This window comes from Budorcas taxicolor, chromosome 14 (assembly GCF_023091745.1).
Source record: "Budorcas taxicolor isolate Tak-1 chromosome 14, Takin1.1, whole genome shotgun sequence".
Classification (NCBI taxonomy): Eukaryota; Metazoa; Chordata; class Mammalia; order Artiodactyla; family Bovidae; genus Budorcas; species Budorcas taxicolor.
In genome coordinates this window covers 84,390,148-84,462,236 of record NC_068923.1, presented here as the reverse complement: position 1 = coordinate 84,462,236, position 72,089 = coordinate 84,390,148, and the positions used below count along the sequence as shown (strand labels likewise).

The following is a 72,089-nucleotide window of genomic DNA, read 5'->3' as shown; positions in this document are numbered from 1 at the left end:
ACTATACTAAACCATTGCAGAGAAAGGAAGATTTCCTAATTCATTCTACAAGGCCAGCATCACTCGGATATCCAATCCAGAAAAAAATACTTGAAAAAAAATTATAGTCCAATACCACTGATGAACATAGATTCAAGAATTCCTAAGAAAACATCAGAAAACCAACTTCAACAATACATTAAAAGGATCATCCACCATAACCAAGTGGTATTTATCCCAGGGATGAAAGAATGTTTCAATATCTGCAAATCAATCAATATGATACATCACATTAAAAATTGAAGAATAAAAATTATATGATTGTCTTAATAGATTTGGAAAAAGCTTTTGACAAAATTCATCTATTTGTGAAATTTTTTTAAAGTGTCAGCTTTAAATAGAGGGAATATACCTCAACATAGTAACAGTCATATATGACAGACCCACAGTTAACATTGTATTTAATGGTGAAAACAGAAACAAGTCAAGGATGCCCACTCTTGTCACTTTTATTTAATATGTTACCTAATAACACATTGATGTTGTCCTAGCAACAACAATCAGACAAATAATAGAGAAAGAAATAAAAATATCAACTACAAATTGGCACTTGCCATCTACCTCTACAAGGGTCAAGTCATGAGCTTCTGTGACTGCTGACCTGATTCAACCATAGGCTGAGAGGAGGAGAGGGTGGAGATCATTGTGCCTTGGAAAAAGCTTACAGAAGAGAATTTGGATAGATGTTTTCAGGAGATTTCATGAGCCCAATTCTTACATCTCCTCATATCTAGAAAAATACTAAAATCTTTAATGGTGATGTCTATTTCTTGAGATTAGTATAACTGTCATAAGACAAGCAGCAGACTTCTGCAAAAATATATGTGCTTAATTTCATATATTTCCCCTTTACCAAAATCACATGTGCACTGACCTACCTCCTTACCTTTTGGAGCAGTTTCTAAGAGCTATCTGAAATGCTATCTCTTAGGCTATAGTCTCGATTTTGTCCCAAATAAAACTTGACTCACGACTAACACATTGTGTGTTTTTTTAGTTGACAAAAGAGTTACAAATTGAAAAAGAAGAAAAACTGTCACTGTTTGCAGATGACATGGTACATTATATAGAAAACCTTAATGAGGCAACAAGACTATTAGAATTCATCAAAGAATACAGAAAAAGTTGTAGAATACAAAATTTTTATCTGTAAATCTGTTGCATTTCTATACACAAATAGTGAAACTAAAAGAAAGAGAAATTAAGAAAATAATTCTACTTATAGCTGCATCAAAAAGAACAAAATACAGAGGAATAAATCTGAGGAGGAAGAAACTTGTACTTGGAAAACTATGAGACACTGATGTAAGGAACTGAAGATGACACAAATAATATGAAGATACGTCCTGCTTGTGATTGGGAAAAATTAATATTATTATGATCATACTCTCCAAGGCCATCTGCAGATTCAAGAAATCTCTATCAAAATACAAATGGCATTTTTCACAGAACTTAAACAAATAACTGTAAAATTTGTATGGAAGCACAAAAGCCCCTCAGCTGCCAAAACGATCTTGAGTAAGAAGGATAAAGCTGGATGTATCATACACACTGACTTCAAATTATACTACCAAGCTACAATAATCTAAACAATATGGCACTAGGACAAAAGCAGACACAATAATCAGTGGAACAGAATAGAGGGCCCAGAGCTAAATCCAAAATTATGTGGCCAATTAACCTACAAGAAAGGAGGCAAATATACACAATGAGGGAAAGATAGTCTCCCCAACAAATGGTTTGGGGAAAACTGGACAGCTACATGCTGTCAAAATCTAACTAGACTACTTTCTCACACTACATAAAAAAATAAACTAAAATGGATTAAAGACTCAAACATAAAACATGAAATCTTAAAACTCCTAGGAAAAAAACACAAGCAGCATGCTGTTTGACATTGGCCTCAGCAATATTTGCTTTTTCGCTCTGTCTCCTCAGGCAAGGGAAACAAAAACAAAAATAAATAGGACTACATCAAACAAAAAATCTTTTGAACAGCAAAGGAAAATAACAGCAAAACACAAAGGCCATCTGTGCTTAGTTGGTCAGTCATGTCCGACTCTTTGTGACCCCATGGGCTGCAGACCACCACGCTCCTCTGTACATGGGGATTCTCCAGGCAAGAATACTGGAGTGGGTTGCCAAGCCCTCCTCCAGGGGATCTTCCCAACCCAGGGATCGAACCCAGGTCTCCCGCATTGCAGGTGGATTCTTTATCAGCTGAGCCACCAGGGAAGCCCAAAGGTCATCTACTGAATGGGAAAAGATATATGTAAATAATATATCTGATACAGGGTTAAAATCCAATTGTACAAAGAATGTGTACAAGTCAATATCAAACAGACAAACTGATTAAAAAATGGGTAAAGGAACTGAATAGACTTTTTTTTTTCTCAGAGAAGACATACAGATGGCCAACAGGTACATGAAAAGATCCTCAATATCACAATCATCAGGGAAATGCAAATCAAAGCCACCATGAGACATCAACTCACACCTATCAAAATGGCTATCATCAAAAAGCAAGTGTTAGTGAGGATGTAAACCGAAGGTGTCACTACTGCGCTGCTTGATGGGCATACAAATTTGGTGCAGCCACTATGGAAAACAATACAGAGGCTCCTAAAAAAAATAAAAACAGAACTACCGTATAATGTGGCAATTCTACTCCTATGCATTTATCTGAGGAAAACAAAAACACTAATTCAAAAAGATATATGCACACCTATATTCATGGCAGCACTATTTACAATAGCCAAGATATGGAAACAACCAAGTGTTAGTCACGTAGTCGTGTCTGACTCTGTGGTCGCATGGACTGCAGCCTATCAGGCTCCTCTGTCAATGGAATTCTCCAGGCAAGAAGACTGCAGTGGGTTGCCATATCCTTCTCCAAAGTGCCCATCAATAGATAAATGGATAAAGAAGATATGATATATATATATATATATATGTAGATACAATGTAGTATTGTTCAGCCATAAAAAATAATGAAATTTGCCATTTGTGACAACATGCATGGATCTAGAGTATATTATGTTAAATAATGTAAGTCAGACAGAGGAAAATGGATACTGAATGATTTCACTGATATATGTTATCTGAAAAATAAATGAGCAAACCTAACAAAACGGAAACACTCATCAATACAGAGAATAAAACAGGTGGTTGCCAGAGGGGAAGGGACTGAAGGAGATGAAATAGGTTAGGTAGATTAAGAGAGACAAACTTCCAGTTACGAAATAAATAAGTCAGGAGTATGAAATACATGATGTGGGGAACATAACCAAAATAATTTAACATTTTGCATGGTAACTAGACTTAGCAGTGTTATCATTTATAATGCATAGAATAGAAATATTGAGTCACTATTTATATAACAGGAATTAACATAGTGTTGAAGGTCAAAAAGAACAAACTTCCAGTTATAAGATAAATACATACTAAGAGGTATATACAATGTAGTTGATATAACTAACACTGCTATATGTTTTAAATGTAAAAGTAGTTTAGAGAGAAAATCTTGACTTTTCATCACTAGAAAAAACTTTTTCCTTAATTTCATATCTGTATAAGATGACGGGTATTTAAACTTACTGTGATAATTATTTCATGATGTATGTAAGTTAAATTATTATGCTGTACACAAACTTACACAGCGCTGTATGTTAATTAGAAGGAAAAAAGTGAAAAAGTTAAATTATTTATATTAAATTTTCATTGCCGCAATACAATTACGATAATCCTAATAAACATAAAAATGAGAAAGTCTTTACAGATTTGAATCTGTAGGTGCCTTACTCAAGGAGGGTGGGTGCCTTGAGCTTTCATCATGTCCCCAAAGCTTGTTCATTCAACTGGTCTAGAACCATCACTTTAGAGGTTACATATACCTCTAATGGATGCTTTCTGGTGGATTTCAATGTAAAAAGGTGTATTAAAGAAGAACAAATTTAGAATAATATTTGTTCTTCTTTAATACATCTTGAAAGCTCTCTTTAGAGGCATATGTAACTTCTAAAGTGATGGTTCTAGACCAGTTGAATGATCAAGCTTCAATGCTACTTTCTCTGTCCTTCCCACCCTCTTTTATACCAAAGCGTCCACAAGTCTTTCTCTAGGTCTGCATCTCCATTGCTGCCCTTCAAATAGGACCAACCTTACTCTTTGATGTGCCAGAAAGTGAAAGTGAAAGTGAAGCCGCTCAGTCGTGTCCGACCCTTAGCGACCCCATGGATGTGCCAGAAGGCTGTCTAAAGTGAATATTGTCAGTATGAAATATGATTGCCAGAGAAACTAAAGATATTTTATATCATTCACTGGTTGGATTTGTTAAGCCATAGGTTTTTTCTTTTGATGTTTACTAAACAGTTTAACCGGAGAAGGCGATGGCACCCCACTCCAGTACTCTTGCCTGGAAAATCCCATGGACAGAGGAGCCTGGTAGGCTGCAGTCCATGGGGTCGCTGAGGGTCGGACACGACTGAGCGACTTCGCTTTCACTTTTCACTTTCATGCATTGGAGCAGGAAATGGCAACCCACTCCAGTGTTCTTGCCTGGAGAATCCCAGGGACGGGGGAGCCTGATGGGCTGCCGTCTATGGCTTCACACAGAGTCAGACACGACTGAAGTGACTTAGCAGCATCAAACAGTTTAACCAGCTTCACTTGAAAAAATACTGCCATCATCTTTCTTCTTAAAACACTGTAAATATAAACAGGTTTTGACAATAAAAGCAAAGCAAACAAAAATACAACAAAAAATTTAAAGAAAAAATTTGCTACCACAAATAAAGAAGAGATATCAAAAAAGTAGCAGAGACTTTAAAGAATGCCATCAAGAAGTTTAAGTTTCTAAGTTCCTAAATGAATTGAAGTGAGAGCAAATTGATAAAGACAAATACAAAAAAAGTTTCACTTATATTCCAAATATGAGCAAGGATGTTCCACATTGCCTGCTGCTCGGGTTCCATTGTATCAGTACTGACAGATAACAAGTAGAGAACAGACCTGGTAAAGGCTGACCATTTCTTTCTGCCCTGGTTGTAGAAGGAAGATGATCCTCAGATAGGAAAGCTGGGACAAATGCTTGTAAGAGGAAATCAAAGCCTTTGATCCATATGAAGAATTTTTGTCTCTACATGTCTGCTTTCATGTACCACTTATTTACAACTTTAAGGAAATGTAGTGTGAATTCATCAGTCTAGTTTGGATATCCTTATGGAATCATGGGGCTTCTCTGGTGGCTCAGATGGTAAATAATCCGCCTTCAGTGTAGGAGACCTGGGTTCAATCCCTGGGTCTGGAAAAATTCCCCAGGGAAGGGAATAGCTGCCCACTCTAGTATTCTTGCCTGGAGAATTCCATGGACATTCCATGGATGACTGTGGGCTGTAGTCCATGAGGTCATAAAGAGCTGGACATTCCATGGACATTCCATGGACGACTGTGGGCTGTAGTCCATGAGGTCATAAAGAGCTGGACATTCCATGGACATTCCATGGACGACTGTGGGCTGTAGTCCATGAGGTCATAAAGAGCTGGACATTACTGAGTGGCTAACATACACACACACACAATGGACTCATGAAGACTTCCCACGTGGCACAGTGGGAAGGAATCCACTTGCCTATGCAGGAGACACAAGAGACTCAGGTTCCATCCGTGGGTGGGGAAGATCCCTTGAAGTAGGAAATGGCAATCTTCTCCAGTATTCTTGCTTGGACAATTCCATTAATAAAGGAGACTGGCAGGCTACAGTTCATGGGGGTCACAAAGAGCTGGACACGACTGAGCAACTGACCATACACACACACACACGGAATCACGAAGATGTGAAATTTTGAGAGACTTGAGGTGGACAAACTTAGCTCTGCTCTTGCAAAGCAGGTCAGAGAACTTGAATCCAGTCAAGAGTCTAGGATGTGCTGATTAAAAATGTATTTTGTGAGCACTTAAAGTGAAGGCAACATTGTACGATAAGAACGTATATCTGGTTTATTTTCATTTATAAAATATTATGGAAATGCAGTAATCATATCTCATACCATAATGTGTTTAATAAGTTCCTTATCTGGGAACACTTGTTTTTCTCCTAGAGCAAAGTACAGCATGACCTTACAGATGTTAAATACGAAACTGGCAGACTCAATAGGAGTGGCATTGTTTATACAAATATGTCTTACTGACAGCAAAGATATTTAGAAGCTGAAAAGCATGGTTTAAAGACTGGCTCTAAAATCAGACATTTTTATTTTGAAAACTTAGATTCATTGCTTCCAGATCACGACCTTGAAAAATCACTTCACTTTTCTAAGCCTCAGTTTCAATGCAAGATGGGGATAACAATATGGTTTACTTCCTGGGGTTCTGTAAGGATCAAAGAAAATGATACACACGAAGTGCCTACCAGTAGACTTCACTGGCACAGTGCTCAGTAAATGGTAGCTTTTATTGTTACTATTATAACTAGCTAATAAAATGTTGTAGTCTTGGTAGTTGTAAGACAAAGCAATGCTTAAGGAAAAGGGGCCAATACAATAACATGACAAATTTTAAAACCGTCAAAGAAATTATCATATGAGGAATATTAGTAATAAGTCCTAATCTTCTCATGTTAATATAATGCCTCATTAAATTGTTATTAGTCATCATTAATGTTAATTTTATTTCAGAGTAAGCTCTTCCAAGATACTCAGAGAACTGTGAAGTCATACATAATAGATGTGTGAAACATTATAAAAACATGTGAAATAACAGTATTGATGTACATATAAATAGTTCATTGAAAGTAATTGAAGAAAACTACTGTAATTTGCATATTTGTAAATTTGTTTTATATATTTTTTATATATATATATATATATATATATATATATATATATATATATGTTCCTATATTTTCATGTCTGGCTATTCAGAATATGAAAAAGATACCTGCTTCTCAGTGATGCTGTGCCATACCCATCACTCACTGAGTGGTTTCATCAAGCACACTGTTTTCAACAGGACAGGAATTAGTGTGCTCACTTCTTAATTTCAGAGTCTGCTAGGTATTCAGGAAGTTGCTAAGTGGCATTTTCCTAGTGATTATTATTGTGCCATTATAATAGCCCATTTACTGAATCTCAGCTATCTAAGGCCAGTGCAGGAAAAGATGAATCAGACATGGGGCCAGCCTACAGGGGGATAATAGAGCATATGATGAATGCTAATGCTTGCTGGGCTGTGGTCAGCCCCTTACTGAAGCTGAGATGCTCTGGGGAGGAAGGGACAGGCTATTCCAGTTGAGTCTGAAAGGACTAGTACTACAGATCTGATAGTGGGTTGATGGTGAAAGCAGAAAAAGAATCCAGAAAGTGAGGACCGTGTGGCCAAAGAGAAGAAAAACATAGGTGAGCATTGGGGAATGAATGAATTTCATTCAATTTAATTAGACTGGAACCAGGGACTCAGATTAAAGGCAGAGTTGTGCTGAGAGGATCACAAAAGGACCTCTGAGGAACACTGGCAAGTTAAGGGCAGAGAGAGAAAAGGGAGGCTGCAAAGAATCAGGAGAAGTGAAAAAGTAGGCGAGGGAGTGACCAAATACAGTAACAGTTTAGAAGCGCTGGGGAGAGGATATGGCATCAGGTTGCAATTTTAAGTAGACTAGTTAGGGTTTGCCTCATTCAGAAGGTGTCACTTGAGCAAAGATTAGAGATGAAGGAAGAAGTCAAATAGACGTAAGTCAGTGCAAAGGCCCTCTGGTGGAAGTGTGTTTGGCCAAATCAGGAAGAGCCTGAATCGTGGCTCTGGTAGAGCAAGTTGAGTGGAGAGACACCGCCTTTCCAAGTCCCTGGCCTTCTTCTTCTCCACAGCACTTCTTATCACCTGGCATATTATGTTTATATATTTGTACATATTTTTTAATTTGTTGTCTATTTCTGCTCACTTACTCCTCCAGAATATGAGCTCTATGTGGACGTAGATTTTATTATTTTTGGCTGCTATATTTCCAGTTGCTAAAAAATGCCTTACTTCTAGCAGAAATGTAGTAAATATTTGTTGAAAGAATGAATAAATAAGAATAAAGCAATATGATAGGCCTGTATATGTCTACATTTGTGTATCTTTTCATTAAAGACAGCAAAAATTAGGCTATTGAGATCTGCGAACAAATATATTGCATATTTTATAATATGAAAGTATAAAGTCTAGAAGGCTAAAAGCAAACTAATTAATGTATAGATATTATTAGGGTATATTTATGGACAATATGATTCTGGTTATTTTTAAATTTATTTTTCTATTTTTCCTATAATTATTATATATATATATATTCTAAGCCTGTGATATTTGCTGGATTAACTTGAACTTTTGAAATAGAGAGAGGAGGTCTGTATATATTAAAGCCTCACTTTGGGATCTTATTATAATTTTTGGTTCGGTGGATTATAATTGTAGTATACCTCCACAAGCCACAATTTAATGAACCTAGAGCTTCATTTCTAGCACCAAAGAGAACTGGAAAACCTGGAGCTCGATAATGCTGTTTTGTTTCATTAAATGTTCTCACTGCCTGTGTGGAAATAAATGTGTGTCGTTCCTGACAGATGATAAAAGGCAGCAGACATCATTAGTGTCCATCACATGACTCCTGACACCTACTGGAGAGAAGGCTTCTGTTTGCTCATGATCAGAGGTAAAATCTTTCTACAGATTGATTTGAAATTACTTCTTAACTTCAGTGGTTCAGATCTGGCCATGAAGCCAAGAGTGGCTTCCTATTCCAACCTTAAAAACCTTCTTCTGAGGTTTTAAATCATTTCAGCTCTGTATTGCAGGATGTTTCAAGGGGGCAACTATGCTCACAAAGGAAAAGGGCTCCGTGGAATGCTTTATTAGAATTTCAAAAAGGTGCCATCTCTTGCACTGCTCATTACTAGGAACAACCTGATGCCAAGCAATTTATGATTATTAAAACATATAATTTGCATTTAAATGAATTAATAAATAGCAGAGATTACAAAAATGTGTTATATTTTCTTATTGCTTGCTGCTTTAATTTTTATACATGTTAAAATGAACAAAATTTATAGGTTTCCACTTATTTTTTACAGAGAAATTATTGAAAAACATGAATTGGAGAAACTACTTAGTCTGTATTATTTCCATCTTTTTCATGAGAATATGTTCACGTATTTGTGTTTCTTTTAAAACATGGCTTCTTTTAGAGAAATTCTCAAGATACTTTAAGAAATAGCTTTTAGAAGATATTCCTCAGGTTTACCTAAGACATCCTTTTGAAAAGATGTATAGGGAACCCAAATATTTTGCTAAGAATTTCTTATATAAAAAAGTTTTCTTATATTGATAAATGAGAGTTGCAATAACTAAACAGTTAATAGAGAAACTATTATAGCAGGTACTACGATGAATATCAAAATTACAAGATCTCCCCCCTCAAATTATAGAGTCCATTTAGGGGTATACAGTTAGAAGACACAAAAATATTTTAAAAATCGAAATATAATAAGGTCTATAGAAACCAAATCAAAGGTGGCTTTGTACATTTAACCTAGAAAATGAGCAATTTCAAGATTTATTTAAAAACCATGGGAATTGAGATAATGATATCCCCCTGAAGTGAAATCTCTCAAGTTTTCCACCCAATGATACCAAAATATGAGTGCAAATACAATCAGAAATGGCTCAAGTATTGAGCCTTACTAGGAAGGAGAAAATACCAAAATCAAAGTTACGTGTAAACAGAAACATAAATACCACATTTCAACAGGCATCTTACAACTACTGTAAGAGATTGCCCTAGTGATACAGTGGTTAAAAATCTGCCTTGCAATACCGGGGATGAAGGTTGATCCCTGGTCAGGGAACTAAGATTTCACATATTGTGGAATAACTAAATCTCTACTAAATTACTGAGCCTGCACATTACAACTAGAGTCTGTGTACCACAATGAAAGATCTCACATACTACAAGTAAGACCCAATGCAGTCAAATAAATAAATATTTTTAAAAAGACTAATATAAACCTGTGGGTTCCAAAATTAGGAAGCTTCAGTTCAGTCACTTGGTCATGTCTGACTCTGCAACCCCATGGACTGCAGCACTTCAGGTCTCCCTGTCCATCACCAACTCCTGGAGCTTGCTCAAACTCATGTCCATTGAGTCAGTGATGCCATCCAACTATCTCATCCTCTGTCGTTCCTTTCTCCTGTTTTCAGTCTTTCCCAGTATCAGGATCTTTTCCAATGAGTCCGTCCTTTCCATCAGGTGGCCAAAGTAGTGGAGTTTCAGCTTCAGCATCAGTCCTTCCAATGAATATTCAGGACTGATTTCCTTCAGGATTGCTTAAGACACACCATTAAAAAGTGGAGCTCATCAACAAGTCATGGACCCCAGAGAAGGGAAATAATACTAAGTGCCAACATTTGAGGTCTGGTATTTGGCACTTCACAGTACCAGCTATAGGAGAAAGGTTTGAAAATGAGTAATACTGAAGAAGTTAGCAGCATCAAAAGAGCATAGCTTCCTATAAAGAATCATAAAAGTAGAGAAAAGATTATGCTCTTGAGGAAGTAGCAGAAATGAGAAAGAAGGTAAAAGAAAAACTGAGGATCTTTCAGAAATGAAAAAGCAATAAGGCATGCCAATCCTGCCTGTCTCCCCCACCACTGAGAGCATTCATTAAAGAAACTGTCTTCAGCAGGTTGTTGTCAAGAGAGAATCCTGGACTACAGGCTCAATTCCTAAAATGACTAGAAATAGAGAAAAAAATCAAGCCAACTACATACAAAGCTAATGGAAGAATACAACAGAAAATTCAAATCAAAACACTTTAGCTGAAGAATTGTTCCATACCAAAAAAAAAAAAACAACAACAACAAAAACCACAAATTTTTAACTGAACTAAAAATCCTCCAATAAACAATTGGAAATTAGATGCAGATATGTAGACAGAGATGCAGATGTAAATGTAGTTACAGATATAAACTAGAAACAGAAAATTTAAAGCTTAAGACCACAGTGACAAAACGTGGAATAATGCATAGGAGCTGACTGATCTCAGCAGAGAAACTGGAAAAAAAAAGCCCAACTCACAGAGAATACGCTGAAAGGTACCCAAGGTATATCGTAGATTGTAGCAAAATTTACTGAGACTCAAGAAAAACAGGAAAACCAAGAAGATAAAAGTGAAATAAAGTAGTAAGTAAAAGGGTCAAGGAAAATCTGTTGAAATGGAAGACGTGAAAAGAGAATTCAAAATACAGTTGAAGTCTCTGAAGAAGGAAAACAAAACATTCTATAACTGACATGAAAGTATAATTGAAGAAAACTTTTCAGAACAAAGAAAATATTATTTTTACATACTTAAAGGGCCCACTGTGTGCCTAGGAAACTAAAAAAAAAAAAAGAGAGAGAGAGGGACATATCCTAGAAAAACAATTAGAATTCAGGGTGCTGCTAAGTCACTTCAGTCGTGTCCGACTCTGTGTGACCCCATAGATGGCAGCACACCAGGCTCTGCCGTCCCTGGGATTCTCCAGGCAAGAATACTGGAGTGGGTTGCCATTTCCTTCTCCAATGCATGAAAGTGAAAAGTGAAAGTGAAGTTGCTCAATCGTGTCCGACCCTCAGCGACCCCATGGACTGCAGCCTTCTGGGCTCCTCCACCCATGGGATTTTCCAGGCAAGAGTAATGGAGTGGAGTGCCATTGCCTTCTCCGTATCCAGGCAATAAGATCAAGTTACTTGCCTATAGAATTGGGAAAGACTGGCATTAAGCTTTTCAAGGGCAGCAACAACAAAAACAAAGCAATGTTGGGGCAACATTTTGAAGAAACTGAAGGAAAAAAATTGCAAGTATTTTATAATAACCATATTGCCTCAAGTGTAAAGACAATAGAAAAAAAAATACGTAAAAGGTTCATGGATCCAGGGAATACTTTATAGATGAGCCCTTCCTTAGCTGGCTGAGCTTCATTCAACTAGGAAATAACCTGGAAAATTTTGGCAAAAGAACTGATGATAAGCATTTCATATATTTTTAATTCTAGAGTTAAATTAAAGAGTAAAATACCAAAAAGGGTAGAAGAATACTCTCTAGAAAAGTAGAGAGAAAACAACTAGAGATGGATGAAGGGAAAGACAAAGGAGAAAGCAGTCTAAGATTATTGACTGCTTTATAGGTAACAGACGAAGGTCAAGGGTATCATGTAAGCTTGACAGTCCACTGAGTAACAGGTTATTTGTGAAAATGTATATTAAGGATATTAAAAACATATGAATATAAGTGAAATCTCTAAATAAAAATACCAATGTTCAAAGATACCAAACTTTTTAGAAGCAAAGACACATTGAATACAGAAACATATATATGTCAATACATTTGATGACTGTAAAATAAAATTATAAAATTATTTGCAGAATTGATAATAATATTGAAAAATGTGGATGGGTTTCACTTAGCTATTTCCAAAAAAATTTCAAATCAGCTCATAAAACAAATCTGAACTCTGCGATTGTTAATTCTATGTAAAGGGCACACCTAACATACAGTGATTCAGAAGGTTGAAATTATAGCTATAGAAAGAATATATCAAAAAGCTAAGTCTGCAAGAATTGTGACATTTTTATTAAAAAAAAAAACCCACAGAATTCAGATATAAAAGCATCAAAGACATTCTACAATGCTAAAAGCCAAAACTCATAATCAAGAGTTAATAACTTTGAATATCAATACACCAAATAACAAGACACCAGATAACAGAGCAACCGTGCTCAAAAAGCAAAAACAACAGAAAATACAAAGTTGCCCTAGTCTAATTGATGGATCAACGAGTGGTCACACCTTCTTGATGACCTCTTCCAATAAAACAATGGCAGGAGGAGGTCCTACTGGCATAGACTTGCATACAGGGTAGAGAATATGGCTAAGCATCCTCCAATGCACAGGACAGGGCCCCACAACAGAATTATCTGGCCCAAAATGTCAACAGTGCCAACACTGAGAAACCCTGTTTTAGAGAATGGGGTGTAGTATTTATTTACTCAAAAATATTTACTATGGCAAAAACCATGGGTCTAGAGGCATTCTTGGCATTTGAGTCACAGCAATAAAACTCAGAATCCTCACTGAACAACCTCAGAGTCCAGTTGGAGAATTATATAAATGAATAATTGTCATGGAATAAATTCTCTGAAAGACAAAGAATCATCACCTCACCTAGCCTTGAGTTGGAAGGGATGGGGACTGGAAGGGGACAGGCCAGGAAAATCGGGGAACAGAGAGGTCTTCAAGGATAGATAGGTAGGCATTTTCCAAGATTAAATATAAGGAAATAATTTTAGGCAGAGGAAAGAAGGTGACAGTGAGTACAAAGGGACATTAACAAATGACCTTCTCACTCCATCTACCTCATGCCCTCTGTGTTCCAGCCACTCTTGGCTGGAACAGGCCAAGTACTAGTATGTCTTTATCCTCCTTCATTGGTTTTCTCTCACTTTAGAATACACTTCACCCTGTCTGTTTGATGAAACCATCGCCATCTCCATCTCTCAAGATCATGTCACGAAAGCAAGAGTATTGCTTTTGTTTGTTCCTTTTTGCTCTTTAATGTTTATGGATATGTTGAAAGCACAAAAACAATTCTGGCATGTAGCAAACGTTCATTTTTTTCCAAATGAACAAGTGAATAAACCCCAAATCGTTACCAAGTCTAAGCTCATACCGCTTGCCACGTGACAGGCCAATAATGGAGATTCAAGTTGTTGGGGCAAGGAATAACAACTTTATCTGGAAAGCCAGCAAACCAAGATGGTGGGCTCATGCCTCAGAGAACCACATTGCCTGAGTTAGAATTTAGGCTTCTTTTATACCAAAATGGGAAGGAGTAAAATGCAGTATTTCCTGATTTTTTCATCAGCCTCCAGAAGAGATGTTAATTTCTTCTTCTGTCTAGTCATTCACAGGTTGGGTCTGGTCAGGATGTTTCTTGTTGAGCTAAAATCTTTCCACTCAGTCCTGTCTGACTCTTTGTGACCCCATGGACTGTAGCCCACCAGGCTCTTCTGTCCACAGAGTTCTCCAGGCAAGAATACTGGAGTGGGTTGCCATTTCCTTCTCCAGGGGATATTCCCAACCCAGGGATTGAACCTGCCTCTCTTGTATCTCCCGCATTGCAGGCAGACTCTTTTCCATCTCAGCCACCAAGGAAGCCATGAGCTAAACAAAGGTTAATTTAGCTTAACACTCAATACCTGGGAGGCAGGATTCCCAGAGATGAGTCATTATGTATAACTTAACCTTATAGGCAATATCTCTAGTTATTAACTGGTAATAGGATACAAAAGGTTCTTCCCTATTACAATATCAGTTCTTTTCTGAAATACTCTTTTAATTCTTGCTAAATATTCTTCCAACACACAAACACATTTACAACACAGAGACATGTTCCGTGCTCAGCTGCTTCGGTCACATCTGACTCTTTGCAACCCCAGTTCCTTAGGCTCTTGAACCACAGTCCCCCAGGCTTTGCCAGGGGATTTTCCAACCCAGGGATCCAACCCGTGTCTCCTGTGTCTCCCACATTGCAGGCAGATTCTTTACTACTGATCCACCAGGGAAGCCCAAGACATATATACATTAAAAAACAAGAGAACTGTATCACAATCACTTGTAATCCTTTATAACTTTTCTGACCTCCCTCCATGTCAGTTAAATATAAATACATGCTATTTTAGTGAATCCATCACATTTTATTTTATAGAAGTAAAAAGACATTTAAAAAGACTCCTGTATTGGACATTTACATAGCTTTAATTGTTTGTTTGTTTTTTAACATTATGAAGAATGCTTAAAGTATACATCAAATTTAAGAAGTTTTAAAGTACACTGCAAAAGTCCCTTCCAGAAACTGTGTGAGATTACTATTCCCCGAAGCAGTGTATGAAAGAGACTGTTTCTTCACATCTTTAATTAACACTGGGTACCGGCTTGTGTGTCAGATTTTAATTTAATGTGTTATAAACCAGCAGTATTTCCTTTATGGCTTCTGACTCATGAATCAATGCCCAGAAATAATTTCCCTACTAAGAGCTTCTAAAAATATCTACAATTTCTTCTAATACTTTTTATCATTTCATTTTCATACAGAAATCAAATTAAATCAGAAATTAATTTTAAGTCATGGTTTAGGCATCTTTTAATTTCCAGATGGATATTCAGTTAGTGTATTTAATAAATAACTTATCTATCCTCCTGACTTACAGAAAACATTAAATGAATATTCATATTTTGATCTATTTCTGGACATTGCACTTTTTCTATTGGTTTGTCTACTTTTCCTTGATAATGATATTATTTTATGTATTATAACTTTATAATACACTTTCATATCTGATGGGTTAAGGTTCTCTTTTCTATTTCCAGAGCAGAAGACTATTGTTATTAATTCTTTTTTTAAAGTTTCATTATGTCACCCTGTTACATTGTTTTATCCAATGAATTCTCTTCATACTTTTGCTGATTTTCTTCTAGATAATTCTATAGTTTTGGTTGCAATTGTAAAAGATATTTTCATGCTATTATATTTAGCTAATTATTGTATAGATAGATAAAGCTATTGATATCACAAATATTTTTCTAAAAGAGCATGCTACATAAATCTTAATATTTTCTCAGTTTTCTAGTCAATCATATAATATGCAAATATAATACTTTTCCCCACATTTACTACTTATTCCTGCTGTTTTAAAAATCTGACTAACTGGCTGTCACTTTCAGAATAACTTAAAATAGTGTAAAAACATAAAGCTTTCATGATTTTAATAATATGAAGCATGATAACATAATTCTCATTTCAGTACTGAAAGAAACAAAGATTGCAATGGATTGAATCATATCACATATGTAAAATCTATGCCTTTATAATGATAATAAAAAACAACAGCAACAACAATGGTACATCTTCACTGGCCACAGTTAAGAGTACTAAGTCATTACTCTTACATTTTGGATTTCTTTAAGCTGTTTAAGCTAACCAAATAATTGGTAGAAATTGTTTCTAATTTCACTTAACATATGCTAAAGGAATGATGGAAAATCACCAGTTTGAGATTAATAACCTAGGAAACAATTATGAATGGATTAAAAAGCTTTAGGTAAAACCTTGATGTGAAACCTTATTTTGGAGGGAATCAGGTTACTAGCACATGAATCCAGTGACAAATTTTGGCATTGCCGTGAGACAAGCAGATATCATGTGTCTCATTAGGAATTATGAAGTACCCTTGCTTTAAAAACAAATGACAACAAAATTGTCTGGATCTAATCTAACTTAAAACTTAACTTCTATTTTACAGAAAATAGGAAAAATAAAGGGAAAAAAATGAATAATAAAATGAAAAAGGCCAAATCTAGAAAGTTGAACATTCAGAAAGACAAATAACTTGGTTTTTTCAACAACCAATGGCATGAAAGAAAGAGAGGTTTGTTGCTGATTACAGTTGACTCCTGAACAACGTGGGTTTGAACTGCAGGCGCCCACTTACATGTGGATATTTTTCAATAGTAAATACTACTACACAATCTATGGTTGGCTGAATCTTCAGATGTGGATGGAGGAACCAGGAATATGGAGGGCTGACTATAAGTTAGAGGCAGATTAGTCCCCATATTGTTCAAGGGTTAGCTTTAAAAGAACTTAAGAGACATACAAACAAAGGTAGTACAGATCTTGATTCAAAACCTATCTTAAATAGATATCTTAGAGACAATTAAGGACATTTGACTCTTGCCTTGGTATTAAGTCATATGAGGAACTAATTATTTAATTTGATTAGCTTCTTAGTAACTAAAGAAAAAAAAAAAAAACCCTAACAGAAAACAAAAGCAAAATACCAAAGTACTTTCAGGAACGCACACTGAGATATTTGCAAATAAAAATGTCAGCATATTTGAAATTTGCTTTAAAATACCTCAGGTTACAGAAGAAAATGGATGGAGTATATAAAAAGAGTGGCAAAACATTGGTAGTTGTTGAAACTAGGTGATGGGTGGCTTGAGGTTCACTGTACTCTTCTCTCTAGCTTTGTGTAATACCTGTATTTAGTGACAGATAAAGCAAGCAGGTAAGAAGAAAGACAATCAAAAAAAAAAGTGAAGGATCAGTGATATTTCTAAGTAAAATGGTAGATATGTAGAGGTAGTTAATATACTATGCACCAGTTAAGTATGACAAAGCACATGTGAGGTTCATACAAACAGAGCAGGAATGTTCAAGATGGCTGAGAATTTAGAACTGAGGCAGATGGGGAGATGGTAAAGAGTACGTGAACAAGAGAACTCAAGTAAGATGCCGAGAAGGGCACTGTCTTGATCACAGATGCGTAGGCGCTAGTGCAATAAGTAAGTTTTTAATGTCTGGGTTATTTCTCTTTGGTCCACCAACTTCTCACACCTGTTGTTTTATGTACAGCATACCAATATGGGCTAACACTATGACCTCCATCATAGGTCATTATACCAAGAGTTATATTTGGTCATGTTTTATTTATAAAACTTTCTTTTTAAAAACTGCTACAATTTAAGAGAGTTTTAAAAATGCCTTTACCTTCACTTTATAAATATGAAAATAGGGGGAAAAAAAAGACCTCTGAATTTTGTGTTATCCTAGGATGTACAGAGAAGACAAGCCAATGAAGACCTGCCTTGTCACATTCAACAGAGCAACTGCAGAAGCAATTTGTTACAAGCAGATGGATAGCTGAACACTGAAAAGGATGATAAACTAGAACAAAATTAGATATTGAAATCAATTTCTTTTAGGCTTACCATGAAACTTCACATTTACACAAACAATTGTATTTGAAGAAGTCAGAAAAAAAATGCCATACTAAGATGGGTGCCCATGAAAACAGAACTTTACACATGCTATAGCCTTTATAGCCACCATTTACTTGGTGGGTCCAAATATTTATAGTTCATTGTTATGACTGCCAAAACTGGCAACCACAAGGATTGTTGTCTCAATTAGGACAGTAAACAGATTGTCTCTTTTTTTAATGAAAAAATCTAAAATGTAATACTTCACAGTTTAACATGTTTATTCATCTAAACGAGCTAAAAAATAATGGTGCGACATCTGTTCGAGAGGCATTGGTACCTCAAATTTTGGCTGCCTCCCCACCAATTTGGTTGTTGTTTTAAAAAATGAAGAATAGGAGGGGGTACTGTCATCAAAAAATCTTCTGGCAAGTGAAGTATCTTATTTTTCTTGAAATACGGATCTCATGTCTGTTGCTAGGGATAAAAAAATTTTGTTTAACAAGGAGGCACAGTGCTGAATATGACAGCAGTTCAATTGTTTTAAATACATTTACTGACCCACTATAGATATTTCCACACTGGTATAATTCTTTCAGCAACTCTCCCAGTTCCCTCTATATTTACCTGTAAAGCTACAACCTATACAAAATAGCAAAGTGTCTCTGTAGGCACTGGATTCATCTGCTACAACATTTTCTGTAGGTTGTACTGATTTTAGATATGGTGTCAGTGGAACAAAATCTAGCAAACATCCTAACCAGACTGCACTGGAGCAATTCTAATAAAAGAAGGCAGTGCTGCTAAGGGAGAAGTGGTGCGAATCTCCCCAGAGAAGCCTCAGGTAAGTGTAAAGAAGCCTAATTGTTGGTAACAAGAAAATAAAAGCTTATCTTAGATTAGTCTCTGGCTCAACAACCTTATTTATGGAGGAAATACATTAACATTTAAAATCTGTTTAATTTCCAGAAGTTTATTTCTGAAGCCTATCTAAAGTATAACTTGTTCTACTCAATTATCAGGACTATAATTTCAGAATCTGGAAAAATAAAGCATCTTCATTTTCACATAAATATAAGCATTATAATGAAAATTTAGTTTTATTTTCAGTAAGAGTGAAGATTTGGACTAAGTTAAATTTAAAACAATGAGTATGATTTTGAATGATGATTAAGATCAGAATAATGTATTTGACTTCCTAAAAAAGAGCAATATTTCTGTTTTATAATAGATCTAATGCTAGTTGTCTTGATCATCAAGAAAACCAGGATTAAATGTATATGTGCCCCAATACAAGCAAAGATCATAAATGCTAAGTGCTGAGTTGAAAAATATTGTGATTTTAAGTTTTATTTATTAAATGCAAACAATTTTTGACCATATATCACATGCAAAAATTGTACCAGGCTCTGAGAAGACTAAAAGAGATTAATTTTAACATGCATTTATTAAATATATGCAGATCACTACACTACCGAAATTACAGAAAAATAAGAATATATTCTCAGGACTTTGTAATCATCAGTTGAAATGGAAATATTTCTATTTTATGAAAAATTAAAAAAGATTAGAAAATCTTCAAGTATTTTGTCACCTTAAAACAACAAACCTCATCAGTTCAGTTCAGTTCAGTCGCTCAGTCGTGTCCGACTCTGTACTAAAATAGGCTTTTAGTACATTTGTTTCAAAAGAAATTCTAGTTGAGGTAATATTTTTACATCTCCTCTCAGATGAATTTACATTTTCTTTATTTTGCATGCAAGGTAAGATGCAGTAACCATTTTCACTTTATTCACAACATTTCCTAGGTTGTACATTAAGTCCAGCTGCATTAGTTGAAATTATTTTTTCCCACAGAAACAGCATGTTAACAGATTCTAACATTCTGAAAAGTAATTAAATTTTTCTGTTCTTGTCTTCTGAATTACTCTGAGCGATGAATTATTGCAGGGGAAAAACCCACTCCTAAAAGTTGTCTGGTGCCAGTCTCAGACTTACACCAAATATCCCCCACTATTCAGAAGTGTAGTGCCCTGAAACCACAGGCTGGATAACACCTCTCTGCCCTCAAAGATTCAAACTAGACTTCAACTTGGGATTTCTTGATGAAAAAACTGCTGCTTTATAACTAAGGCGAGTTTGAAAAATGTGGACTTCACAAAAATAGTGTATTGTAAACATACACTGTCTCACTTTACCTGCTATTTTTTAAAATCAGAATTTAGCTCTTAGAACTTACCATAAGTCAGTCAGTCATACAAACAGACCAGCCATAGATTCAGAGTATTGGTAAAACTATGTAATGAAACTTGCCTATAATCATACTGTGTTTAGCCTAATATTCATTATTATCAAAAACAACATTTTCTCCCAAAGAACACCTCAAAGGTAGAACAGGATAATAAATTATTTCTTCAGAGTAATGAATTTTCAAAAATTTCTAAGAGTATAATCATGTATTTTAAATACTATAGATTCTGTTATATCTCACTTGGATAGGTATCTAATAAACAAGTATTACATATCCTTGCATTTAAATTACCACTGAAATTAGATATAATCTTTATTTAATACGACTGCATTTAGCACCAGATGGGAGGGAAAATAACTAAATGAAAATTGTTCACGTAAATGTGATAGGAGTAAGGGAAAACAGTATTTCTTGACATGTGGCATGTCACTCAGGAAAGTAAAAGACCCATCATATCCAAAATGCCAGCTTGGATATTCCCTTGCCACCCACTTCACAAACAGACACACCACATGGCATTAAATGCTGCGACCTTTCCTAAAAATGCCACTTGGATTGGCCCACTATGGTGAGTGTATAGGCACTCTTGGTCTGTCTCTTAAGTTTGTGATTTCAAGGGGAAGAATCCACTAAATAGCATTGGCTAAATTCTGCCCTCAGCTGTTTGACAAAAAGTGTCTATGAGGATACTGGCTCTTTTGGCTGTTTGCATGCTAATGAAGTAAATTAAACTACTTGAAAAAATTCTATAGAACAAAATGCTATACAGCCATATTCAACTATCTATCTGCAAAGGTCACAAAGATATTTATCAAAACTTTGTTCTCTTGGTGAGTATGTGAGTATGGAAACAATCTTAACATTTTATTCAGTCTTTATAAATACACTATAAAACGCCTTAAGAACATGTTGCAAACTATTCATTTTCTACACATACTTATATAAGGTAGTAACTAACGACTCTGCTGTGGACACATATTTTTCCATTTTCTAAGCTTAATGTATTTGTGTGCTGTAAAAATATTTTAAAAATCCACTACCAGTAAAAAATATTGAATACATTAGTCATTATAACCCAACAAATGTAAAATACCTTGAAAAATCATATAAACAAAAAACTCCATATGCAGGTAATATAAGACACATATTTCCTTCTATTACTTGCTTTTCACAAGAGAGTCTTAATTGATTTAATTCCCTAGAGGCAAAGTACAATTTTGTAAAACAAGTCTGTATTGTTCAGCTATGAGACAACCCAAGAAACTGCCTCTGAGTAGGTAGGACTTCTGCGATTACTGTTGTATGAAAAAGACTGCACAGTTAGATGACAGATTGTTACTCTCTAACAAGAGGGGCAAACTGATACAGCAAGCAGCCAGAACAACATAATTAAAAAAGGATTCCAAGTTTATATTAGTAGAGTAATAAGTTAATTAAAATCAAGATCAACTGAACTTTCTGTATACACCAGTTCAGACAGCCCAAGAGGAAAGGAACTCTATTTTAGAGACATATGTGACTCTTTGAGCTTCTGTCATCCAGGTGCCATTTCTGATGGAGCACATGTGCACTGAACAGTTGGCAAAGAAGGAAAAAGATTACTGTAGATGTATGTGCAGATAGTCTAATGATATAAAATATGTCTGGAAAGAAAGCAGGGCTTCTTTGTAAAATGAAAAATTTCCCATGACTTTTCATTCCTTCTTAGGCGCTCAGTGTGACTAGAGAATGCTTCTGGAAATGAGGATATATACTTCCACTCATGATGTATATGAACAAAACAGATTTGGTAATCTGCAAGTGATGGAGTTATACACATAAACTGCCTAAGACATCCGAAGAATTTAGGATCTATTTCCCATTTTATCAAAATGCACCATGAATAGGCTGCCTGTCAAAGTAGAAAGATTTATAAAAGTATCTGGTAGCACACATATTATACTACATTGCTAGGTAAGGTTCTTTTCTTGATATCCTATGCAACTACTTAAAAAGAGATTTCTGCAAACTGAAAATACCAGCAGAAAAAAATTCAAGATCTTGCTGTCTCAGTATTTCAGAAAGTATTGGTCCCTAGAGGTGCTTTTATAACATTATTTCCTTTTCATGCATTGATTGCTGCTCAACTAATCTTCATCTGGTTCCAGATCAGGGTCAACATCTGTGGACAGTCTGAGATAAAAGAAAGCATAGAAAGCCAGCAGGAGGGCCAGTATAGCTGCAAGCACAAGGCCAACTTCCTGAGGAAGGAAAAAAAAAAAAAGTAGATTTGAAATTCATGAAATGCGATTGGTTAATGTTTACAGTTTCATGACATTAAAAAAAAAGTCTAGAATGATCACATTCTTTTTGTTTAACACTTTCTGTCATTAAGCAAAGAAACTTATTTTGTGGTTGAGGACACCTATTATAATGGCAAGCACAACAGTGCGTGGGCTTCCCTGGTGGCCTGGAAAATCCCACGGACAGAGGAGCCTGGTGGGCTACAGGCCATGGGGTCGCAAAAGAGTCAGATATGACTTAGTGACTAAACAACATCAGTGGGTATAATAACAGAAGTATATTTATACCTGTTATTACTTTTATTTAGCTTGTATCTTTCTAATAGTAACATTAACATTTATAATTTTAATATATTTTCATAGCTTAGATATCAAACTGTTGGATGCAAGCAGTGTAGTTTCTGCCTACACAGTTTATCTTTCTCTGTATTTCTTGCTTCAACACATTAATTATTAGTTATAGCAATGGGACACAGATTCTAAAATGACCACTCCTTTTCTAAAGGGAAGAAACAACTATAACAAGTTTCTAGATTATGTCTCTGCACTAGCGCCACCTGGGAAGCCCATAAACATCCTTATTAAATATTATTTTGTTAAAACTCTTATTTTTAACTCTAAATTCTATAGTTTACAATGTGGCAGAACCAAACTGAATACTCTTGGATCATGAAGCATGATATGATATGATAGAATTATCGCAACTATGAAGGATGGTCCTGGGTACTTCACTTAGTGATCTGATGCAGATTATATTGATTATGTTGAAATAATCACCAGGAAGTTTACCACATACACAACAGCAAAATCATATTATTTTTTAGAAAATCTATAAACTTTTTGTATTGATATAGAGACATACCATGAAGGAATTTTCTCAATGTTAGCATATCACTTGGCTAAACAGAAAAAAGAACAAATAGTGCTAGTACAGTATCTTAAAGGGCTTAAATATTCCCTTCTAATTTTCACTTTCATATCACACCCCTTCCTGATACTATTTTATGGAGAAACCATTTATTTGCACTTAAAACAAATGTAGCTTTTCATATGCCACTTAATAAACTTTAAAGATGATAAAATCAATTTGGTTTATAATAAACATGTCATTTTTACCTGAATTTTGAAATTACAAGTGGATATTTTATATAGATTTTTAGCTTTCCAAAAAATTACATTTTTGGATCTGAAAACTATAAAAATTAATATTAACGAAAATCATGGGGTTGAAAGATTTAGTGTCAACTATTTTTGTAAGATTCGATTTCTAAATCTACTTTAATGAAATCAAAACAAAACAAAAATTACTCTATCAATATAATGTCAAATTAAAGTGAATTTTTCTCTGTTGCAGTTGGAATACTTTGGCATCTCAAAAGGGCACGGCAGCATCAGACAGGTTTCATTTATTTTCTTGTATCCACAGCTGTGCTCCCAGACCCATCTGGTTACACAGCTACTAATTTTAAGAGGATGTAATAAACAAGTGACACACAACTGCAAACTCCATCTGTTCTGTATAGTGGACAACAAAACTGTTCAACAGCAGTCACCATTCACATTAGCTTAACACAAGAATAAAGTTTTTACTTTTGATTGGAGGCCATGATTCTCATTCTCACTAATAATCACCTCTAATTGCTGCTTTTCAACTCCTTCTTATCCTTTCAAGCAACATTGTTTCATCTTCATTGTACATTTTTAGAATATCCAGAGGCATAAAAAAGAGATTTAAGGGTAGAAAGTGGAGAACATTCATAGAATACAACTTCAGAGGATCTATTAATTCAATTAAGTCTATTCACTATACTACGTTATGCAGGTGAGGCTCAAGAAGTATTAGATGAGGAGGTACAGCAAATCATTTTTGTCAAAATGTCCCTTTTCTGTTAAAGAGATTATTACTGTGGGGACTGCATGTTTGGAAGGTTAAAACTGGGAAAATTGGAAAACACTGCCTTCAGAATGCTGGTTATGCAAATCATAACTTATATCCCTAAGACAACACTCCTTGCCCTTGGCCATTTTTAGCTTTAGATCAGAAATAACAAAAAAGAACAAAAATAATAATTCCAGGTGGCTCATGTTAGCAAGATCTGGTTGACATTTGAATATGTCATTTATATAACAGATAAATCAAATTTTGAACCTTATTATTTTATTATTATTATTTTCTTAAATAAACTTAATAAACTACTTAATAAATAAAGATTATTTTTTCCTTGTAAATACTAGGAAACAGGTATTTACATTCTAAAATTATTTTTTTACTAATTTGCAATTCTTGAAAAAAGCTTTCAAACTGAACAGCAACCAAACAGCAAATATTAGTCATGCAAATATTTTGTAGGTGGTACACTTTACTGGGTCATAAATTATTTTGATTACATTGGTAAGACACAGGAACCAAAAATAGATTCACAATAGAAATTAATTCACATTTTGAAGCAGCCATATTCATGTCTTATTCTGAATCATTACTGTTCCTTGAATTTTTCTGTTGCTAAACATTCATTTATTAAAATGCACTGGAAGCCCCTGAGGGTAAGGTACCCTACTGTGCAATTTTTATATCTCATATCCATGATTCCTCAGTCAATTGATTTTAGATGCTACTGAAATCTGGAAGTGGTTTCTTATAAAAATTTCTCCAAAATAATTATGTCTTTTCTTTCCTTTCACAGGTTCTACAATATGGTAATACAATTTCTAAATAAATAATGAAGGATTGAGTCAGATTTATATAATTCATAAGTAAGGTATATATTAAGATTATAGACTGCTTTGAAAACTTTACCGCAATAACATCCACAATACTATCTTCACAACAAAACTAAGAACGTTTTGTAATACGTAGTATAGTCACACAAGGCAGACTTAGTTGAAGTAGGGGATCTTTAGACCAATGACAAGCATCCAAGGAAAGTCTTATTTATGCAAACCAGTAATAGCTAGTTCAAGCACATATTTATGTTAAGTGTTTTAATTGTATCACTGTATTATTTAACTCTCCCAACTATTCTATGAGGTAAATGGCATAAAATCCATTTTACAAGTGTGCTATCTTAGACTCCGCATCATTATAACATCAGAGGAAAGAAGCAAGTGATTCTAGGCCTCTTTATTTTGTGCTCAATTTTATCATTGCTGTTATTTTTCTATTCCATGCAGTTGTTCATATTTTCTATATATTTACATTATTTGAAGAGCGTAACTACTATTCCCTCTAAAAACTAAGTAGTCAAGTGATAAAAGATAACATGACGGTCATCCTGTATTAACTCGGTAAGAGTCAAACATGTCTGATGTTGGTTAGTTCTTAGTTGCTTCTCTGACATTATCGGTATGGATAAAATCACTCACCAGGGAAATTAAATAGCATTAAATGGAAATCCTGAAAGAAACTTCGTTATTTAAAATACTATGCTAAAAATGACAAGGCAATCAAAGTTTGACAGGGCAAGCTAATTAGTACGCTAGATTTGAAATGTAAAACACCTCCATGGTTCTGATTCTAAAAAGTTTCCTATCATTTTAATGTGCATTTCACATAAATTTTCAAACAAAGTAAATGATGTTTAAGGCTAAGGTTTTTGTTTTTCACAGGTTTACAAATCAAAATGGTATGCTAGTTTATTAAAAAGGAGCTACGTTTTTGAGGTCAAAAATTTTTCTGTACGTGCTTTAAATCATAAATGAAATCTAAGAACAATTTTTTTCTCGTAAGAGATAAATTTTACATTGTTTTGAAAAAATACATTAAATGACTGCACTGTAAAGTAGACTTATACTAGAAACATGGTTATTTCCTCCAAGTAAAACCACAGCAAAACTTATAAGACCAAATGAAAAAGGAAGTGTATGGGAAAGTGGTATACATCAATAAATGCGCCGCGGCACTGGTTTTCAAATTCTAACTTATAGTTTCTCATTATATTGTGCCGCAAGTAGAGTGTACTACCCCAATATTTTTCTGACAAAACAAAAGGAAAGTACTATATTGTAAAAGATAAAAGTAAATGACACATTGCTTTCCTGGAAAATGACAAGACAATGCTCTCACTACAAAAGACAGTCATCAGGTAACTAACTGCAAAATAAGGAAATAAGCACTGGTTTTAGAAAGTTCACGTCATAGAAATAATTTTAAAGATGAATGAAATTTCATGTAAAATTAGAAGAAAACTTCAAAAGATTAATCATCTCTCTTTTAAACAAAAAGGTAATTCACTATTTTTTTTTTCTTCATTAAAAACTGACACACAGAACTAACTGAGGAGGCTATTGTGAAAACATACCACAGCACACGGCAATGCTTGATCAAAATCAGCAATCAGGAGTAAAAAGAAGGCAGTGTTTTGTGATCATAATAGCAAATTCTGGAAGACAACCAAATATATCATCTGGCAGTTCAACAGCTGTTGCAGCTTGGTAGTAATACCTTGGCATTTGCTATAAGCTATAACTTAGAAAAATTGATTTTTCATCTGCCAGATAAAAACCAAAATCTCCTTTTAACATTTTAATACTTAAATAAAATATATGTACTACCACTTTAACTTTACACATTTGACACTGGAGCCACCAAAATAATTTTTCTATTTATAGTTTAATTTTACTCTAAATATTTGGCAGAGTTGACATGAGTAATAATGTAAATGTAATTTTGTTGAACTTCATTGTGATAGCACATTGGATTATCTGTTAACATCATTCTCAATAGCTTTTATCCTTCTTAAGCAGTAAAAACACTGGTTTTTTAAAAGAACATCATCTGGGAACATCATTAGAATTTCATCATCGAGAGTACTGACAACTAAACTAATACATAAAGTGATCTAAGTATATACAATTACAATTAAAATATAAACAACCATAAAGTTAAATTTTTTGCAAATGAGAAAAGTTTTTGATCTAGGCCACATATATCACTGAACTGAAACAGAAGCTACAGAACTTAAAGTTGCAACTTTAAGTGTAACTGGTTCTCTTAAGTGATATTGGGTCTTAATCTAAGACCTGATAAAATCTTAGAACCGGAAGGATGTTTCTCATTAAGTAAATTCTTTTCAAAAACCTCTAATTCTGGCATTTGACTTAGATTTTGAAACGTCAAAAAACATCTAGAATTCAACATTTATGCAATCCATTTTAGAAAATGAAGTGGCAGGCAATATATCAAATTTTAAAGTTAGCAAATACAGGTACCTTTATGCCAATTGCTGTTTTCTTTGCTTCTGCTTTTAATTTAGTTGCTCGTAAAATAGGTTTCGTTTTTTTATAATCCTGTTTACCTAAAAAGAAATAATTTCAGACAATGAGCTATAATTCAAGTGTAATAGCCATCTGAAACATCAAAGAACTTTTAAATAGAGTAAATCTGGAACACAAAGTTGCAAAGTAACTCCCAGTTACAGACACCATAAACTGGTCACCCTAAAAGGTCAACTTTTCTTTCTCCTACTTTTTCAGGAAGAAGACTTGACAGACATATTCAGTTTCCTGTGAAGTGAACATCAACAAAGATTTAAAAGAAAAAAATTCCTTTAGAGAATAAGATGTTTAAAGCAAAGAGCATCTGGAGCATTTGGAGACAAATTTGGAAATAAATGAATACACATAAGATCCCACTAAATAGGTAAGGTTAACTGTCTTCATCCTGGAGAGGAGCATGGCAACCCACTCCAGAATTCTTGCCTGGAGAATGCCCAAGGACAGAAGAGCCTGGAGGCTGCAGTCCATGGGGTCCCGAAGAGTCAGACATGACTGAGCGACTTCACTTTCACTTTTCACTTTCATGCATTGGAGAAGGAAATGGCAACCCACTCCAGTGTTCTTGCCTAGAGAATCCCAGGGACAGGGGAGCCTGGTGGGCTGCCGTCTATGGGGTCGCACAGAGTCTGACATGACTGAAGCAATTTAGCAGCAGCAGCTATATTGAAATATTAATTTCAATCTTCTTTTCCAAATTTAACAACCAGAAATGAACAAAATTGAGTTAGAGTCACATAATTTGCTTTTTTCTGCGTACCATCTGGTGACCCCACTAATGAGTAACAAAAGAGCTATTTCACAGCCTGTGAGGAAAATAGATTTAACAACAATAACAACAACAAAAACACTGACTAGAATAATGTACACTTTTTTGTTAACCAAACTCTTAGCCAATAATTGAGTCAAATGAGTGTCAAATATAAGCATATGTCATTCTGAGTGGGAAGTAACATGTGACCAAATAATCTCTTTGAGTATTTTATATTCTCTTATTTGGCCACACTGAAGTAAACCTGAAAGCAGTTTATCTAAAGTATATCATCAAAGTGTAATGTGCAATATATTTCTTAACGTGTCTGCTAATGATTCAAGAGTATCTTTAGAATTCTATTAGATTTTTAGAATTAGAAATGGCAGGGAGAAGTGAGACAAATAGATTGGAATGATGAAGAAATGCCATATTTGTGTTTGTTAGACACATCAAAGTATTTGTTTGGCTGAAGAATTATGTTTTTATTAAAGAAGAATGTATGCTATTTCCTTAACTGCACTCATTCTGGATCTATAAGCATGCAGAAGTCTAATAAGTATTATTTGATGGTAGAGCTTAATGATCTAGAAATGAGCCAACTGTAAGAATGTATATCAAATGATCTAAATTTAAATTACACAATGAATAAAATACAGAAAAATATTACTCTGACCCATTTTAAATTAGCAACATTTAATTCTGCTGAAAAAAAACCTTGACAAGTGTTCACTCTGATTTCACATTCTCAATGGTCAAACTATTCATGTCATTATTCCTGCTGAGATATAAACAGTTCAGAACCATGGAACTGGTGACACACCAAATGTCTCCACTCACGGTTACAAAGCAAATTTCTAATGAGAATCTAAAGAGAAATTTCAATATTATGTATATGAAGCCAAGGAGTCATTTCTTATATTATCTTATATATGCCCTATAATAAACTCTGGGTGCCAGAGGGACAAAATAAATAAACAAAAAAGAATTACCTTCACCCATTTGCCTTTCATAGACATACAGTATTTTGGATGATGTGTCTGTCATAAAACAGATACAAAAATGCCTAACAGAGTCAATGTTAAAGTGGGATTTTATCATTCTACTTCACTTGCCATTGGCTAAATAATGCATTCTATTTCAATTCAACTCCTATAATCTCTTAAAGAATAATATTTATAGATTTATATTAATGTTGATAGAAACATTTGAAGCTATATTAATAATAAATAGTTTTTAAAATTATTGCACACCTCATACCTCAAAAAGTGCGTCTGTCATTAATGTAGCATTCTCTTTGCCGACTATGATATCCAAAAGTATATACTGCAAAATGTGGTTTCATTCTACTGAGGGAAAACATTTACAGGGACATCTGCTAAGTTCTTTGTAACTAAAACCAGATCTTTCCTTTATACCCAATGAGAATTTTAACATTTTAATTTTTTATGGTTTCAAAAAATACCTATGCCCACATCATCATAAAAATATAAAAAAGAAGCTCTTGACTTTACTTACTTACACCTAGGAAAAAACACTCCTATATCATCTAGATTTTATATGTAGGCAATTCTGAAATCCAATTGGATCTGATTCTATCAGTAACACAATAATCACAGTAACAATTTAGCAATTGCTCATTATATTTTGTATGGGAGAAATTCGAGCCCATGAAGCTAATACAGGGACTCAATCATCTCATTTTTTCCCCCTCATTTTCACTACTCATCACATTTCCATATTTGAATTTCCCATGATATAGTTTAAGTAGCAAAAGTTTTCTCCCCCAACAAAAGCATCTCCTTAATTTCTGATGGACTGATTTATGCCTTTCTCCAATATAAGCCTGTTTTTTCATTTTATTTTTAAATTATCATAAAGTCAACATTTTTTTCTTCTGGTGTACAGTTATATCAGTTTTAATGCTTATATACAGATTCATGTAATTACTACTACAGTCTGGATATAGAAAGTTTATATTGGGTTGGCCAAAACCTTCATTTGTATTTTTCTATAACATCTTACAGAATCTCTGGCACTATCCTTCTACACTCAACCTCCCTCTGACCCATAATTCCTGGCAACCACTGATCTATTGTCTATTTCTCTAGCCTTGTCTTTTCAATAATGTGGCAATAATGTGACAAGGGCTTTTATTCAGCATAAGTTCAGTTCAGTTCCTCAGTCATGTCTGATTCTTTGCGACCCCATGGACTGCAGCACGCCAGGCTCCCCTGTCCATCACTTACTCCTGGAGCTTACTCAAACTCATGTCCACCTAGGCAGTGATGCCATCCAACCATTTCTCATCCTCTGTCATCCTCTTCTCCTGCCTTCACCCTTCCCAGCATTCTACTCATCAGGTGGCCCAAGTATTGGAGTTTCAGATTCGGCATCAGTCCTTCCAGTGAATATTCAGGACTGATTTCCTTTAAAATTGACTGGTTTTATCTCCTTGCAGTCCAAGGTACTCTCAAGAGTCTTCTGAAAACCAGAGTTCAAAAGCATGAATTCTTAAGTGCTCAGCATTCTTTATGGTCCAACTTGCACATTCATGCAAGACTAGTGGAAAAGCTATGGCTTTGACTAGACAGATCTTCGTCAGCAAAGTCAAGCCTCTGCTTTTCAATATGCTGTCTAGGTTGGTCATAGCTTTTCTTCCAAGGAGCAAGCATCTTTTAATTTCATGGCTGCAGTGATTCTGGAGCCAAAGAAAATAAAGTTTTTCACTGTTTCCATTGTTTCCCCATCTATTTCCCATGAAGTGATGGGTCCAGATGCCATGATCTTCGTTTTCTGAATGTTGAGATTTAAGCCAGCTTTTTCACTCTCCTCTTTCATTTTCATCAAAAGGCTCTTTAGTTCTTCTTCACTTTCTGCCTTAAGGGTGGTGTCATCTGCATATCTGAGGTTATTGATATTTCTCCCAGCAATTTTGATTCCAGCTTGTGCTTCTTCCAGCCCAGAGTTTCATGTACTCTGCATAAAAGTTAAATAAGCAGGGTGACAATATACAGTCTTGACATACGTCTTTCCTGATTTGGAACCAGTCTGTTGTTCCATGTCCAGTTCTAACTGTTGCTTCCTGACCTGCATACAGATTTCTCAGGAGGCAGGTCAGGTGGTCTGGTATTCCCATCTCTTTCAGAATTTTCCACAGTTTATTGTGATCCACACAGTGAAAGGCTTTGGCATAGTTAATAAAGCAGAAATAGATGTTTTTCTGGAACTCTATTGCTTTTTCAATGATCCAGCGGATGTTGCCAATCTGATCTCTGGTTCCTCTGCCTTTTCTAAAACCAGCCTGAACATCTGGAACTTCACGGTTCTCGTACTGCTGAAGCCTGGCTTAGAGAATTTTGAGCATTATTTTGCTAGCATGTGAGATGAGTGCAGTTGTGCAGTAGTTTGAGCATTCTTTGGCATTGCCTTTCTTTGGGATTGGAATGAAAACTGACCTTTTCCAGTCCTGAGTTTTCCAAATTTGCTGGCATATTGAGCACAGCACTTTCAAAGCATCATCTTTTAGGATTTTAAATAGCTCAGCTGGAATTCCATCACCTCCACTAGCTTTGTTTGTAGAGATGCTTCCTAAGGCCCACTTGACTTCGCATTCCAGGATGTCTGGCTCTAGGTGAGTGATCATATTTACCTTTTCAAAAAATTGCCAAGTCATCTTCCAGTGTGGTTGCATTCACACCAGCAACAAATTAGAGTTCTGATAGTTTTTCATCACCACTAGCCCTTGGTATTATTTTATCTAGGTTATCTAATTTTTCAGCGTATAGTTATCCATGCTGCTGCTGCTGCTAAGTCGCATCAGTTGTGTCTGACTCTGTGAGACCCCATAGACGGCAGCTCACCAGGCTCCCCTGTCCCTGGGATTCTCCAGGCAATAACACTGAAGTAGGTTGCCATTTCCTTCTCCAATGTATAAAAGTGAAAGTGAAGTCACTTAGTCATGTCCGACTCTTCGCGACCCCATTGACTGTAGCTTACCAGGCTCCTCCGTCCATGGGAGTTTCCAGGCAAGAGTACTGGAGTGGATGGCCATTGCCTTCTCCATAATTGTCCATAGTATTCCCTTATTAAAGTGAAAGTCAATCAGTCGTGTCTGACTCTTTGCGACTCCATGGACTATATAGACCATGGTATTTTCCAGGCTAGAATACTGGAATGGGTAGCCTTTCCCTTCTCCAGCTCTCCAAGCTTGTTGGGGAGCTTCCCAATCCAAGAATTGAACTGTGCTGCTGCTAAGTTCCTTCAGTCATGTCTGACTCTGTGCAATCCCATAGACGGCAGCCCACCAGGCTCCGCCGTCCCTGGGATTCTCCAGGCAAGAACGCTGGAGTTGGTTGCCATTTCCTTCTCCAGTGCATGAAAGTGAAAAGTGAAAGAGAAGTCGCTCAGTCGTGTCTGACTCTTAGCGAGCCCATGGACTGCAGCCCACCAGGCTCCTCCGTCCATGGGATTTTCCAGGCAAGAGTACTGGAGTGGGGTGCCATCACCTTCTCTGAATTGAACTGTGGTCTCCTGCATTTGCAGGTGGGTTCTTTACCAACTGAACTATCAGGGAAGCCCATATTCGCTTATAATCCATGATATATTTGTAAGATTGATAGTATACTGGTTTATCACTGGTATTAGTACTATTTTTCTTTTTTCCTCCATTATATAGTCTAACTAAAGATATTTAAATTTCATCTGTCTTTCTTAATAACAAGATTTGGGTTTTATTGATTTCTTTCTACTGATTTTCCTTTTCATATTATATTTCCACTCTAATCTTATTTCTTTCCTTCACATTGCTTTGAGTTCAGTTTGCTCTTCTTTTTCTATTTTTGTATATAGAGATAAAGGTTATCATTTTAAATCTTTTTTATTAATAAAGTCATTAACAGGTATAAATTTACATCTAAAGACTGCTTTATCAGCATCTCATAAGTCAGAAAGGAGAAGAAAATATACAAAAACACTTGTAGATATATTTACCTATGCAGTCACTTTTATCGATGTTAGCTTATTTTTTCTTTGTGGATTCTAATTACTGTCTTATGTATTTTGACTTCAGCCTACAGAACAGCCTTGAGTGTCTCTCGTAGGGCAAGTGTGCTACTGATGGATTTTCTGGGTTTGTTTATCCAAGAACATATTAATTTCTCCCTTTTTTAAAGGATAGCTTTGCTTGGTACAGAATTCTTGATTGTCACTCCTTGGCTTTCATCACATCAATTCACTCTTTATGTCTGACTCTCAACAATTTTATTATCATGTGGTCAGGTGTGGATCTCTTTCAGTTTATCTTACTCAAACTTTTGTGAGGTTCTTGAATAAACAAATTAAAGTTTTTCATATCAGAGAAGGTTTTGGACATTTTTTTTCAAATATTATTTTTGACCCTCTCTCTTCTTCCTCTTATTCTAGAACTATTATTATGCATAGACCTGTAGGCTAGATAGAGTCCTGCAGGTATGTATGGCTCTGTTCCTATTTAACTACATCTTATTCATTATTTTTATGTAATGTTTTTCAGACTGGATAATCTCAATAACCTCTCTTCATGTTCCCTGTTTCCCCTATAAGGTTAAACTTACTGTGAAGCTCTTAAAGTGAAATATTATTATATTTTTTCAACTTTAGAATTTCTATTTCCTTCTATACAAAATTTACATTACTATAATATTACTTTGCCAACAAAGGTCCGTCTAGTCAAGGCTATGGTTTTTCCAGTGATCCTGTATGGATGTGAGAATTGGACTGTCAAGAAAGCTGAGCGCCGAAGAATTGATGCTTTTGAACTGTGGTGTTGGAGAAGACTCTTGAGAGTCCCTTGGACTGCAAGGAGATCCAACCAGTCCATTCTGAAGGAGATCAGCCCTGGGATTTCTTTGGAAGGAATGATGCTAAAGCTGAAACTCCAGTACTTTGGCCACCTCATGCGAAGAGTTGACTCATTGGAAAAGACTCTGATGCTGGGAGGGATTGGGGGCAGGAGGAGAAGGGGACGACCCAGGATGAGATGGCTGGATGGCATCACCAACTTGATGGACGTGAGTCTGAGTGAACTCTGGGAGTTGGTGATGGACAGGGAGGCCTGGCGTGCTGTGATTCATGGGGTCACAAAGAGTCAGACATGACTGAGCGACTGAACTGAACTGAACTGAATATTATTCTCTATTTGTTGAGACATCAGTCTCATATATCTTTAGACATGGTTTTCTTTAGTTTTTTGAACATATTTAAAATGACTGATTTAAAGTCTTTGTCTAGTAAGTCCAAAGTTTGAACTTTAGGGACAGTTTCTATCCTTTTTCTGTGCATGGACCATAATTTGCCTTTTTTTTTTTTTTCATACTTTTTGTGGAAAACAGTTTTCTACAAAATAATGTTATGTGGCAACAGTTAAATAATGTAAAACGGCAACTCTGCAAACAGATCTCCCCTAGAATTCGTTGTTACTGGTCTTTGTTCTTCTTTTGTTGGTGTTAGTGTTTGCCTGTTTGTTTGTTAAGTGACTTTAATGGGCTAATTCTATAGAGTCTGTATTCTTTGTCATATAGAGTCACTTACCTTCATGTTCTTCTAGAAACTGGATAGATATTATCTTAAATGTCTTAAACCAGTTTGCTGAAGAGATGTTTCATGCTTTAACAGGAGTTTATACTTCTGCCTTAGCCTTAACTTCCTGCTAGCTTCCTCAAGATCAGCAAGAAGTGAGAGTTTATAGCTTTCCCAGGTCTTTACCGGACATGACATAGCCCTCCACAGGTTCATGACTGTCTAGATCCCCAAGAAACTATATCAGGGATTTTCAAAGGCACTATGAACATCTCATTGCCCAGTCTAAAAAGAAAAAAAAGCTTTTTTTAGGTCAGCCTCATGCTAGTAATGCTGCCTCAGGGGGTTGTGATATTAAATGCTTGCCATGGATTGTATTTGCCACACGCCATCAGGACAGGACCCTTCACACAGAATGAGCTATAAGGCAGGTCAAATAAAGACAAGTTCTGAGAATGGGGATATTCAGTGAGTTGCTGGATGGGTCAAATAGTGACAGTTCTCAGAGGATGGGATTTGGGGTAGCCCATGGTTACCTCTAAAGGGTAACCACCTTCTCCAGTGACTGCAGGCTGCTGTCATTCATGACTGTTATCATTGTAAGGTTCAGGAGAGGAAGGAAGGACTAAGGTGAGACAAACAAAACAAAGCTTGATGTTTTTACTCAGAGTTAGCTGTATTTCTCAAATAAATATACTTGCACTGTTTTAAAATTTGCATTAATTTATACATTTTTCAAAAAGTTAATTTTGACAGTTTTTTTGCCATTGTTCTTGCTTTTATAGAAGAGTAGACTTTTTAATTTAATTTTTAAACATTTTTATGATGTTTTGTTGGTTTCTGCAGTTCAGTTCAGTCGCTCAGTCATGTCCGGCTCTTTGCAACCCCATGGACTACAGCACGCCGGGCCTCCTTGTCCACCAACTCCCGGAGTTCACTCAAACTCAAGTCCATTGAGTTGGTGACACCATCTAACCATCTCATCCTGTGTCATCCCCTTCTCCTCCCACCTTCAATCTTTCCCAGCATCAGGGTGGGTCTTTTCAAATGAGTCAGCTCTTTGCATCAGGTGGCCAAACAATTGGAGTTTCAGCTTCAACATCAGTCCTTCCAATGAACATTCAGGACTGATTTCCTTTAGGATGGACTGGTTGGATCTCCCTGCAGTCCAAGGGACTCTCAAGAGTTTTCTCAACATCATAGTTCAAAAGCATCAATTCATCAGTGCTCAGCTTTCTTTATAATCCAACTCTCACATCCATACATCACTACTGGGAAAAAAAAAAAAAAAAAAAAGCCTTGACTAGACAGGACTTTGTTGGCAAAGTAATGTCTCTGCTGTCTAGGTTGGTCATAATTTTTCTTCCAAGTAGTAAGCGTCTTTTAATTTCATGGCTGATTTTGGAGCCCCCAAAAATAAAGTCTGACACTGTTTCTACTGTTTCCCCATCTATTTCCCATGAAGTGATGGGACCAGATGCCATGATCTTACTTTTCTGAATGTTGAGCTTTAAGCCAACTTTTTCACTCTCCTCTTTCACTTTCATCAAGAGGCTTTTTAGTTCCTCTTCACTTTCTGCCCTAGGGGTGGTGTCATCTGCATATCTGAGGTTATTGATATTTCTCCCGGCAATCTTGATTCCAGCTTGTGCTTCTTCCAGCCCAGCGTTTCGCATGATGTACTCTGCATAGAAGTTAAATAAGCTGGGTGACAATATACAGCCTTGATGTACTCCTTTTCTTATTTGGAACCAGTCTGTTGTTCCATGTTCCAGTTCTAACTGTTGCTTCCTGACCTGCATATAGGTTTCTCAAGAGGCCGGTCAGGTGGTCTGCTATTCCCATCTCTCCCAGAATTTTCCACAGTTTATTGGGATCCACACAGTCAAAGGCTTTGGCATAGTCCATATAGCAGAAATAGATGTTTTTCTGGAACTCTCTTGCTTTTTCCATGATCCAGCGGATGTGGGCAATTTGATCTCTGGTTCCTCTGCCTTTTCTAAAGCCAGCTTGAACATCAGGAATTTCACGGTTCACGTATTGCTGAAGCCTGGCTTGGAGTATTTTGAGCATTACTTTACTAGCATGTGAGATGAGTTCAATTAGGTTCATATATATATATATATATATATACATATATATATATACTATATTTGTTTTTCTCTTTCTGACTTACTTCACTTTGTATAACAGGCTCTTGGTTCATCTACTTCACTAAAACTGACTCAAATGTATTCTTTTTTTTTTTTATGACTGAGCAATATTTCATTGTATATAGGCACAACTTCTTCACCCATTCGTTTGCCAGTGGACATCTAGGTTGCTTCCATGTCCTAGCTATTGTAAATGCTGCTGCCATGAACACTGGGGTACATGTGTCTTTTTCGATTACTGTTTCCTCATGGTATATGCCCAGTAGTGGGGTTGCGGGGTCATATGGTAGATTTATTCCCAGTTTTCAAGGGATCTCCATACTGTTCTCCATAATAACTATCAGTTTAAATTTCTTTCAACTGTAGGATACTAAAGGTATCAGTTTAAAATTCTACCAACTGTGGACAAATCATTGGAAAAGGAGAAAAGGAGGGTTCCCTTTTCTCCACATCCTCTCCAGGATTTATTGTCTGTAGATTTTTTGATGATGGCCACTCTAACCAGTCTGAGGTGATACCTCATTATAGTTTTGATATGCATTTGTCTAATAATTAGTGATATTCAGCATCTTTTTATGTGTTTATCAGCCATCCGTTTGTCTAGAAAAACACACTTTTGAGGTCCTTACTTGCCATCCAAGAAGTACTTCTCTTCCATCCTTTTACCTTTAATATCATTATATTTGAAGTGAGTTTCTTATCTCCAGCCTATATTTAGGTCAGTTTATAAAATTTCAATCTGAAAACCCCCTGTCCTTTCATTGGTATGTTTAGATTATACATAGTTAATGGAGGGCTTCCCCAGCGGCTTGGCAGTAAAGAATCTGCCTGCAATGCAGGAGACACAGGAGATACATATTTCATCCCTGGGCAGGAAGATCCCCTGGAGGAGGGAATGACAACCCACTCCAGTATTCTTGCCTGAAAAATTCCAAGGGCAGAGTAGCCTAGAGGGCAGGCCATGGGATTGCGAAGAGTCGGGCATGACCGAAGCGACTGAGCATGAGGGTAAGCATGTAATGAAACTATTGACGCATTTTTATTTGGGCCTACCATTTTATTTTTGTTTTCTTTTTTTTTCCCTTTGATTTCCTTCTGTTGGACTGCTCATACCTTTTTTTGAATTATTTGAATATTTTTCAATATTACATTCAAATCATATGTTTTGTATTTTGATATATCTCTTAAAATAATATTGTAATACCCTCCTTAGAGATTATAAACTATACACTTAACTTTTAGGAGTCTAATTCAAATCAATATTTTATACAATTTCATATTTTAAACATATTCTATATCATTAAAAAATTTTAACATGCAATGCAATACATTCCACATTGTAATAAAATGTCAACAAGCAACACACTGCTTTGTAGTGCGAGATTTATTAGTTGTCCCCACTTTGGACTTTCCTGGGCCTATATTTTATTGTCTTGGACATATGTCATAGGTTAGGAAAGTTGTTTCCATTATATGTAAATGACTTTTAATAATTCAAGCCTTTAAATGTCTGCAAAGAGTCATACAAGTGAATATACTATTGTAGAACAGATGTATTTTCCTTAAAAATGCTAAGCAAGAGACTGGTGTCCCTGTTTGATGCATGTGCTTATTATAGCTTAACTGTTTTGCAGTAAAAAGTGAAAGGCACATGCATAGTTAGAAGGACTATTATACTTGGTTACTGAAATTTTATATTCGTGATAAAAACTCCAAGTTGTCCTTAGATAATACTTGCAGTTTCATTCTGGAGTAAAATTTCTAACTACTCCTCTGTCAAGTGTGGTACTCAGTTTAGTTGAAGAATAGCTTAAGGTAGATCTGTACTATTAAAAAGTTAAATTTTTCTCTGTGACGACCTTGAGGGGTGGGATTGGGTGGTTCCCTCCGAGGGAGGGAGGTTCAAGAGGGAGGCGACGTATGTATACCTATGGCTGATTCATGTTGATTGTTGGCAGAAACTGACACAATATGTAAAGCAATTATCCTCCAATTAAAAATAAACATTTGTTTTTTAAAGTTACATTATTATGTTAACTATTTATTTGTATTAAAAGATTTCCTTGATATAATAAAACAAACAAATGGCAGGAATAAATGCAATGTTCAGGTTGATAAATGATGACAAATACCACTCTTAAGCCTCAATCTCAATCACCTTCATCAAAACAGCCATAATACTCTCTCTGATTTTCTCTAAAATAACTACATATTAAAACTTAAACTTACAAGATTTATGTATACTAATGAAATGTCATCTTTGTATGTTTAAAATAAAGTTGCAAAATCAATATTCTAATAAAAATTCTGTGACATGGAAAACAGTTTTTATGCCTTAGTAAGAATATAGATTCTATTATCCATTATGTATACTTCTTAAAAATAAATATTAATATATCTTTAGATGACTATATTATTAATATTGCCAATAAAAAAAGAAAATTTCTCTGAAATCCTGACATTGAAAGTTAAAATTCCTTCAGTACTATGTGAAATAGAGTGTTTCTGTCAATATCTCATTAGAAAGGTTCTCCTTTTGTATGTAGAATCTAAGATAATTATTAGGAAAAAATTTAAAAAGCCTTCCCCAAATATGCTAATGATAAGTAATGTACTTGGAGCAATAAAACATTAAATTTCATGTTAATCACTGGACTTATAGTAACTATATAAGGGAAAAAACACTTAGAATATGTAAATTTTGCTATTCGTGTTACATAATAGAATTTAACAGCTTTCTTCAAAATTCAAAATAATCTGCATTTTAAAAATTAATCTGGGAATACCAGACCACCTTACCTGCTTCCCTAGAAACCTGTATGCAGGTCAAGAAGTAACAGTTAGAACCCAACATGGAACAACAGACTGGCTCAAAATTGGGAAAGGAGTATGGCAAGGTTGTATATTATCACCCTGCTTTATTTAAGCTATATGTAGAGTACATCATGCATAATGCCAGGCTATATGAAGCATAAGATGGAATCAAGATTGCCAGGAGAAATATCAACAACCTCAGATATACAAATGATATCACCCTAATGGCAGAAAGCAAAGAGGAACTGAAGAGTCTCTTGAAGGTGAAAGAGAGTGAAAAGCTGGCTTAAAACCCAACAAACAAATATCATATATTAATGTGTGTATATATATATAGATATATATAAGATCTAGAAGGATGGTACTGCTGAACCTGTTCTCAGACCAGCCAAGGAGATGCAGACATGGAGAACAGACTTACGGACAAGCGTGGAGGAGGAGAGGGAGAGGGTGAGATGAATGCAGAGTAGCACGGAACGGTACACACTGACATATGTAAGCAGAGAGCCAATGGGAATTTGCTCTATGACTCGGGGAACTCAAACTGCAGCTCTGTAATAACCTAGAGGGGTGCGAACATGCGGGAGGTGGGAGGGAGATTGAAGAGGGACGGGACATATATACACCCATTGTTAATTCACATTGATGTATGACAGAAACCAATATTGTAAAGCAATCATCATCAATTAAAAATAAATAATTATTTTTAAAAGAAAACCCTCAAAATCCACAAAACTAAGATCATGGCATCTGGTTCCATCACTTCATGGCAAATAGACAGGGAAACAATGGAAATAGTGGCAGGTTTTATTTTCTTGGGCTCCAAAATCACTGTGGACAGTGACTGTACAAATGAAATTAAAAGATTTTGTTCCTTGGAAGAAAAGCTATGACTAAACTTGACAGTGTATTAAAAAGCAGAGACAGCACTTTGCCAACAAAGGTTCATATAGTAAAAGCTATGGCTTTTCCAGCAATCATGTACAGATGTGAGAGCTGGACCATAAAGAAGGCTGAGTGCTGAAGAATTGATGCTTTTGAACTGCAGTGCTGGAGAAGACTCTTGAGAGTTCCTTGGACTGCAAGGAGGTCAAACCAGTCAATCCTAAAGGAGATCAGTCCTGAATAATTCATTGGAAGGACTGATACTGAAGCTGAAGCTCCAATACTTTGGCCACCTGATTAGAAGAGCGGATACATTAGAAAAGACCCTGATGCTGGGAACGATTGAAGGCAGGAGGAGAAAGGGATGACAGAGGATGAGATGGTTAGAGGCATCACTGAAACAATGGACATGAGTTTGAGCAAACTCCAGGAGATGGTGGAGGGCAGGGAAGCCTGGTCTGTTGCAGTCCATGAGGTTGCAAAGAGTCGGACACAATTTAGTGACTAAACAACAATCTGCATTTAATGCTGAAAAATGGACATTTCGAATGAGTAACATTAAAATTTTCATTTTCACACAGGAAATCTGTATTATAAAATTTCTCTTTGAACAAATATTAGCAACTGATTATCAAATCACTGTGACTGTACACATATATATTAAATAGCTTATTTTGGCTAGCAAGTAACAAAATATTATTATCTATAAGGAAATACAAAAGTTATATCTGTATGTCTATATATCTATAATATTTTTAAAAATTTTTTTCACCTGGATTCAAGCTCTTAATTACATGAAACATTATTTTTATGGTTAGCAGACAGAGTTGCTAGATTCTCTGAGAACAGTGTTGTAAACTCTGTAACATCAGAACATATCACAATTTTTTTAGTTAATCTTATGTCAAAGAATAACTGACAATATTCACAATTGGTCACAAGAACTCCTATTTTCTTAAGTTATGCTTTCATTCATTCATTAAAAATTATTTATTGAGCACTTATACTAGATAGAAACAGTGTTCAAAGAACTGAAAATAAAATTTTGGCAAAACAGACCAAATGCCTGTTATCTTGAACATTATAAAAAGATGGATAATAAGCACATAAAAAGAATAGTTCAATTTGCCAGGTAATGGAAAGCACTAAAGAGAAAAACACAGTTGGCAAGGGGCAGAAAGTAATAGCAAAAGACGTATTGTTTCAAGTAGAGTGGTCAGGAAAGCCCTTCTTGGTAACAGCACTTGGCATTATCAGTTGATGTCACTTATCAGATACTTGAATGAATTTAGGAGTCATGTGGATACCTACTGGAAGTGATTCCAAATACTGGCATATAGAGCTGTAAAGACTCAGAAAACACTAACTTTTGGAGGAGGTCAAAACGTCACTGAAGTTTCTCAAGTCAGAAAGAGAGCTTAATAGGTAATAAAATTTTAAAGTTCAGTGTCTGATGTCAGGCTCATTGCTCAGAAACCAAGTGTCAATATCTGAGTATATGGGCTCAAATAATATCCCTGGAAATAGGCAAAATCTCCAGCTTGGTTTCCTGACATATGATGTGAGAGCTTTGGAAAGCAAGAGTGAAGTAAAAATATTATTCCCCTTGCTTCCTAAAGTGGTAAATCAAAGGGAATGCATATTCCTAGAGAAGTTTCAGAAACTGACTATATTATGAAAAACTAAATATGTGCTTACATTGATTATTTTCACAAAGCTATTTATTTCCTCACTGTCTAGTTGGTCTTAGAGACTAACTGAGTAATATTAAATCTACTATGGTAGAATTGTTTTTTTAATGCACCTGTTGTTCAGTTGCGAAGTTGTGCGATGCCATGGACTATAGCACACCAGGTTCCTCTGTCCCCTATTATCTCCCAGAGTTTACTCAAATTCATGTTCATTGAGTCAGTGATGAACATAACTAACAATCTAACCATCTTGTCCTCTGCCACTCCCTTCTGCTTTTGCCTTAAATATTTCCCAGCAACAGGGACTTTTCCAGTGAGTTGGCTCTTTGCATTAGGTGGCCAAAGTATTGGAGCTTCAGCTTTAGCATCAGTCCTTCAAATGAATATTCAAGCTTGATTTCCTTTAGGATTGACTAGTTTGATATCCCTGCAGTCGAAGGAACTCTCAAGAATCTTCACCAGCACCCCAGTTGGAAAGCATCAATTCTTCAGTGGTCAGCTTTCTTTATGGTCCAACTCTCACATCCATACAAACTATTGGAAAAACCATAGCTTTAACTATATGGACTTTTGTTGGCAAAGGAATGTCTCTGCTTTTTAACCTAGATACACTGTCTAGGTTAATTATAGCTTTCCTTCCAAGGAGCAAGCATCTTTTAATTTCATGCCTGCAGTCACCGTCTGCAGTGATTTTGGAGCCCGAGAAAATAAAATCTGTCACTGCTTCCACTTTTTCCTCTTCTATTTGCCATGAAGTGATGGAACCGGATGTCATACTTAGCTTTTTAAATGCTGAATTTTAAGCCAGCTTTTCCACTTTCCTCTTTCATCCTCATCAAGAGGCTCTTTAGTTCCTCTTCGTTTTTTGCCATTAGAGTGGTATCATCTGCATATCTGAGGTTGTTGATATTTCTCCTGACAATCTTGATTCCAGCTTGTGATTCACTTAGCCAGGCATTTTGCATGATGTACTCTGCATATAAGTTAAATACACAGGGTGAAAATATACAGCCTTGTCATAATCCTTTCCCACATTTGGAACCAGTCAGTTGTTGCATGACCAGTTCTAACTGTTGATTTCTGACTCGCATACAGGTTTCTCAAGAGATAAGTAAGATGGTTTGGTACTTCCTTCTGTATAAGAATTTTCTACAGTTTTTGTGATTCACACAAAGGCTTTAGCATAGTCAATGAAGCAATAGATGTTCTCCTTGAACTCCCTTGCTTTCTCTATGATCCAATGAATGTTGGCAATTTGTTCTGTTTCCTCTGACTCTTTAAACCCAGCATGTACATCTGGAAGTTCTCAGTTCCCATACTGCTGAAGTCTAGCTTGAAGGATTTCAAGCATTACCTTGCTAGCATGTGAAATGAGTACAATTGTATGGTAGTTTGCACATTTTTTAACATTGTCCTTCTTGCGGTCTGGAATAAAAACTGACCTTTTCCAGTCCTGTGGCCAATGCTGAGTTTTCCATGTTTGCTGACATACTGAGTGCAGCACTTTCACAGCATCATCTTTTAGGATTTGAAATAACTCACTGGAATTCCATCACCTCCACAGGCTTGGTTTGTAGTAACGTTTCCTAAGGCCCACCTGACTTCACATTGCAGGATGTCTGGCTCTAGGTGAGTGACCACACCATCACGGTTTTTCTGGGTCTTTAAGATCTTTTCTGTAGTTCTTCTGTGTATTCTTGCTACCTCTTCTTACTCTCCTCTGCTTCTGTTAGGTTCTTACTCTTTCTGTCCTTTAATGTGCCCATTCTTGCATGAAATGTCCCCTTGATATCTCAGATTCTCTTGAAGAGATCGCTAGTCTTTCGCATTATATTGCTTTCCTCTGTTTCTCTGCATTATTAATTTAAGAAGTCCTTATCTCTCCTTGCTAGTCTCTGGAATTCTGTGCTCACCTTTTCCCCTTTCCCTTTCTTCTCTTCCTTCTTCAGCTATTTGTAAAGCCTCCTCAGACAACCACTTTGCCTTCTTATTCTAGCAGAATATAAATGTCCTTTCCACATGGTTACAACTAGTTAATTAATCTACCCAATGAGTTTTTCTAAATTCTGATCACAGATACCATAAGAGACTATACACCTTTACTGGAAGGAACAGTGGTATACTGTTTGTATACTGAATCAGCTCTCCACTCACTGCTATAGTCTAATTCTGAGAGTAACTGCCTCACCAACCTGGAGCACATCACGGCACTGGTACGAAATAAGCCTTGGAGAAGATATGAAAACTTCGTGAGATACCTCATTCAGATATATATCATTCATTTTTATATATATCATATATATATATGTATATAATTCATATATGGGCTTCTTTACTAGTGGTAAAGAAGCCACAGGCCAATGCAGGAAACATAAGAGAAATGGGTTGGATCCCTGAGTTGGGAAGATTCCCTGGAGGAAGCATGGTAACCCACTCCAGTATTCTTGCCTGGAGAATACCATGGACAGAGGAGCCTGGTGGGCTAGAGTCCACAGTGTCACAAAGAGTTGGACATGACTGAAGTACCTTAGCATGCACGCATGCATTGATATATAATATATATAGATCATATATATGACAGAGAACAAAGAGCATTCTGTTAAAAACACAGAGGCTTGTCAACTACATTTGATACATGAAATTGCATTGATTTAGAGCACAGCAGGATTATCTGCAAAAAATAAGTCAACTTGCTGCACGTGTGCCATATCTATCATTAAGAATGAAACATAGGCACAGCTTCTTGTAAAACTGGCATTACTTGATAATGTCAAGTATCTATACCTCTGATCCAATGTTTTTCTACTGTGTATATATTGCAGAGAAATTCTTGTGCCTGTGAACCAAAGAGCAGACATGTCTGAAATTATTTATAGAAACCTTATAATATCATTCATAGAGGAAAACCTGAGAACCATGCAATTGTCAAAACCAAGAGAATAGGCTGGAAAATATTGGTATAGGCAGATAATGGATTATTATAAGGCATAGAAAATGAATGGACCATATCACCATTTATCAATAAGAATAAAACTCAAAAATATGATGTTCAATAAGAGCAAGTTTTATGACAATATATACAGCATGATTTCATTTATATAAGGTCATAAACAAAAAATACATTGTTTACAATGTACCTAGGTGGAAATTTCATGAATGAAATTAACACGAACTCAAGATAGTGGTTCTCTCTCACAAATACAGTGGCATAGAGGGTGTTGCAACTGGGAAAGCGCATAAAGAAGTATATATCTTGTATTTAACCTAGATAATGGATACATGGCTGCTTATGTAGTTGTCACGCTTTTGAATCTGTATGCATATTTTATGCATGGAGAGAACGTGGAAAGGTGCTAAGACATGGAGCAATGAAAGTTCTCTGGCAGATTGCTGTGCAAGTCCTTCTTCCTCTTAGAGCTGATGACATGGCAGAGTCAGTCCAGCCTTAAGTGCATCTAACTAACTGAAACATAGAAATAAGCCCTTAGCAGGTCCCAATAAAACAAGAAGTGGCAGCCTCTAGGGTTTTGAAACAATTCCATACACCCTTCAACAGGAAACAACTGCTATGAAACAACGCCTCGATTGCTACCGAGCTCTGATGAAGACCGACTATCTGATTATGAGACTCAGGGACCATCTGGCCTGAGCTACCAGTCATGAACTGGGAGTCATCTAATTCAACAAATTCATAAAGTTGTGTGCCATTTTAGTAGTTTATAAAATGTATGTGGATGGTTCTTTAAAATATGCTGCACAATGGAAGTAAACTGCTATTTTGGAGGTGGCCCTAAAACACTATCTATAAGGGAAATCCTCCCAGTGGCCAAAGTTTAAGTAATACATTTTGTTGTATAGTTTACCTAGAAAGACAGGTAACCTAAGATAATATGTATTATTTTTTCCTGAATTGGAAACTGAGCCTTCTGTCTAATCAGTTTGGATTCTTCACGCCTATGAGTAAACAGTAAAAGGGGATTCACTGTGTTGGGTGGGGTAACATTAATTATTATAATAATGTTTGTTATCAAGGAAAAAATTATTTGTTAATACACAGTGAGGGCTAAAAGAAATATGGAAAGCTGTGAAGGAACTCCTGGGTTAATTCCGTGTATTGCTATGACCAATGGTAGACTGTAATGAAATAACTATACAGTCAACTGTACTCTTGGGCTTTTCAGGTGTCACTAGTTTTAAAGAACCCACCGGCCAAAGCAGGAGACTTAAGAGACACAGGATCGATCCCTGGGTTGGGAAGATCCCCTGGAGGAGGGCATGGCAACCACCCCAGTATTCTTGCCTGGAGAATCCCATGGAGAGAGGAGCCTGGTGGGCTACAGTCCACAGGGTCGCAAAGGGTCGAACACAACTGAAGCAACTTAGCGTGCATTTTTTTCTTTTTTCTTTTAAATTTAAATTTATTTATTTTAATTGGAAGCTAATTACTTTACAATATTGTATTGGTGTTGCCACACATCAACACCAGGGCTACCCTGATGGCTCAGACGGTAAAGCATCTGCCCGCAGTGCAGGAGACCCGGAGGGTTCGATCCCTGGGTTGGGAAGATACCCTGGAGAAAGAAATGGCAACTCACTCCAGTATTCTTGCCTGGGAAATCCCATGGATGGAGGAGCCTGGCAGGCTACAGTCCATGGGGCCGCACTGAGTTGGATATGACTGAGCGACTTCAGTTTCAGGTTTTTGTTCCTGCACAACTGTAAGCTAGAGACGATTTAAAGCATACAGGAGGATGTGCATAGGTTATTCACAAATACAGCCGACCCTTGAACAATGCAGGGGTTGGGGCTCTGACTTTCTGCACAGTCAAAAATATAGTACAACTTTATTGTCAGCAGTCAGCCTTCTGTATCTCTGGTCCCACATCCATGCATTCACCCAACTCAGGATCCTGTGGTACTCTACTATATATTTATTGGGGGGAAAAAAATTCATATAAGTGGACCTGAGCAGTTCAAACACATGATGTCCAAGGGTCAACTGTATTTTGCCATTTTATTTATATAAGGGACTTGAGTATCCATGGGGGTTCTAGAACCAATCTCCCATGGATAGCAAGGCCAACTATCTGTCTTTATAACAAGAAAAATCACTTAGAACCTTCAGGAATGAAGATTTATGTTTCTCACTAAAGGCAAAGGGCTCATCAAACTAAGAAGCTTGCTAAAATAGGAAGATCTAGAATGAATATTTGAGAATGGAGATCATAAATTAAAACCACAATGACCAGCTACAAGACTGACAATAATAACCTGAACCTAAAATCCCTTGCTTATTCCTCTCCTAAAGTGTAATGCCTATCCTCCCTACACAACCAATTTCTAGGGAAAAACAGCATTATAAACATTTAAATATTTCTTTCTCACAAGAAAGATAAAAGTCTAAATATAACTCAAGATCCTAGACTTGGAAAGCAATAGCCCCTGGTTTGGTTGGAAAATATCTGGGTAGCTTTTGAGAATCTTCTTAGATATTCTTAGGATTATTTCATGATAAGGAACAGAAAGTCAAATTGAAATAACATGAAAATGAGAGACAGAAAGAAACAGAGGAGAGAGAGAGAGGATAATTGATTACTGTTGTTTCCAGGAGATAAGAGAAGAAGAAGAGTTTCTTTCTTGTTTCAGTCTGGAGTCATGGCTATCTCCAGCCCTGACTCACATTCTCACAAAACTAAGAGCAAAGTGGAAAGGATACTTTTCCTTGGGATCATTTTAATAATTTGTATGCTCCAAAAGGTTCTCTCACAAGTTACTTCCAATGATGGAAAACTAAAATTCATTCAATATGTGTACAGTTTCCAATTCAAGCAACTTTAACAAAGCAAACTACTCTGTCTCTGATTTCTGCTGTTAAATATACTGAAAACTTATACTTGAAAACTCGTCATATATAATCACCAGAATATTCTGCTTTAAGTCTTAAATAGGGATCACAAGTATCAACTAAAAGCAAAATAATAACTAAAAAACAAAACATTTATACCAAAGATATTTGAATTATGTATGCCTGAATGTTTTGATAGCAAATATGATGCTATACATTCTCATAATTTTTATTTATGTGTACTTTGCAAATAATCTGTGTAATATCTGTTTTTTTTAAACAGAATACTTTAAAAAGTCATTTTCATTTATAATCTCTAATCAGTAGGTGCTATGTATGGTAAAATTTCCTTTCTTATTCCATGTAATTAAAATATATTTAACTTTAGCATAAGCACTGTTTCTGTAAAGAATCATTAGAGCATATATTTAATAAAGATCATAAATATTTTGGTACCTCAATATTATCATTTACCATTCCTCATATTACATTAATTTAGGAAAGAACAGAGTAATCAATATGTTCTATTTAATTCAACATAAAAAGTTACATTTATGCTGTGAATTATTTTACACTTAAAGCAATAGTCAGTGTTAACTATGCCGCAGTTTTACGGTCTCCTCAGTTTAATAAAAGAATAGATTAACCGCTTTTTGCTTTTTGATTCCTTCGTTTTGCCTAGAAACAAGACTGCATCTTTGCCCTTTGTTGATACTGCTGTCTAAGCTCATTATCATGTGAATATCCAGTTATTGTTTTATAACTGTTCATTTTTCAGAAGCTCACTGATTTTTTCCTTTCTTAGAACAGTAGACTTTACACTAGCCCCACTCATTATCATCGTGTGGCAGTACTGCTCTTCCCCTGCCTTTGCTGCTTTAAAAATTAATGCACTGTTATTTTCTGAATACTGCATAAGCTGCTTATGAGTACATTATGCTATCAAGCAAGCACATGCAGAAAAGCTTCCTAAACTGTTATTCTTTCAATGAAAATACAGCTGGTTCTGCTTCAAAGGCACATCTTTTCACCTGCAAATGGACTTGCTCCTACACTTATTCCTCAATTCATTGTCTTTTATTTGTGTCTGGAAATCTTTAATTGCCTTTAATTAGAAAAAAGTAAATTCAGTGCTTTAATCTTGCAAATACATTCAATCATAATTCTGTCTGGGATGAATACCAAGTTCTATTCACTGTCTGATCTCTATAACAAAGATATATAATTTATTGTCCATTTATATAGACCACACCAATTAAGATACAATAGAAAAGCGAAGAGATGAGTCAAAATATTTGAAAAGAAAAATTTGCAATCTAAATTTAATTACTCAAATGAATTATTAGAAGACGAGTTATTTACAGCATGCCAAAATTACTGACAAATAAGAAAATTTGCTAATCAACAATAAAGACTTTTATATTTCTTTCAACATTTTAAAATAATTTCTCATCAACTGCTTCAAATCCCTTCTCCCTTCCTTAAAAAAGCAAAAAGCTATTTGGAACATTATTTTTTTCATATTATCAAAATCATACATAGAAGAACACTACAATTTGACATAGAGTCATTTTCCAACTACTATAATGCACACGATTTTTAGTTATTATATTATAAATTACAAATAACTATAGAAAATTCTTTGCAAAAGCAAGGGTCAAGAGTCTATAGCAAGTTCCAATAGCCAGGCCAGTAAACAAAACATCTGCATTTTGATAGCTGTAAGATTAATAAACTCACAAATTACATGATCACAAGCAAAATAACATTATAGTTTTAATCAGTCAAGTTGATAAAAGAAAATTATTACAAAAACCAGAAACACAATAAAACACAGATCTAATAGAGTCTCATCATCACTGTATACATTTATACTTAGCTAGTCTTACAAAATGATGCCACATACTCACCTAAAGAAAAAAAGAGGTATTATCTATAAAAATAATATTTGAAAAAAGTATTTTTCTTAAAATTATTGAAGGATACCTGGGATATACAGAGGAAACTAGTTGAGTTCATCCTCAGAAACAAAAATCTCAGGAAAACTTTTGAAATTATATCACAGAGGCAACTCAAATGATGATTTTTCAAATTTTAGACAAAATAACTGGACATTAATTCTATGTTGCAAAGGACATATCATTATTTAATGACATTAATACTAAAAAACAAGCACTTTACTTTGGACTCCTACAAAGATAATGCAGTAAGTTGCTTATATAAATAAACTTCTCAGAAAATGCATTAAAAATACTCACCAAGCAACAATTTATATATGTGTGTGTAGGGGAGCAAGATTTACCACCCCAAATGTCTTTTTGGCATGCAGATCATTTGAGCTGAAAACAACCAAGGCCCAGAAACACTCAGGAAGAAACTTGTACCTTCTCCCACTTAAAAAATTTAGATAGAAGGTGTGCTCTAAGAATAGAGCTATTACTAGAGATATCTGCAAAATACATGGGGCAGTATGGTGGGAGAAACTCAGTAGTGCCTAGAGATCAGAGTGAACTCTTGTGTTCCATCATCTCTGCCTGTCTGCCTGCTTAGTCGCTCAGTTGTGTACAACTCTTTGCGACCCCATGGACTGTAGCCCACCAGGTTCCACTGTCCATAGGATTCTCCAGGCAAGAATACTGGAGTGGGTTGCCATTCCGTTCTGCAGTGGATCTTCCTGACCCAGGGATCAAACCCAGGTCTTCTGAATCTCAGGCAGACTCTGCCTTCTGAGCCAGGGAAGCCCACATTATCTCTGCAGGACCCAGAAAACATTTGTTTAACAAACATTTGCTTTCCACCTTCATGTGAATTGCCTTCCTCTCCTTTGAAATACCAAATCACCATCCCCAAGTCCTTCTTTATTTTTAGCTGAAGATGGTATTCAAGGTGAGGGTTTCAGGCATGTGGGTGAGTTAATTTTTCCCAGGTCTCTCCCATGTAAATGTGTTATTAAACTTTTGTTTGATATTTGTCCTGTTAATCTATCTCATGTACAATATTATGAACCTCAATCCATAGTTATTCACGCACTCTATCGATATAATCCCTTGAATCTATTTGTCACTTCCACTGTATGGGATTTGATTTAGGTCATACCTGAATGGCTTAATGGTTTTTCCTGCTGCTGCTAAGTCACTTCAGCTGTGACCGACTGTGTGTGACCCCATAGATGACAGCCCACCAGGCTCCTCTGTCCCTGGGATTCTCCAGGCAAGAATACTGGAGTGGGTTGCCATTTCCTTCTCCAGTGCATGAAAGTGAAAAGGGAAAGTGAAGTCCTTCAGTCATGTTCGACTCTTTGCAACCCCATGGACTGTAGCCACCAGGCTCCTCCGTCCATGGGATTCTCCAGGCAAGAGTACTGGAGTGGGGTGCCATCACCTTCTCCGAGTGGTTTTCCCTACTTTCTTCATTTTAAGTCTGAATTTTGCAATAAGGAGTTCATGATCTGAGCCACAGTCAGCTTCTGGTCTTGTTTTTGCTGACTATATTCGTTGGACCTGAAGGTGAAAATGAAAGTTTCTCAGTTGTGTCCAACTCTTTGTGACCCCCTGGACTATACATTCCATGGAATTCTCCAGGACAGAGTACTGGAGAGGGTAACCTTTCCCTTCTCCAGGGGATCTTCCCAAACTAGGGATGAACCCAGGTCTCCCACATTGTAGTTGGATTCTTTACCAGCTGAGCCAAAAGGGAAGCCCTGCACCCGAAGGTGGAGAAGCTCTATAATCAATCTGATTTTGGTATTGACCATCTGTAGAGTTGTCTCTCATGTTGTTGGAAGAGGGTGTTTGCTATGATCAGTGCATTCTCTTGGCTAAACTTGGTTAGCCTAGGTCCTGATTCATTTTGTACTCCAAGGCCAAACTTGCCTGTTACTCCAGGTATCTCTTGACTTCCTACTTTTCATTCCAGTTCCCTATGTTGAAAAGGACATCTTTTTTGGTGTTAGTTCTAGTAGATCTTGTAGGTTCTTCATCAGTTCTGTTCAGTTCAGTCACTCAGTCGTGTCCTACTCTTTGTGACTCCACGAATCGCAGCTAAGTCAGGCCTTCCTGTCTATCACCAACTCCCGGAGTTCACTCACTCACGTCCATCAAGTTAGTGATGCCATCCAGCCATCTCATCCTCTGTCGTCCCCTTCTCCTCCTGCCCCAACCCCTCCCAGCATCAGAGTCTTTTCCAATGAATCAACTCTTCGCATGAGGTGGCCAAAGTACTGGAGTTTCAGCTTTAGCATCATTCCCTCTAAAGAAATCCCAGGGCTGATCTCCTTCAGAATGGACTGGTTGGATCTCCTTGCAGTCCCAGGGACTCTCAAGAGTCTTCTCCAACACCACAGTTCAAAAGCATCAATTCTTCGGCACTCAGCATTCTTCACAGTCCAACTCCTACATCCATACATGACTACTGGAAAAACCATAGCCTTGACTAGACGGACCTTAGACGGCAAAGTAATGTCTCTGTTGTTGAATATGCTATGTAGGTTGATCATAATTTTTCTTCCAAGGAGTAAGCATCTTTTAATTTCATGGCTGCAGTCACCATCTGCAGTGATTTTGGAGCCCAAAAAAATTAAGTCTGACACTGCTTCCCCATCTATCTCCCATCTATTTCCCATGAAGTGATGGCACCAGATGCCATGATCTTCGTGTTCTGAATGTTGAGCTTCAAGCCAACTTTTTCACTCTCCTCTTTCACTTTCATCAAGAGGCTTTTTAGTTTCTCTTCACATTCTGCCATCAGGGTGGTATCATCTGCTTATCTGAGGTTATTGATATTTCTCCCAGCAATCTTGATTCCAGCTTGTGTTTCTTCCAGCCCAGCATTTCTCATGATGTACTCTGCATATAAGTTAAATAAACAGGGTGACAGTACACAGCCTTGACGTACTCCTTTTCCTATTTGGAACCAGTCTGTTGTTCCATGTCCAGTTCTAACTGTTGCTTCCTGACCTGCATATAGGTTTCTCAAGAGGTAGGTCAGGTGGTCTGGTATTCCCATCTCTCTCAGAATTTTCCACAGTATATTGTGATCCACACAGTCAAAGGCTTTGGCATAGTCAATAAAACAGAAATAGATGTTTTTCTGGAACTCTATTGCTTTTTCAATGATCCAGCAGATGTTGGCAATTTGATCTCTGGTTCCTCTGCATTTTCAAAAACCAGCTTGAACATCTGGAAGTTCACAGTTCACATATTGCTGAAGCCTGGCTTGGAGAATTTTGAGCATTACTTTACTAGCATGTGAGATGAGTGCAATTGTGCGGTAGTTGGAGCATTCTTTGGCATTGCCTTTCTTTGGGATTGGAATGAAAACTGACCTTTTCCAGTCCTGTGGCCACTGCTGAGTTTTCCAAATTTGCTGGCATATTGAGTGCAGCACTTTCAGAGCATCATCTTTCAGGATTTGAAATAGCTCAACTGGAATTTCATCACCTCCACTAGTTTTGTTCCTAGTGATGCTTTCTAAGGCCCACTTGACTTCACATTCCAGAATGTCTGGCTCTAGGTGAGTGATCACACCATCGTGATTATCCAAGTCGTGAAGATCTTTATTGTACAGTTCTTCTGTGTATTCTTGCCACCTCTTCTTAATATCTTCTGCTTCTGTTAGGTCCAGACCATTTCTGTCCTTTATCGAGCCCATCTTTGCATGAAATGTTCCCTTGGTTTCTCTAATTTTCTTGAAGAGATCTCTAGTCTTTCCCATTGTGTCGTTTTCCTCTATTTCTTTGCATTGATCTCTGAAAAAGGCTTTCTTATCTCTTCTTGCTATTCTTTGGAACTTTGCATTCAGATGCTTATATCTATCCTTTTCTCCTTTGCTTTTCACTTCTCTTCTTTTCACAGCTATTTGTAAGGCCTCCTCAGACAGCCATTTTGCTCTTTCCCATTTCTTTTCCATGAGGATGGTCTTGATCCCTGTCTCCTGTACAATGTCACGAACCTCAGTCCATAGTTCATCAGGCACTCTATCAGATCTAGTCCCTTAAATCTATTTCTCACTTCCACTGTATAATCATCAGGGATTTGATTTAGGTCATAAGAGAATGGTCTAGTTGTTTTCCCTCTTTCTTCAATTTAAGTCTGAATTTGGTAATAAGGAGTTCATGATCTGAGCCACAGTCAGCTCCTGGTCTTGTTTTTTGTTGACTGTATAGAGCTTCTCCATCTTTGGCTGCAAAGAATATAATCAATCTGATTTCGATGCTGACTATCTGGTGATGGCCATGTGTAAAGTCTTCTCTTGTGTTTTTGGAAGAGGGTGTTTGCTATGACCAGTGCATTTTCTTGGCAAAACTCTATTAGTCTTTGCCCTGCTTCATTCCGCATTCCAAGGCCAAATTTGCCCGTTACTGCAGGTGTTTCTTGACTTCCTCCTTTTGCATTCCAGTCCCCTATAATGAAAAGGACATCTTTTTTGGGTGTTAGTTCTAAAGGTCTTGTAGGTGTTCATAAAATCATTCAACTTCAGTTTCTTCAGCGTTATTGGTTCGGGCATAGACTTGGATAACTGTGATACTGAATGGTTTGCCTTGGAGATGAATAGAGGTCATTCTGTCGTTTTTGAGATTGCATCCAAGTACTGCATTTCAGACTCTTTTGTTGACCATGATGGCTCCTCCATTTCTTCTGAGGGATTCCTGCCCATAGTAGTAGATATAATGGTCATCTGAGTTAAATTCACCCATTCCAGTCCATTTTAGTTCGCTGATTCCTAGAATGTCGATGTCCATGCTTCCCATCTCTTGTTTGACCACTTCCAATTTGCCTTGATTCATGGACCTGACATTCCAGGTTCCTATGCAATATTGCTCTTTACAGCACTGGATCTTGCTTCTATCACCAGTCACATCCACAGCTGGGTATTGCTTTTGCTTTGGCTCCATCCCTTCATTCTTTCTGGAGTTATTTCTCCACTGATCTCCAGTAGCATATTGGGCACCTAATGACCTGGGGAGTTCTCCTTTCGGTATCCTATCATTTTGCGTTTTCATACTGTTCATGGGGTTTTCAAGGCAAGAATACTGAAGTGGCTTGCCATTCTTTTCTCTAATGGACCACATTCTGCCAGATCTCTCCACCATAACCCACCCATCTTGAGTTGCCCCATAGGCATGGCTTGGTTTCATTGAGTTAGACATGCTGTGGTCCTAGTGTGATTAGATTGACTAATTTTCTGTAAGTATGGTTTCAGTGTTTCTGCCCTCTGATGCCCTCTTGCAACCCCTACCATCTTACTTGGGTTTCTCTTACCTTGGGCGTGGGGTATCTCTTCACGGCTGCTCCAGCAAAGCACAGCCGCTGCTCCTTACCTTGGACGAGGGGTATCTCCTTACCGCCGCCATTCCTGACCTTCAACGTGTTATAGTTCCTCTAGCCCCCCTGTGCCTGCTCCGCCACCGCTCCTCAGTTTTCATGACAATCCCAAAGAAGAGCAATGCAAAAGAATGTTCAAACTACCACACAATAGCACTCATCTCAAATGCTAGTAAGGTAATGCTTAAAATCCTTCAAGCTAGGCTTCAACAGTATGTGAAATAAGAATTTTAAGATGTTCAAGTTGGATTTAGAAAAGGCAGAGGAACCAGAGATCAAATGCCAACATCCATTGAATCAAATATAAAGCAAGGGAATTTCAGAAAAACATCTACTTCTGACTCATTGACTATGCTAAAGCCTCTAACTGTGTGGATCATAACAAACTGGAAAATTCATAAAGAGATAGGAATACCAGACCACCTTACTACCTCCTGAGAAACTTGTATGAAGGTCAAGAAGCAACAGTTAGAACCAGACATGGAACAATAGACTGTTTCAAAATTGGGAAAGGAGTATGTCAAGGCTGTATATCATCACCCTGCTTATTTAACTTCTATGCTGAGGTAGATGAAGCACAAGCAAGAATCAAGATTGCTGGGAGAAATATCAATAACCTCAGATATGCAAATGACATCACTCTTATGGCAGAAAGCAAAGAGGAATTAAAGAGCCTCTTGATGAAAGTGAAAGAGGAGAGTGAACAAGCTGGCTTAAAACTCATCATTCAAAAGAGTAAGATCATGGCATCTGGTCCCACCACTTCCTGGCAAACAGATGGGGAAACAATAGAAACAGTGACAGACTTTATTTTCTTGGGCTCCAAAATCACTGTAAATGGTGCCTGAAGCCATGAAATTGAAAGATGCTTTGCTCCCTGGAAGAAAAGCTTGACAAACCTAGATAGAATATTCAAAAGCAGAGATATCACTTTGCTGACAAAGGTCTGTCTAGTCAAGGCTATCGTTTTTCCAGGGGTCATGTATGGATGTGAGAATTTGACTATAAAGAAAGCTGAGTGCCAAAGAATTGATGTATTGAACTGTCATGTTGGAAAAGTCTCTTGAGAGTCCCTTGGACTGCAAGGAGATCCAACCAGTCAATCCTAAAGGAAATCAGTCCTGAATATTCATTGGAAGAACTGATGCTGAAGCTGAAGCTCCAATACTTTGGCCACCTGATGCAAAGAGCTGACTCATTAGAGAAGACCTGATTCTCAGTAAGACTGAAGACAGGAGAAGGGGCTGACAGAGGATGAGATGGTTGAATGGCATCACCAACTCAATGGACATGAGTGTGAGCCAACTCTGGGAGATGGTGAAGGACAGGGAAACCTGGCATACTGCAGTCCATGGAATCATAAACAGTCGGACAGGACCAAGCGACTGAATAACAATAATGCATAACAGAATCCTTAGAACAATTTAGTATAAGAAGAGGAATGCGACTTTACAATTACGTTACTTTCTCTTATTTTTTCTTTGCTCTTATATGTATGAATATAACTAAATCAAAGGAAAATATACAATGATTATAGAACAGAATACTTTAGAGATACTTGGTATGTTTACTTTTAAAAATGGATTATTAGATATAATTCAATTTCAATAAAAATCCTAGCAGATGCTTTATTTTTTCTATTATCAATGATGAGAGAAATCAGAACAGTAGTTGCATATGGGAGGGTGGGATAGAGACATTGGAACTATTTGAGAGGATAGAAATGTTCTGCATTTTGATTGGCATATATGGTTACACGGATATATACACTTGTCAAAATTCTAAAAATTGCTTACGAGTTGGATGCGAATTGTTCCCAAATATGTTTATTCTTTATTCATGTAGTTTTGCACATCCCATTTGATCAAACTCCAACCTGGTAAGTCAGTCCTTCTCTTTAAATACATAAATAATATAACAATCTATACTATTATTGATACAGCATCCCATAAGTGAAGGGAGGAGATAAAAAATCAAATATCATAAAACTTCTCTCAAGAAATAATATAGCCAGAAGTTTTCTATTTTCCAGTTACCCATTAGATGAATGAGATCTTTTCATAAGACTTTTGATTTTATGTTTTATTTTAATATATGCAATAAAATTCCATGGACAGAGGAACCTGGCAGGCTACAGTCCATGGGGCTGCAGATTTGGACATGACTTAGTGACTAACCCATGGTCACACACAGCAATAATAACAATGATCACATATTATACAGTAAAAGGCATCTCCAAAACAGTAAGTCACTTCAGTCACATCCAACTTTTTACAACCCTATGGGTTGTAGCCCACTAGGCTCCTCTGTCCATGGGTTTCTCTAGGCAAGAATACTGGAGTGGGTTGCCATGCCCTCTTCCAGGGGATCTTCCTGACCCAAAGATCAAACCTTTATCTCTTACATCTTCTGAATTGACAAGTGGGGTCTTTACCACTACTGCCACCTGAAGCCCTTTTAATGTATATTGTTTGTTTTTATTTGTGTATTTAGATTTCCACTTATATGAATTGGCTCCTCATATTTTCTGCCCATTTTACTATTGGGTTTCCAGATTATTTTATTTATTTATAGTAGGACTTTATTTAGTGCTCCCCAGGTGGTGTTAGTGGTAAAGAACCCAAATGCCAATGCAGGAAACATAAGACAGGTGGGTTCATTCCCTGAGTCAGGAAGATCCTCTGGAGAAGGGCATGACAACCCACTCTAGTGTTCTTGTCTGGAGAATCTCATGAAGCTTGGCAGGCTATGGTCCACAGGGTTGCAAAGAGTTGGACACAACTGAAGCAACTTAGCGTACATGCACGCAGGGTTTAATCTTTCAACATGTAAATTTTTAACTGGTTATAAATTTTAAATATTTTCCCTTTGTCTGCATCTTCTTTGTTTTGCAGAAATATCTTCTCCTTTAGGAGTATACTTTATGTATCATATTTATAAAACAGGTATATAGTCTTTTGGTACCAATCACTTCTACTTATTTTTTGACTTGCAACTTCTTTATCTGTTAGTTATTTAGAAGAGTTTTTAACTAATTATTATTATAATTACTTTCTAATTTCCAAAGGGATGGGAACAGGTGAGAACAGGAAGGAACATGTAAGAAGAGAGGGTGATGGTGGGCATAGAAGTTAACTTTTTGACTTTTAACTGATTTCTAATTTACTACACTCTTCAAAGTTGTAGTTGTAGGATATCGCTTCTATAAAATTGAGGAGACTTGGTTGTGACCTAGTATGTAGGTAATTTTTTTAAAATACTCCAGGCATTATTGAAAAGATTGGGTAGGAAATCACGCACTTAGAGCACAGTCTAAATCAGAGAAGATTCCTTTTATCTTTCTATGCTGATGACTGGACTTCTCTCTAGTTCACCATTTGACTAAGGTTAAATTTTAATGGAGAATTTTGAGGCTATCACATTATTGCCACTAAGAGTCAACAGAACTGAAAGATTTCATAAGGATAACAAGAAATAAACATGATAATATTAAAATTATTGACTACATACAAGCACACAGCCTTAAGAATATAAATAGAAGTCTTTTTGCTTTTATCAAATCGATAAAAATTGTAAGAGCTTTGAAAAATCCTAAGTACAAAAATGTATTTCTTTATAGATAAATAAGGCTGCGCTTATTTTTGTTCCTTAAAACCTCTGTGCATTCCCTTGTTATTCATATTCTGTGCATCATATGTATGAGGGAAAAGTTGTTTTGTTAATATCACACAAACAATTGCTTTTTTCTTCATCTCAAGTCACAAGAATGTATCAAAGGGGATTCATTGCTTACCAATTTGCTTTCTGTACTGATCAACAGGAAGTTTTATAGTGGAGGCATCTTTTCTGCCCATCTTTGATCTCCAAGATGCCTGCAAAGAAAAAAAATAATTATGATGAAGTCCTAAAAAAATCAAAAGGACTGTTTAAAAACTTTGGGAATAATTCATTTCATAAAATTTGCTTTTAAAGCAATGAGTAAAAATTCATTTGACTCATTCCCATTCAGTTCAGTTCAGTCGCTCAGTTGTGTCTGAATCTTTGCGACCCCATGGACTGCAGCACACCAGGCCTCCCTGTCCTTCACTATCTCCTGTAACTTGTTCAAACTCATGTCCATTGAGTTGATGATGTCATCCAACCATTTCATCTTCTGTCGTCCCCTTCTCCTCCTGCCTTCAATCTTTCCCAGCAGCATCAGGGTCTTTTCCAATAAGTCAGCTCTTCTCATCAGATGGCCAAAGTACAGGAGCTTCAGCTTCACCATCAGTCCTTCCAATGAATATTTAGGATTGATTTCCTTTAGGATTGACTGGTTTTATCTCCCTGCAGTCCAGGGGATTCTCAGGAGTCCTCCAATTCTACAGTTTGAAAGCATCAATTCTTCAGCACTCAGCCTTCTTTATGATCCAATCTCACTCACATCCATATATGACTACTGGAAAAACCATAGCTTTGACTAGACGGACCTTTATCAGTAAAGTGATGTCTCTGCTTTTTAATATACTGTCTAGGCTTGTCATAACTTTGCTTCCAAGGAGCAAGCATCTTTTAATTTCATGGCTGCAGTCACCATCTGCAGTGACTTTGGAACCCAAAAAAATAAAGTCTGTAACTGTTCCCAAAATTATTCCCATTGAGTGAGTGAAAGTCACTCAATTATGTCCAACTCTTTGCAACCCCATGGACTGTAGCCAGCTAGGCTCCTCTGTCCATGGAATTCGCCAGGCCAGAACACTGGAGTGGGTAACCATTCCCTTCTCTAGGGGATCTTCCCAGCCCAGGGATCAAATACAGGTCTCCCATATTGCAGGCAGATTCTTCCCCATCTGAGCCAACAGGGAAGTATGCTATTCCCATTAGATATTGGGAAAAAACATAAAATTACTTCAAATAAATTATCAAAAATTACAAAAGTATTTTAAATACAATTGCTGGTAATTAAATTTCCCAAATGTTTGTTCTTGGCAACATTCATTTTATCAAATACTATCAATGCTCAATTAAGCCACGCTGTTACAGAGCTGAATATGGTATTTAAGTTGAGAGCTTCAGCCATTTTGATGAGCTACTCCGTTTTCCTGGGTCTCTCCCATGTACGCATGCTATAAACTTTTGTTTGATTGTCTCCTGTCAGTCTGTCTTATATTAATTCTTAGACCAGCAAGAAGAACCTGTAAGGGTAGAAGACAATTTCTTCCTCTTGTACACTACATTATATGCACTGTTTGATTTAATCCATAACATATCTTTCAAATCCTATTCTTGTTATTGAATTTAAATATTGTAGCACAGAATGCAACCTACCAACCAAAATCCATATTCTCCTTTTCTTCCTGGCACTATATTTCCTAGCTTCAAGTCAAACATCTCATTGAATTATTGTCAGTAGAATATGAACGGAAGTGATGTGTGCCACTCCAGACCTGCACACTAAAAAATATCCCTGGGTTTTTCCCCTTCCAGTTGGCTAGAAGGGAAACAATCCCCTGACAAACCCTAAGGATATATTTGTAAGGACACAGAATCCTGATCTGCTTGGGATGGAGGAGGGTATTCTCTCACTTACGTACTACTACTGTCGACTGAAAAAATGCATAATCTACAAATTGAGAGTAAAGCATACCTAATAACTCTAAGAGACTGCTCTAAAAAGGCAAAGTGGGAATCCAGGATAAAGAGGAGTTTTTGTGTGTGTGTGTGTGTGACAAAAGATCAAATTGGAACATAACATGATTTGTTAATAAAAGAAAACCAGACATGTCAAGTTTAAGAAATTTAGCACTTTTCTATGTTAATAAAAGAAAACCAGACATGTCAAGTTTAAGAAATTTAGCACTTTTCTATGTAGGGGAAGATGCAGGAGCCCGGGTTCACTGAAATCACTCCTTTGTTATGCACTTCAGCCATCTGGGGTCAGCACCCTGTGCCTTCTCGTCCCCAGCTTCCTCAGGTACACCATCAGGGGTGGCTGCCGTGGCTGCCTGCTAAGTGGGCTTGGCAGTAGGCAGCCCATTTGCCTCCATCCTGAGTTCCCTCAGGGCTCACCATCCAGCAGCTGTAATGTAATGACTTGATGGCTGCAATATCCTTTGTTCACTGACATGGCAGGCAACGTTTTAGTCCTCACCCTCATTGTACTCTACTGAAAAAGAAATGAAATTCTACTGTAACTGAATCATGTACATTGGTGGGGTCTATTATAGACATTAGTGTTCCCCAGAGTGGGGCCTGGAAGTTGTTCCCCCCTCCTTCCAGGAAGGAGCTACAGGATAAAGATGAAGTCAGGCAAGACCTAGCCAGTTAACAAGCAAAACCACGAGGGATTAGAGGGCCCAGTAATTTGGGAACAAGTGTGGAAAAGGCGACTTCTAAATACCAAATAACAGAAAATAAAAAATTAATGAGATCTTGAAGAAAAAAGTGCTCATTAAAACTTCTCAGTTTTAAAATGGAAGAGGGGACCCAGAGCAGATCAAGAATGTTCGTTTCTCACCGAACCTATTGTTCCAGATCACCTGGAGGCAGCCACTACAGAGAGACATAGGAGGTCTGATGCTGATAAAGAAAGCAGACTTGAGAACCATGTCTAGGAAAGAAATTGCAGTGTGATTACTGGCACATGGAACTAACTGGAAATGGTAAGAATGGTACTAAAATCTGAGGGAATTGTATTTACAGGGAAACCAGAAACTTTGTTTAAAAGCGTCTGTGAATGAAAACCAATCCTTGGCCCTCTAAACTTAAACCAACAGAGTGTTGCCACCAAGAAGGCCAACTGTGGATATGTAACGTACTTCGTATGTGACCATGAAGAGGAGTCATCCAGAAGGCAGAGAAGGGAATTTCTCCAAAAAGACCATAATTAGAGGCTAAGCAAGAAACTCCTACTGTCACTATAACGGGCCTTCTCAGTGGTATCCTGTACAACATGGATCAATGATCCCACTGTGTTTCTCATCTTGCCTTTCTAAATGGAAACAATTATCGGAGATATGAAGCAGTTATCCTTTGCTTCACTATTATTTATTAGAAGCCAGGTGAGGCTGGGAATAGTAGGTAAGTTTCATTATCTGTAAACCTCAAGGAACCACTGACTGTGTACTGGCTTGAGAACCATGACTTTGGAGATGGAGAACTTTAGGATTTCCCCACTGGGCAGGCAGGAAAAAGGATGCACATGGCTAACTCATGATCAGAAATGTGGAATTTAGGGAAAGCTATTTACTAAATTGCATGTTCTCCTTTTTTTCTTTCCTGGTCACACTCAATTACATATTTCAGCTTCCTGTAGGCCTGTGACTGAATTTCAGTTAATGGAATATAAATAAATTAATTTCCTGGAGAAGGGAATGGCTACTCATGCCAGTATTCTTGGCTAGAAAATTCCATGGACAGAAGAGTCTGGCAGGCTACAGTCCATGAGGTTGCAGAGTTGGACATGACTGAGTGACTAACACATGGTCACACAGAGCAATAATAACAATGATCACATGTTATACAGTAAAAGACATCTCCAAAGTAATAATTTCTACCAATATGTAAGAAAATTATGAATTCACCTAAAATTACTTTTATATTCATAATAATCTTCTGATTTAATATTACAGTAATTGCTGCTTCTGCTGCTAAGTTGCTTCAGTCATGTCTGACTCTGAGGAATGTACAAAGTTAAACAAAAAGTCAAATAAATTGTCTTCATATCTCATAAACCATGTAGTTATTACATATAAGATAACACATCCTTAAATTTCAGAATTGAAACCAAGACATCACCTAATCCTATATTCTCACTTGTTATAATTCAGAACATTAAAAATAATTCTAATAATACAAAACCCATAAATGTCAATAATTTTATTATAATTTATTCATATAGCAATTCCATTTGCAAGTGTTTTGCATTTGTTAATTGTAGATAGGACTCAAGTTATTTTGATCTTGATTGCGTGAGACTAGACAAGATATCAATACATTTTAGGAAGGAAGTTAGTTTAAATGAATAGAGGCACCATATATTATTCCCTCTTTAATTTATTCTTTTTGTTGTTGTTGTTCACCCTCATGGAATAGCTTAAATGTTTAAAAAGCAAATTTTAAGGCTACTTACCAACATAGTCACTCACTATGTTTCCCTCAATTCTTTCCTGGTCATTTAAACAAACATCTAAACGAACAGAACACTTTGGGCTTCCCTAGTAGCTCATACGGTAAAGCGGCCACATGCAATGCAGGAGACCCAGGTACCATCCTTGAGTTGGGGAGACGCCCTGGAAAAGGAAATGGCAACCCACTCCCGTATTCTTACCTGGAGAATTCCATGGATAGAGGAGCCTGGTGGGCTACAGTCCATGGGGGTCACAAAGAGTCAAATAAAGATAACACTTTAGAGACCAGTATTTTATTCTTTTATTACCTGGAGTAAATTTTAAAAATGTCAGGAACTCACAGAGACTATCTATCTTTTCACCAAAGTAAATTGAACTTTATTTACTTTAAAATATACTTTAAATCTAAAAAACTATAGCAAAAATTAAAAAGCTAAATAACCTAAAGGTTTATCACTATAAGGGCCTATACTCTATGCTACATTTTAGGTATATAATAAGCTGTGAATATAAAAACTTTAAGAGAATTTCAACCTAGGAGAGACATTAAAGAGGAATTAGTTTTTCTATTTAGGGGATTGGAAATTCCTATGTAAAAATTCAAAAATTTAAACTTTATTCTTTTATTTCAAATTATCTTCTATTTTTTAAGCAAGGTTACATTTTAACAAATGTTGAAACAAAAAATGCCTAGAGGACACACATATGTGCAAATGGCTCAGATTTTTATCAATATTGGTTGCAAAAATGCAAGAAGATGGGAAATATTTTACTTTCCTAATAAACATATTGAGCTATTTTAAAAAACCTACAGAGAAACCCATGCATGTCTATGGTACAAACTGTCAATGCCTCACACATCTAGAACCTCTAAAATGCTCTGACTTTCTTTGTTCTTCAAAGCCTTGCAGTAATCATCATTCATTTCTATTGCTTTGATGGTTAGATAGCAAACTCCCAAGAAATCCAGGGAGACATTAGCACATACAGCCACAATTTCTAATAAGGCAGCTATTTGCATATCAGATCAGCCACAGTTTAAAATGTGTTGTGATAGATGCGGAAAGGGAATAACAGATTTATATTAGCATGTACAATACCAAAATTGTTTTCACAATTTAATTCCTTAGAGATTACATCTCATCACCTTCTTTCATAAAGAATACTACATTCCCTGAGGAATTAACTTGCTCTGAGATCCAGCTAAACTAAAATATGGATTAATAAGATAATATTTATTATTTATGAATTTTGCTGTAGGAATGATTTCAGATTAAATCATCAGAGAAGTTTTCAACATTCTTGAAACTTGATAACACATTTTTAAGGAAGAAAAAAATGCTAATTTTATTTAATGCCTAAATTGCATATTAAAACAATTCATAATTAACTTTACTTGATTAAAACTGTATGTCCTTTAAGACTTTTAAAATTAAAAAGAATACTTAGTTTTTAATATCTTTTCTTAACCTGAATTTTGCACTGCAATTTGCTACCTGTATTTTTAAGCATAACATGTGACCTTTAAAACAAAGATAGTGTTATATTCAATCATATTCCAATGAACTTACTTTATTGCTCATTTATACCTCTCTTATGAAATCTAGAAAGTACATGTAAATAAACAAGAAATATGAAGCCTTCACATATGTCTCTGCTTCCAGAAAAAGAATTCAATCCAGACCGTGACATTTAAATACAGATTAAAACATAGGTTATTAAAAATACTCAACCCATGACCACAAAAAAATAACCAGCTCAGTTATTAAGGCTGTAAGATAGAACTTAAAAAAAAAAAAAACCCTCTTACTTAAGTATGAAGTTATAAAGAAACCAAAAATGTTTGGCTATGACTTGATCAGAACTGAGAGCCACTTATGAAAATACAATATTATGCTGGCTGCTGAAATGAAGAAAGAGAAACATCTCTGATCTAACATTCCAGAGTAATATTCTAAAAATTCAAAATTGATCATGTAATTAACATGCTTAAGTCATCCAAGTGATGGCCCTTTTCCCTATATTAAGCAAAACTCCTTTTCTTAACTCCTTACTATAAAGAGCTATTAATGATTCAGGTTTATCATTTGCTCCCCACTCATGTTATTGTGCACTATCAAATTCAGCTTCTAGACCCATGATTTTGACAAGGTCATTCACTCTACAATTTACTTTAAATGTCAGTTCTGTATCTCCAAATTCATGCAAACTATATTTTAATATTTCAAACAAGGGTACATGATTCAGAACTCCAGAGATAATTCTCCACACTTAAGGAAATGAAGTTCAGTTCAGTTCAGTCACTTAGTTGTGTCTGACTCTGTGAACCCATGGACTGCAACACACCAGGCCTCCCTGTCCATCACAAACTCCTGGAGTTTACTCAAACTCATGTCCATTGAGTCGGTGATGCCATCCAATCATCACATCCTCTGCCTTCAATTTTTCTCAGGACCAGGGTCTTTTCCAATGAGTGAGTTCTTCATATCAGGTGGCCAAAGTATTTGAGTTTCAGCTCAGCATCAGTCCTTCCAATGAATATTCAGGATTGATATCCTTTAGGATGGACTGGTTGGATGTCCTTGCAGTCCAAGGGACCCTCAAGAGTCTTCTCCAACACCACAGTTCAAAAGCATCAGTTCTTTGGTGCTCAGCTTTCTTTATAGTCCAACTCTCACATCCATACATGACTACTGGAAAAACCATAGCCTTCACTAGACAGATCTTTGCTGGCAAAGTAATGTCTCTGCTTTTTAATATGCTGTCTAGGTTGGTCATAACTTTTCTTCCAAGGAGTAAGCGTCTTTTAATTTCATGGGTGCAGTCACCATCTGCAGTGATTTTGGAGCCCAAGAAAATAAAGTCTGTCACTGTTTCCACTGTTTCCCATCTATTTGCCATGAAGTGCTGGGACCAGATGCCATAATCCTACTTTTCTGAATGTTGAGCTTTAAGCCAACTTTTTCATTCCTCTCTTTCACTTTCATCAAGAGTCTCTTTAGTTCTTCGGTTTCTGCCGTAAGGGTGGTGTCATCTGCATATCTGAGGTTATTGACATTTCTCCAAGCAATCTTAATTCCAGCTTGTGCTTCATCCAGCCCAGTGTTTCTTATGATGTACTCTGCATAAAAGTTAAATAAGCAGGGTGACAATATACAGCTTTGACATACTCCTTTTCCTGTTTGGAAACAGTCAGTTGTTCCATGTCCAGTTCTAACTGTTGCTTCCTGACATGCATACAGATTTCTCAACAGGCAGGTCAGGTGGTCTGCTATTCCCATCTCTTTCAGAATTTTCCACAGTGTGTGGTGATTCACACAGTCAAAGGCTTTGGCATAGTCAATAAAGCAGAAATAGATGTTTTTCTGGAACTCTATTGCTTTTTCCATGATCCAGCGGATGTTGGCAATTTGATCTCTGGTTCCGCTGCCTTTTATAATTCCAGCTTGAATATCTGGAAGTTCACGGTTCATGTACTGTTGAAGCCTGGCTTACAGAATTTTGAACATTACTATACTAGTGTGTGAGATGAGTGCAATTGTGCAGTAGTTTGATCATTCTTTGGCATTGTCTTTCTTTGGGATTGGAATGAAAACTGACATTTCCAGTCCTGTGTCCACTGAAGAGTTTCCAAATTTGCTGACATATTGAGGGCAGCACTTTCACAGCATCATCTTTTAGGATTTAAAATAGCTCAACTGGAATTCCATCACCTCCACTAGCTTTGTTTGTAGTGATGCTTCCTAAGGCCCACTTGACTTCACATTCCAGGATGTCTGGCTCTAGGTGAGTGATCACACCATTGTCATATCTGGGTCATGAAGATATTTTTTACAGTTCTTCTGTGTCTTCTTGCCACCTCTTCTTAACATCTTCTGCTTCTGTCAGATCCATACCATTTCTTTCCTTTATTGAGCCCATCTTTGCATGAAATGTTTCCTTGATATCTCTAATTTTCTTGAAGAGATCTCTAGTCTTTCCCATTCTGTTGTTTTCCTCTATTTCTTTGCACTGATCACTGAGGAAGGCTTTTTTATCTCTCCTTGCTATTCTTTGGAACTCTGCATTCAATTGGGTATATCTTTCCTTTTCTCCTTTGTTTTTCACTTCTCTTCTTTTCATAGCTATTTGTTAGGCCTCCTCAGACAGCCATTTTGCTTTTTTGCATTTTTTTCTTGGGGATGGTCTTGATACCTCTCTCCTGTACAATGTCACGAACCTCAGTCCATAGTTCATCAGGCACTCTATCAGATCTAGTCCCTTAAATCTATTTGTCATTTCCACTGTATAATCATAAGGGATTTGATTTAGGTCATACCAGAATGGTCTAGCAGTTTTCCCTACTTTCTTCAATTTAAGTCTGAATTTGGCAATAAGGATTTCATGATCTGAGCCACAGTCAGCTCTCAGTGTTGTTTTTGCTGACTGTATAGAGCTTCTCCCTCTTTGGCTGCAAAGAATATAATCAATCTGATTTCAGTGTTGGCCATCTAGTGATGTCCATGTGCAGAGGCTTCTCTTTGTTGTTGGAACAGGGTGTTTGCTATGACCAATGCCTTCTCTTGGCAAAACCCTATTAGCCTTTGCCCTGCTTCATTCTCCAAGGCCAAATCTGCCTGTTACTCCAGGTGTTTCCTGACTTCCTCCTTTTGCATTCCAGTCCCCTATCATGAAAAGGACATGTTTTTTTGCGTGTTAGTTCTAGATCTTGTAGGTCTTCATAGAACCTTTCACCTTCAGCTTCTTCACCATTAATGGTCAGGGTATAGACTTGGATTAGCGTGATATTGAATGGTGTTCCTTGGTAATGAACAGAGATCATTCTGTCTTTTTTGTGATTGCATCCTAGTATTGACTATGATGGCTACGCCGTTTCTTCTAAGGGATTCTTGCCTACAGTGGTAGATATAATGGTCATGTGAGTTAAATTCACCCATTCCAGTCCATTCTAGCTTGCTGATTCCTAAAATGTCGACATTCACTCCTGCCATCTCATGTTTGACCACTTTCAATTTGCCTTGATTCATGGACCTAACATTCCGGTTATGCAATAATGCTCTTTACAACATCGGACTTTACTTCCATCACCAGTCCCACCCACAACTGGGTGTTGTTTTTGCTTTGGCTTCATCTCTTCATTCTTTCTGGAGTTATTTCTTCACTGATCTCCAGTAGCATATTGGGCACCTACTGGCCTAGGGAGTTCATCTTTCACTGTCCTATCTTTTTGCCTTTCCATACTGTAAATTGGGTTCTCAAAGCAAGAATACTGAAGCGGTTTGCCATTCCCTTCTCCATTGGACCATGTTTTGTCAGAACTCTCCACCATGACCCGTCTGTCTTGGGTGGCCCTACACAGCATGGCTCATAGTTTCACTGAGTTAGACAAGACTGTGGTCCATGTGGTCAGATTGGTTAGTTTTCCATGATTGTGGTTTTCAGTCTGTCTGCCCTCTGATGGAGAAGGATAAGAAGCTTATGAACGCTTGTTGATGGGAGAGACTGACTGAAGGGGAAACTGGGTCTTGTTCTGATGGGCAAGGCCATGCTAAGGAAATGAAAATTAGCTAATTAAAAGACTATCAAAACTATGGTTTTTCCAATAATCATGTACAGATGTGAGAGTTGGACCATAAAGTAGGCTGCATGCTGAAGAATTGATGCTTTCAAATTTTGATGCTGGAGAAGAATCTTGAGAGTCCCCTGGACAACAAGGAGATCAAACCAGTCAATCTTAAAGAAAATCAACACTGCATATTCACTGGAAGGACTGAGGCTAAAGCTGAAGCTCCAATACTTTGGCCACCTGATTAAAAAAGCTGACTCACTGGGAAAAAATCCTGATACTGGGGAAGACTGAAGGCAAAGGGAGAAGGGGGCAACAGAGGATAAGATGGTTAGATATTATCACTGACTCAATGGACTTGAAATTCAGCAAAATCTGGGCAAGAGTAGAGGACTGAGGAGCCTGGCATCTTGTAACCCATGGGGGTCACAAACAGTAAGACATGACTTAGAGACTGAACAACAACAACAAAGACTATCAAAGTGTGACACAGCGTTCAAGTAGACAGTTCACACTTTGACATAAGTGTAATAGTGAGACAGGTCTGTTATGGAACACATTCCTACTGTATAAAGTTGGAGAGCTTAACAGTGGTCTTCCTAGTGTTTTCAGGGATCAAAGTGACCATTTTTGTCATTATTTGCCAAATTACTGTCCTTTGTAGACACAGAAAGAGCATGTAAAAACTTGAATGTGTGAAAAGGTGATTTTTAAAATGGTGATCACTTGCCAACATTGACATAAAAATTAACAAGAAAAGTAACTATAGGACAGTACTCCATATGACTCCAAAAAGTTACATTCTAAGAAAGAAATCTTAGTGGTTGGGACTATCCTTCCACTACACTTAGAACTAAAGTGATTACAGTATCAGCAAATAGTGCTGGGACAACTGTATATCCTTACAGGAAAAAAGAAAGAAAACAACCCAGGACCCTATCTTATCACACACAAAACTCAAAAAAGATATAAATAATAAAACAACAAAGCTGCTAGGGAAAAAAATAAAGATTATTTTCATGACCTTGGGGTAGGCAAATAACACTTTAGAGAGAACACAGATAGTATGTAGCGTCAAAGGAAAAAAAAAGACGTACTGGACTTAATCAAGTAGGAAAATAAATAGCTGAGTTATATACAGGAAGTAAATATTCATAATACCTACATATGACAAACAGAACTTGTATCTAGATTGTATGAAGAACTCTCAATAATGTGAGACATACAAACCAACAAAAAATGGGTAAAAGAAACTTCACCAAAGAAGATATGCATATAACAAATAAGCACACAAAAAATTTCTCAACACCAGTAGTAATCAGAAAAAAGTAAATTAAAATTAGAATTTAGATGTCACTATACACCCACTAGAATAATTCACATAAAGATTTGCTCTATAGAATGATGGGAGAATGTGGAGCAACTGAAACTCTCATATATGTAAGTTGTAAAATCATACAACCACTTTGGAAAATAGTTAAGCAATTTCTCATAAAATTAACTACTAATAATTCTTCTCTTATGCATTTATCTAAGAGAAATAAGTACATACGCTCACAAGAAAAGCTTCATGAAAGGATATTCATAGCATTCTTATTCATAATAGCCAAAAAGTGGAAACAACCCCAATGTTGATAAATATAAAAACTGGTAAACTGTGGTTTATTCACGTAAAGAAATACTACCCAGAAAAAAACTACTGATAATAATATGCAACAATGGAAATTAATCTCAAAAATAGTATGCCGAGCAAAAGAAGCTATGGCTCTTTTGGACCTAAATTGAATAGGCATTTACCATTTCATTATAAGTGGCCTTATAACATGATTTAAAAATTGTAATCCCCGCTCCTTCCCTGACACACACACTTAAGTCTAATTTCTGTGGGCTAAGAAATATGTACAAGGTGAGAAAGCACAGATCAAAAGTCTAGACAAATCTATTACAAAATAAGTAAAAGGAAGGACAGAGACAGGATAGTGAGAAGAGAGGCACTAAGGTTGAGGGAGGTTTTCTGTTATGCCTTGTTTCATTACATTTCAGAGCATGTTTGTTTTTTCTTTAGGTGTGCTTTTTGATTTTTTATACTTGTTTACAAACTTATTTTTGGCTATCCTGGGTCGTCTTTGCTGCACACAGTCTTTCTTTAGTTGTTGTGAGTGGACGCTACTCTCTAGTTGTGATGCATGGGCCTCTCACTGCAGTGGCTTCACTTATTGCAAAGCACAGGCTCTAGGGTACATGGGTTTCAGTAGTTGCAGCATGTCGCCTCAGTAATCATGGTGCATAGGCTTAGTGTCCCTACAGCATCTGGAATCTTCCCAGACCAAGGATCAGACCCATGCTCCTTGCATTGGTAGGTGGATTCTTTACCATTAAACCACCATGAAAGTCTGAGATGTTTGTTTTTGAGAACACATGGAAATTTGAGTTGGTCTAAACAGTAATTGGAAGGAGCTAGTACAAAGTAAGGAGGTGAAGATACAGGAGAAAAAAACTAGGGAATCATGGAGGTTGCCAAGCAGATAGGAAGGAACAGATTTCAATGTACACTGAAGTACTAATCATAGCAGATACTTACTTACTTACTTCACTTCAGCAGGAAAGAGGAAAAACAATGAGTAAAATCATATGTAAGTTTTGAGGTTTGGTAGATAAAAGTAGAGGGAGCTCTAAGTGGTAGTTCTCCTTTCATATGAATTAGGAGGCAAGGTTATCTCCTAAA

At 36.5% G+C, this 72,089-nt stretch overlaps 1 protein-coding gene across 1 annotated transcript; it reads right to left on the bottom strand.

Annotated features, from left to right (window-relative positions):
* Positions 1-22,244: 22,244 nt before the first annotated feature.
* Positions 22,245-59,544, bottom strand: TRIQK (triple QxxK/R motif containing). The gene is made up of 3 exons (XM_052651992.1): positions 59,484-59,544; positions 27,609-27,694; positions 22,245-22,358 (listed from the first exon to the last, which is right to left on the bottom strand). Exons 1-3 carry the CDS (start codon positions 59,542-59,544, stop codon positions 22,245-22,247), a joined length of 261 nt encoding a protein of 86 aa, XP_052507952.1.
* Positions 59,545-72,089: the final 12,545 nt, after the last annotated feature.

Excerpts from the sequence above, each read along its gene's own strand:
- TRIQK (XM_052651992.1), bottom strand. The coding sequence starts at position 59,544 with ATGGGCAGAAAAGATGCCTCCACTATAAAACTTCCTGTTGATCAGTAC. Across the intron at positions 27,695-59,483 it reads TCAGTACAGAAAGCAAATTG|GTAAACAGGATTATAAAAAA; the intron begins GTAAGCAATGAA and ends ATTTCTTTTTAG. Across the intron at positions 22,359-27,608 it reads AAACAGCAATTGGCATAAAG|GAAGTTGGCCTTGTGCTTGC; the intron begins GTACCTGTATTT and ends TTCCTTCCTCAG.